We start from the raw sequence: 62,663 nt of genomic DNA, 5'->3' as shown, positions 1-62,663 counted from the left end.
TCTGCTCAAATCCTGACTTGAACATTGAGTAGAGTTCTGGAATACGACTTTAAGAAAAATAATTTATCAAAAGAAATTCGTCCTGCCCAAATTCAATAACTATTATGGAAAAAGAAATTGGAAATATTTGTTACCTGCATTAATGAACAAAATGAGCGAGGAATTTATATGTAATTATCAAAACAACAAACACTATAAATCATACATTAAGAAACATTTTTGAAAACTGAAAATATATAAACTTTATTTTGTAAATTGCTTGATTGTTATTTTATGCATAGGCATGTTTTTGTCGTGATGTAATTTATTTTAGTTTTTAAGATTTTTGCTCTATTATATTATATTTTTACTTAACTAAGACTGAAATCCGTCGCCGCGGATAAAGCTGGAAGGGGGAAGAGCTTTTGTGAGCAAAGCTTGTATTTAGTAAATAAGTTTTTTTTTCTGTATTTTGGTCAATAAACTTTAAAAAATTCACTTGCTTTCTGAGTTTTATAAATTCGTTGATCCAAAAAAGTTCATTAGTTGATTTTTCGGCAACCGATTCTAAGTCGAGCGTGTTAAAACATGTTCGGCTAGCTAGAACAAAACAATTATCAATTTTTACGCTATACCCTATGTAAACAGGTTGGACTTTAGATACGATAGACGTTACAATTGAATTGTTACAGTAGTTACAGTTGATACTTAACATACTCACAAAGTTTCCCTACTAGAAAAGGGTACAAATAAAACAAGGTTAGTAATTGCTAAACACATTTGAAACTGAACTGAGGTACCGTTATGATCAGAGCCGTCTACTGGAGGCCCCGGACAACTTAGGATAACGGGGCCCCTGTGACTATGACATACCAGGACTATTTTATTAACAACAAGCAAAAAGAGAGGGTAAGCAAAATTCTAGATATTCAACCGTTATTTTTAAATTTTACTATCGCATTAGACCGTTATAATTTGTCCTCGAAAAGGTCTAACCATTAACTCTTCTACCATATATATGTATATAGGTTGGTGCTTAAAAATCTATGTTGAAACAAAAAAGCTGATAAGTAAGTATTACATATTTATAGTCAGGAATCGTAATCGAATTTGTAACTGTAATATCGGTTATCTGCTGGTATCTTTCCAGGAACGGGGGGTCTCATGGATCGCGGGGCCCTGCGCAGTTGCCCAGAGGGGCCAATGGAAAAGAGGAGCCTAATTATAATGATCATTACACAGAAATTCTCTCGCAACTTTTACAATACACTCATACTGAGGTACTTTTATAATTCAGAACTTTTAAATTTAGTATTGATTTGATAACTAATAAATATTACGTTTGTAGCATGCAACGCAACAAAACCTTGTAAATAAATGAGCTAGGTACTGGGGAGCGTAGCCGTGGTTGTAGCGTAGAGAGAGGTACTATTTAATAATAAACGATGAATATATTCATAATTAAAGATTTACTATGAACGTTCGGTTTGCAGATTTGTCCAGAACTCTCCCGATGTACATTTGACAACAACCTTCTATTATTTTTATACGATTCTAAATATAAACCCACCTTATTTTTTAGACAGCTCTAAATACAATATAATCAAACCAGCCTGCTACAGTACCTACCTACAAAAATAACAACTTTCTTTAATTAGCGTCTAAAGCAAAATATGTTTTCTTCCATACTGGTTCTATATGAAATTGACAAAGAAAACATAGTGAGTACGTAGCAGGGAGTCACATAAGAGTATATATTTATACGACCCGGGTTGGGGGAGCATTGCAAGCTGAAATACACGTGGAAGCAATTGCAGCCCTAACGGTGATGAATACGAGCTAGCTTGAGGGAGCTCGCTGTGATACGAAATTTAATCACCCTGTCTGCCTCCCATGTCCCCCTTCGCCACCCCTCAACCTACCTATCTGCAGTACATAGGGACCACAGTCTACCCGATAATTTATTCATTTCACCTCGAATCTCTCCGGTGGTTCTACCGTCATTGTAATATTATAGCATGGAGGTTTGTTTTTCACCACGTAACTATTATAATACACAGGTGGTCGAAGTGACCTCAGTACCTAGTACTTACCCAGGTAGCACGACCTATGCAATGGTAGATCGACCTACCGCACACATAGCCGTTGTACAGAGGGACTCACGACGGCACAGCATACCGTTATAACTCTGATAAATAGCTGCACAAACAATTATGCACAATACACGACAAAAACGAAATGGAAAGAAATCAACAAAAACTAGTTCCATTGTTGTTTATTCGCCGTAGATTAGGTTTGGAAATGATAATATTTTGCCCTTAATTCTTTGCGTTAATGCATTTGGGATTAAGGCCCCTATATTTATCAAAATACTACCTGCTTGAAGTACTTTCGAAAAAGGTTCTCGCTTCCTCGACTGGAAGAGTCAAGAGCACATGAAGCTTGACACTTTAGGCATGCGATCGGTTTTATTGCAGCAGCATTGAGTTTAATTTAAATCTAAATTGTAAAGTTTACGTGCTCTTCGCCTTTTACCTGCTTAATATCAAAGTGTGTAAATAAAGCCATTCCATAGCCTATAATTACGTAGTAGTTAGCTTTTGTAGGAAACAATTTAAAATGTAGATAATGGAAATTATTACGTACACTGGCAAGTTATGTTTCTATATGTTTAGTACCTGCGTGTTCTCAGTACCTACCATATCTAGTGAGAGCAGGGATATACATGATTGTAGGTGGTTGAATACAAACATTTCAGAGACGTGTTTGTTATCTTAAACAGAGCAGTATTTTACAGGAAAAAATTAAAACATACGAAAAAAATACTTACTACTATAAAAATAGTAATCAACTAATGAACGATAAAGTTTTTTATGGAAACAACATAATTTTACAAATTACAATTTTATCTTCCTTTCTATTTTGTTTTCGATACCAATAAGCCTTCTAAATGTTTTGTAGTCAGCTACGTAACTTCCTATATGAGTAGAGTACTTTGCGCTTTTTTCCTTATTCTATGTAAATTACAGGATAGAGAGAGACAGCACAGCTCGGCGGGCGCGGTCTCGCTTGCGCCCTCCACGAAAGCCTCCTGAAAATATCTATTGATTATGGTATACGTGCAAGTTGGTACGTATAGCTTGCCACCTCGCCCTGTATTATGTCGAACGAACTCAAACCGCGTGCCAATTTATTTGAAGACTATCGCATGCTAAAGCTACTAAACAAACGTCATAGCGTACGTTCGTTCCGTAGGCTGATGTAAAAATAATAGCAATGATGATTCTTAAAAATAGTTCACCGCGGCCGATTACCTTACGCATCGAACGACGAGCGTAGTTAGTAGATAAATGAGAACGATGCGTCACGCCGTTTTACATGTTTAGTACATCAAAAGTGAGCTTATAATGGTCTATAGCCGCAGTACGTTATAAGCAATTTAAAAATAGATATGCATGTATATCTACATACAGGTCTATGATATAAAGTTGAATATATACAAAGTTTATGTCGGTCGGACCTGTCGAGTTGGCCCAAGTGCTAAAGGTTGTGAACCTGGGTTGCAATGATTCAATCTCCCAAGTTTTGGGTAATAAGGTCCACCGCGCAAAAAGTTATCTTTCTTAACGCAATGGGTACTCATTTATAGTAACCATTGGAATAATTAAATTAATTTGAAAGGATGACTTATAGTTTAAAACAATTATTTAATAATTATCTATGAGTGTACGTAGCAACACACATGTAGTGTTTAATTGAGGTAGTAACTTAACTAGGTTCTTATGCATGTAAGTACCTAGGTACTAAAGAACTAATATTAGCTTATAATAGACACATCCTCGCAAAAGATCTGACTAAGACAAATTAACATCATGATTTCATTTTGGATAAAGTACTTAATTGCACAAAAACCATACTAACCAAGTTAAAATTCATTGAATACAAAAGAAGTTATAAGAAAAATCTTTCTGGGTGTTTCCAAGTCTGACGTTGGTATTATTAAATCCACAAGAAACGGAGCGCGCTTGCGCGGTCCCGCGCGGAGAGTGTGCGGGGAGGGTCGCAAGGCCGGAGCGCAGCAAGCGGGGAGGGGCAACGTCATGTCGAACAACGCATGCGATACCCGACCAAATATAAAAGTCATTCCAAAGCGCTTTTTTGGATATATCGGGCCGATTTTCAATTTAGTCGTTTAGAAACTTGCCTGCGCCGCCCCGAGTCGTCCAACGCGATTACGCGAGGTGGGAACAACGAGAACGGTGTGTAGTAAAAGTGGCCTCTCTCTCTGTACGATTGTGCCGTGGTGATTTTACGTTAAAATATTTCAAATATGTTCTCTTTCGCCGAGAGAATAACAAAGTGACAATATTTCTGGCTTGCTGGAAACATGACAGCAGCCATTTAAAGTAAAGAGCAGCGTTGTCAAAATAAGGCAGAAAATAAATAGTTAAAACACAACGGAGCGTCGGAGTTGTGATAAAGAACCTTATGTGCAGCGTCAGTGAAGTGATGTTTGATAAGCGTGTGTGTAAATTGGACTGCCGAATTGTTGGACGAGATTGTGATTAATCTAGTTTCAAATATGAACTGGTGATGAGAATGTTCTAAGGACCCGGTGAACTGGTACCAGTGAGTGTGGTCCGTCATAGACTGGGTTCTGCAGACACAAGCACACGTATACTGGTGAAGATCGTCGAAACATAGCCTTTTTAAAGAGGTACCGGTTTTGAATTATCATTTTGTTTGATTTATTCTCTCCTGTCGGCGGGTGCAGGTGGCTTGCACTCAAATTTGTTGCTACCTGGTATTAGGTACCTGGAGTCTCATGCATCTGAACTAACAAGATTTCTTTAAAATTTAAGAACAATGACTTTCCAACCAATGATTTACCTAGTAAAAAATATGGAAAATTGGGGTTCAAAGTATTTAGTAAAACATACCTTATTAGAATGTTATTCTTTCCAGGTAACCATGGAGGCGTCCACATCCGAGGATCACCCCCAACATCAGCAGAATATAGCAATGGCTCAAGAAAACATTGATAATCTGAACGTAAATACTTGTAATGGAAAAATTATAGAGCAAATCGAAGAAAATAAAGAACAAGAATCTTTTTCTGTGATAAAAGATGAGAAAAACAGTGATAGTGACGCTAACAGTGAAGATTTTAGTTCTAATGATGATCAAAATAATCTAAATAGTGGAAGCAGCTCTCAGTTATATGAAAGCAGTGACAGTAAAGTAGATTACGCGGTAAAAATAGACGATAATGATACTCTAAGTGATATAGATGACATTAAAACAGACACTGCTTCTGCTGATAGTGAAGATTCAGCACTAGGAAGTCTACCACCAGATACTGCACTTAACGACAGAGAAGAAGAAGTGCAAGATCGATCTGATGGGAGCGATTCGGGCATTGGCTCTGAAACACCTGAAGAGCTGAAATTGCCCAGCTTCAACATTGCTCTCCCATGTTCGAGCGGTTTAGCGAGTGTTCAACAATGTGACTTAACTAAACAAAGTGATATTGAATGTATAAAAAATAACAATGATGCCAAGCAAAAATTCGGCTTAAGTGCTCCAGCTCAAAAAAAGGAACCCTCCAAAAGCAATCTTAAAAGAAAAATAGAAGGTGAGAATAGTGAAGGACCGCAGGGAAAGCGGAAAAAAGAGAATATAAAATTCGATAGTGTTACAGTTTACTACTTTCCAAGAGCTCAAGGATTCTCATGTGTTCCTTCTCAAGGAGGATCTACATTGGGAATGGAATGGGAGCACAGTCATACACAGAAGTTTTCTTTAGTTGAGCATGCAATGGAACAAAGAAGGTTGCACAAACAAATTTTGCAGCAGCTAAAAAGTGAACGGCATACACTGCAAGGGGCAGCATTATCATCGAGTGAAGACAGCGACACCGAAGAAGAAACAAGTGATATTTCAGAATCTGAACTAGACTTGGACAGTTACTACTTTCTACAACCTGTTACTACTCGACAAAGACGAGCTCTACTACGTGCGGCTGGTATTAGAAAAATTGAAGGTTACGAAAAAGACGAATGTAGAGATATAAGAACTTCTCGTGAGTTTTGTGGATGTGCTTGTAAAGGAACTTGCAACCCTGAAAACTGTTCATGTAGTTTGGCAGGCATTAAGTGTCAAGTGGATAGACTAAACTTTCCATGCGGCTGTACAAGAGAAGGATGTAGCAACACCACAGGCCGCATTGAATTTAACCCTGTAAGGGTGAGAACGCATTTTATTCAAACTCTTATGAGAATAGGCCTAGAAAAGAAAAATGAAGAAAATCAGGAAGCTGTAAAAAGACATTGGGCGGCACATAATACAAACACCCAACCGTGTGTTCCGAATTCAACATATGACAGAAATCGATGCTTAGGTCAAAACGAGAGATTGTTACGTGACGTAAATCTTACGCCAAAAGTAGAAGTCGAGTCATGTGTAAATAATGGCAATTTTAATAATATTCACTGTGACATAGCAAACGCAAATATACAAAACATGCAGGATAACATTAGTTACGCTTATAGAAATGAGGCACCAAATCAGAAAAACGCAAATGATAACACCATTATGCGATTTGACGACAACAGTCATCACAACCATACAGAAGCTTATACTTCCAATATATTTCAAGGAAAAGGGCCTCCTTTCAATCCTAATAACTCTATGGCGTTCCAGACTATCTCTGACAATATGCAAAGGTTTAACTACACATATGAGCAGCATTCACAGCACACTGATCACATTCAATACAAGGGACAACAAAGCTACTCAGCGACGAGCTTCGAAGAATTCGCTCATAACTCACAAATGTCCATGTTCAGTCATTATGGACATATATACGTTCCTGACTATCTACACAAACCAAGCCCAAGCATACACGAACATAGCACATTCCACGCTATGCCTCAGAATCATTATGATATGTATAAGAATACTGTAGAAAGTGTAGATACAGAAAATAAGAATGATCCACATTATACTACATTAATGACATTGCCATATCAAAGTAGCAATAAGTTGCAAAGTGTAGAGAACGATGAGAATTGGTTTAGTCAGAACACTCTTATGAGCCTCGATCATGCAGAGCCCTCAATTCACGCCACTCCAGCAGTGCAGGCCGAGTCTGCCGAAACAACAGAAAGCAATGTCTCTGAGGCTACTGAAAACTTTGGTGAACTAATTAAGAAAACTATGGTAGAGTCTGTTATTGTGTAGATAAAATTACTTGTTGTCTTTTAATCGTCTTAATGAACTATCATGTTATTAAGTTTTTGATTATATTAATTGAGAAATTCAAAGTGTTATCTTTCTTCTGAACACAGTTTATTAATAGAGCGATTATAATATTATAAGCAGTTTTCCTGATCTGTAAACTTATAAAATATAGCTAGATTTATCCTTGTTTACATTTGTCGAAAAAAAATATTTATTATAACTTACAAACACATTCTAATTATCTATTCGTGTGCAGCGTAAATACGGTGAGGCCTGTTTATTGTAATGTTTTTATCTCAATAATTCATAGTTCGCCTATATTTAATCAATGCCCTACGACAGCAACATAATTTCATGCCGCTAGGTAAATACTTACCTATGGATTAAAATTTTCCCACTGAAAATGAGTTAAATAAAATAAAAAATAAATGGTAAATATTTCATAACTTTTATTGTCTTTTTGTAGAAATTTCCAACTTAATTAAAATAAACTCTATCAATAAAACGTAATACGGATTGTATATCACAAAAATACCTTAAAAATAAAGTAGGCACGGTAATTCCCTTTTACAAATTGATAGGATTAGTAAAAATAATACTGTACATAAGGAATACTTTTGTCAGGATTTGTGTACCAGTTTCCAGATCTTCATGGATTTGTCCTTGCTCGCCGTCACTAACGTATTCGATGCCTCATCGAAGTAAATACTATGGATTAGATCTGCAACAAATAAAAATACCATAATTAAAACCCAAACAAACCTATCTGATCCAAATGTGTACGCAAATACACCACCCAACTTGCAAAAATGCTTTTTTATTTATTTAAGATATATATAAAACTAAAAGTGTGCTATAAAAGCCCTTAGAAAGGCCAAGTAGGAGTGCAGAAAACTTTTGCTCAAAGCCATTTAAGTACAATTTTTTGTTCTTAAACTGTTGTGAAAATAATAATAATAGACGGAGAAAAATGGTGAAATAAGTGGATTACAAGTAAAAACAAATACTTTTCGCTGTGCAAAAGTAATATAGGTATAATATATTATATTATGTAGATATGGATTGAATGGCAATGTCACAACGCCATTGTTTAGCTAATTAACTATCAATCGGCTCTTTACTTGGATTAAGTTGTTTTTTTTTTTTTGTTGCCATTTTCTAATGACATAGTTGCTATTTCTTTTCGTTGAGAGTCAACTACTAATGAGAGATTAAAAGAAAATAGATCTTGTGTAACAATAAACAAATGTCTTTTTGAAGACAGGGTAAAATGACATTTGTAGTTAGGGTTGCCAGGTTTTATAAAATTTTAAATAGTTACGTAGTTGTTGTCGACAGTTTTATCGATACATTGTGAAAGATAAACTTTTGCCAAAAATGACTGAATTGTGAATGTTCGACGTTCTAAAAATTACTATTTGCGTTATTGCCTTAATTATTCTTATTATTGCAACAAAAATTAAAATTAATTTTAAAATCTATTATTCCAGTCACTACAATAATATCGTATATTTTCTTAAGAAGTTATGGTACGATTATAGTGGTTTACAAAAATGCTATTAAATGATTTAATGGAAGAATTTAAGAAAGATATCGTAAAGTAACTGTAAGATCCACTATAATGCTGCTCTTATGAATTATACATTATACAGGTTGTAAATTTGAGACGGGGCAGTAAGGCCAGCTGCCTTAATCGTTGTAGTTACAGGAAAACGGTTCTAGAAGACTATCCATGAATTTCGAAGATATTTTGATTGACATTCACAGATCTTGAAAAAATGGTGCAGTCAGCAAGATAAAGGCAATTTTTACAAAACTTTTTTTTATGCCATTCGATCCGGTCTCTGTTAAGGATCAATAGTCTCTATGCGAACAACAGTAAGAGTACTCGAAATGTCAGAAATCGCAAAAAACTTTTTATCATACATTTTGTAGGGACATATTTAGTAATCAGTTATTCTAGGTAGTTAAGGAAACTAACAAACTGACAACATATTACATATTATATATTAGTTAAATGAAATTTATAAAAAATACAACAGTGTTCAACAATTGGAAGACGCACTTGCAGCAATTTTCAATGGAATCCGTCCGAGTAAAATTTCAGCCGCTACTTGTTCTTTGCGGAAGAAAGCGAATCGATGCATCCGCCAAGGCGGCAACCAATTCGAGCACTTACTATCATACATTTTTTATATTATTTTGCTTTTTGTTATTGTTTTTATTTTGAAATACATAATACGTTGTCTATTTGTTAGTTTCCTTATTGTTAGTTTCCTTAACCTAGAATTACTAAATATGTCCCTACAAAATGTATGGTAAAAAGTTTTTGTGATATCTGACATTTCGAGTACTCTTACCTCAGTTGGTCCCATAGAGACTATTGATCTTTAACAGAGACCGAATCGAATGGCATAAAAAAAAGTTTTGTAAATATTGCCTTTTATCTTGCTAAGTGTACCATTTTTTCAAAATCTGTGAATGCCAATCAAAATAACTTCAAAATTCATGGATAGTCTTCTAGAACCGTTTTCCTGTAACTACAACGTTTAAGGTGGCTGGCCTTGCTGCCCCGTCTCAAATTTACACCCTGTATATACAGCCCTAACTGGACACGTTTTGTTTTGTATTATTTTTTGACGCCACGATACAAACATGTATAAAAACATCTTGGGGCTTCTCTTTCCATCTCAGAAAACTTTTTTACCAATAAGAAAAGTTTTTCATGACAGATAAGCCAGTCAGTCACCTCTTTGTCTTTAATAAACTTTTTTCCATTCTTGTACTCCATGTTATAAATGTTTTCGCTACCTATCTACACGATATAAAATGTTATGTCCTCGTGCTATAAGATATTAAAAAAGTTTTATTACTACTTATGTAATTGGAATTCCGTAAGGGCTTTTAAAACTATTTTGCGCTGTAAAAGGATCAAAACAACTTTCAATTAAAATTTTATAAAACCTAGTACCTACACAGTTCATCAGTAGCATTTATACGGCTAATATGCGATTCGAATTAAAATGTTGAAAAACAGCTGCTTCTTTTACAGACAGTAAGCATTACCGAATTTCCTTTAGAGCTGTTAGGAAGTACTATAAATAAAAGCGATATACAAAGTGGAATAAACGCTATTTGGCCATGATAATGCGACAAAATAAAAAATGTTACAAATTGAGATAAAGAATAATACTTATAATTTGTTATACAAGGTTGCAAAGTTGTTGTTTGACGCGAGTGCTTTTATTGAAACCTGAGTAAGCAAAGGATCCTAAAATTGAGCCGCTAGGGAGTGGTTCAAAAATAGAATCCTGAACGTAGCGAGGGTTTCAAGTCACGAGACGTAATTTTTATTTAAGTTGTATTCGATTAGCAGCTGAGGGCATTTTCTACTCGACTAATTGGCTAATTAAATACATTAACTGCCTCCGTGGCCGAACGGTTACCATGCCAGACTGCCCGCAGAGGTCCCAGACTCGATTCCCGGCCCGGGAGAAATATTTGTATGTATTTCTCTCGTGAGTTGTCGAAGAGTCGTGGGTGCAATTGTGGTTATCTTTGTGAGTCCATGGCACCGCGACTCAGGGTTTCCCTAGTGCAGGATTATGTTGAGTGTGTGCGTAATTATTATTTGAGTTGACTACGCTGCCCTGCTAATCCGAAAGGCGCTATCTTTGAGATACGCCCTGGTATAATAGAAATAGTGGTATCTAACTTAAAACATTTAAAAAACCACCAAGAAGAATTTTTATATCTCAATTTTTGAAACCTTTATAATCAAAATAGAGGTATTTCACAAAATAGGTATAAAGGTACAATTTATGGATAATTTAGATAAATAAATAAACCTATTAGTCAAAATTACGTATAAATAAGTTTTAACATCTTCAAAAATATGTATTTTAATATGTATTTTTGAAGGTGCGAAAATTCAATTTACAAAAAGATGATTTTCTCAAAACTTACTCCGATTAAGATAGCGCTTTTCGGCTTATCAGGGCAGTACGCAGTAATCAACTAACTGCAACTTTAAGTTTTTGCTACATAATACCAACAAGGCGTTTTGCGCGTTGCGGTCTGACGTACGTTAGGAAACAACTTAGTGTCTACTGAACTTTATAGTGTTATACTAAGGTAGTAGAATCGATGACGGACAGTGCACCAATCACGAACATTTTTGAACTATAACGCCAAAAATAAGGAAACGCGAATTATTTCTTTTCACTTTCAAATTTTTTTATCATTTTTGATCAAAATGGAAGCCATCAGTTAAATTTTGACAGCTGGCGGCCATCTTTATTCCCACATTACCGCGGTGCGAAATAAGACGGTGATAACAAATTTAAAATAAAACAGATTTCTTTTATGGACCGCGCCTCAGGTACCTACGTTTTTCATAATCATATTTAAATGTGATATTTAAGACTGTAGTGATTTCTGTGGTTATTTTGTGTTTTGGTATTGTTTTAAGCATCTAAACAAAACATAACCGTAAAAGAATTACATAACGTCTATTGGAAAATTTGAAGTGTTTATTACTGGATCTCATTTAGCTATTTACCCAATCATGGGACATTTTGTCCATAATCGGATTTTATCAATAAAGAGCTTGACTTGTGTTTACCGTCTTTATAAAGCCAGACTTTTAATTTAGTTTATGGCTTGTTACATTATTTTAAGTCTACACAGTAATGGAAACAGTGTCCGTCACTGATCGTTCATTACTGGATTTGATTTTTTTAGACATGGCTCTGAAGCGAATGACCACCCATTGTTACCAGTCACAAATGGGTCATATGAAACGTCACACCATTCGTTTAAAAATTTTGTTAATTTGGCTAAATAGTTGATCGTTCATGTTCAGGTGTCCATGTTTGGAAACCGTCCATGACGGGGTGTCCATAATTGAAAACTGTCCATATTTGGAAATTGGGCTGGCCATATAAGGATACTCTAACAGGGTCTACTTTTTTCTCGAATAACAATGTTTTCGTTATTAATTGATATGAGTAAAGCACTTTCAATCGTTATTTGAAGACCTTTTAATCAATTAAACCATTTCTCGAGTTCCACAGGATAACTCATCCGAAATTAAAAGACTAAAACAAAAAAATAATCCTTAAACCGTCCATGATTGGTTCCACTACCTCACCTACGTACATCGTATTTGGAAAAAAAACACCACTCTACCCCTACTGATAGTATGTAGGTACGCGACAACTCATTGTCAACTGTAGAGCTTTATAACGATCTCAGCGGTCGAACTAACCAAAAATATTGAATGTTTTCGTAATACGATAGATACACAAAACAACACGCGGCAAATGGTGGTGGTGGACATTAAAAAAAGTCAATAAATTCAAAGGCGTAATTAGCACATTTCAAAGATATAATTGGTATCCTAAGCACCACTGAACCTAGCCTGGTATTACCCAAAGCATTATTAAATATGCGAATATATTTGCAACCGACTTCAAAAAAGAAGGAGGTTTTCAATTGAACTGTAATTTTTCTTTTGTCTATATTACGTGATGATTACTCCAATATTTGTGAACCGCTTTCGACGATTGTTTTTTTGATGGCAGTAAGTGGGGCCCCATTCAAATTTGAAGAAAATATTCCACCTCCAACGGTGGCAAATTAGAGGATGAATTCGGTTTATTAGATTTCACCCACGTTCCGTTAACTGATATCAATAAAACTTGGCAAATAGATGTAATTCCACAAACTTTTGCGGTCTTTTTTTATAAAAAATTTATAATTACATACTAAATTAATTCTAAAGACAAACAGCTGGCTTGCATATCTAAATGAGCAAAAATAAAGAGCGTTAACAAATGAGCCAATTAAATATTCATCTCAGATAAAAGCAAAACTTATTTATACTTCAGACTCGTAACGGGATGTTTTCTATAATTGGCATAGAAAAGAGCAACGCCTAGAGTTTCTTGTTCCACGCCTGGGGAAACTATTTTCCAAAATATGTTAAAAACACAACGATTTCAAATGTAAGTTGCTTGCCTGAACACGACAATTTCAAAGATAAGTAGCTTATCTGAACACGACGATTTCAAGGATAAGTAGCTTACATATGAGTGTAAGTAGGAATATGATATAACTGACCTTTATGTGCGTCTTCCTGCCCGACCTGCGTGACTGTGACCATGTTCCATTGCAGTAGAGTGCCCTTACTGCCGCCGAGCCACAACAAGCTGTGCCCGTCCCAACACAGCGAGGCCGCTGGTTCTAATAACTGCTTTTGATACACCTATGCAAATGATGTCCGTGTTATGGCATAAAATTAAAACAAAGACCGCTAAACATGTAATTTATGATATTTTTTAAACAAAACACAAACTGTTCTATAACAAGTAAAGTAAAATTATTTTAATTTGTAATGTTGGCACATGCTTCGGTACAGTTTATGACTTCTAATTAACCCATACGCAAAGAGGGGAGTTATAAATTTGAAGCCTATGTCTGTCTGTGGCATCGTAGCTCTCAAGCGAAAGGACTGACTTTAAGGCTTTTTTGTAGCCAACTTCAAAAAAAGAGGAGGTTCTCAATCCGACTATATTTTGTTGCATGTGTTGTTGCGATTATTTATTTATTTATTTATTTATTTTCATGCAAGTCACATTTGTACATACAATATTGACTGTAAGGGTATGGCACTTAGTCGCAACACCCTATTACTATACATTACATTTACAATTTTAGTATCGTCAAGTACACAACCATTACTCCGGCATTTGTGGACTGATTTTGATGATTCTTTTCTTAGTGGTAAGAGAGTACCTCAGTTTTGGTCCCACTTGAAGGGTGGCAAAATAGGGGATGAATCCGGTTTCGCGCACTTTTGCAGTAACAGATTTCAATAAAACTTGGTAAATGGATGTAATTTCGAAGTCGATTTCTTTTATAAAAAAGTCATAATTAATTTGTATGCTAATTTAATCGCTGTGAAGATTCAGCTGTTTTCCCAGTTAATTTTGGGATATGTCAGAAAATGAATATTTATTCTACTTCCACGTGTCCGATCGACGTGAAAGTTATAGGTACTATGGAAATACGATGACATTGATTGGTATTGGTAACTTTGATCTGATGCTGCAACCAAGACAGTCTGCTGACTACCAAACTCAACTACTTACAGTAGAACTATCGTATTTGGGCTCGTTAAATTGGTATCGGCTAGTACTTAGTTACCCTTACCCTTATATACCCTTTTGTGTCCGGGGTTTTTAAATTTTAATTTAAGTATAACATTATATATCGATGCCTAACTTTGTCAAACTCGTATCTTATAAAGAGTGATTATTGAGGAGATGGTAAAACTTTATATTTATTTTAAATTTCTTGTCAAGGGTGTTTTGGATGCATTACTTTAAGTAGAGTATACACTCGCTTTTGCCTATCTTAAAAAACACTGGGTCACAAAACACACGGGTTGTCGCTACCCTTCTTTTAGGAATCGTGTTTTCACATCGTACACTAATCAGTGTATATCCTCAATATTACTATGGGTATATTTTTTCCAATGATTGATTAAAGACTCACTGTTATGCGGAATCAACCAAAGCCATTTTCACACGAATATGAAATAAATGTGATGTGAAATCAGCCTGCAAAATTTACAGATACAATCCATTTTTTTGCATTTCAGTAACTTTGTGCTTTAAGATACGAGTTTGTGAAAGTAAGGCGACGATATAACATTCGCATTTCTTAGTAGTACATAATAGTACATTGTGTATTAAGGGCGGTAAATAAGGAATTACAAACAAGACTCCATTAGAAGCCCGAAGTCGAAGACTGATGGCTTTTGGAGTCGAGTTCGCAATTCCCGTACCGCCCGTGAAACATACAATATTTTTCATCAGTCATCACGCTTGCACGTAAATAGTATGATTGCATGCAAGCTAACTTGACTATAATGCCCCAAATAAAAGCCTCGGGACTTTTTCTTCTGATTACAGCCGTGGTCATGTAATGAGAATAAAAAGGCACGACGTTTTATTTGGGGCAGTATGGTCAAATTAGCATGCATGCAATAATACTATTTACGGGCATGTGTGATGAAAAATTACAAAATATATAAGAACTTACATGTAACTAATAACGGGTCATGCTAACGCTAGTAACCTATATGTCATAGCTCATATCGTAATACATTAAAAGCAATCAATAAATGTAAATAGGTAACACTGTTAACTGTACCTTATAATATTTAAGTAAATGTGCCTTGCAAAAGGTCGCTCTATACTATACAAATAGGTACGTTCGATAAGATTGGTGGTATCACCGACACTATCGAATAGGTACCATAAGATATGCTCTCTTTGAAACTATGAACAATGTCGTTTTGTAAATTTTTGAAACGTCTCTATATACAGAACAAATAAGATTTAAATTTTCATTATCAACGTGTACAATAGTTCTACAATTATTATTGATTTAGTTTGTACAGCGAAACTCCTTTGTTTGAGAATTCAAGCTTAGCAATCATTGACTTATTTGTAAGTCAATGTTAGCAATGCTCAAATAAACAAATCCCGCGCGAGCATGTTTTCTTGTCTACAGACTATGCGATGTGTTAGTCGCAGTATAGAGCTTCTTGTGAAAGAGTTCTTCCAAGGAAGTACTGCCACCTTACCAATTTTGTCCGCCAAGCAGTAATGTGATCCTTACTGTGGTTCGGTTTTGAAAGGTGTTGACGAAATTATTGGCGCTTTGAACTTTTTTTTTTCGAGGTTTGCGATTTAAAGCTCTGAGCGACACTGCAATTGTTATGGACAGGCGTGTCGCTTACCACCAGGCGCATCACTCGTTCGTCCAGTCACATGGTATCATAATAATAATAAAAAAGTTGCATTTATATGAAATAACAAAAATATCGCACTATTAATACAATAGTGTATTAACTCAAAAAGTGTATTTTTTCAGAATCGATGAAAAACGAAATACTCGCTTCCGAAATATTATTAAAATTTATGTATAGGTTAAAGTTCATTTATTACAGACATTTAAACTATTCCTTGATATGTTTAAAATTCCTTAATGTAAAAATAACTTAATATGTTTTAGAAACTTATTTATTAAGACTGTTTAATCCACAACTAGTTCGCAAAAAGTTTGTCTCTTTCTGAGTTAAGTAGATTTTGTTTTAATTGTTACTTTTACAATATTTCAATGTCGGTTTTACTGACGTGTACAGAATCAAATTTTCGCACATTTTGAGTTACAACACTATTGTAATAGCAGTGCGATATGTACGCGACTTTAGACACAGAAAAAATCCAGTAGATTAACGGTTAGGAGAATACTTTGTGTTCATTGTTAGAGACGTAGCATTGTTTTTATTTCCCTATCAGGGTAATCGGGTAAAATAAGCAGGTACATAAAATTCTCCAAAATCGGCCAGTGTAAAGTGAACTCTGACAGACGCCTGCTTAAAAGTAAACTATCTGCTACAATCAAAATTATCTCAATTGTGTGTTGTTCTTAATTGTTCCTAATTATTTTAACATTTGATTTAAGAAGTGTCAACCATAAGAAGTTAATCCTAGCGACATACCTGCCCACAATTTCAATTTCGGCATAGATAAATAGTATATCTCCGAGTGAAAGCAATTACAATACCAAAATTACGCGACTGGATTTCGACAGATGTGGTGCTTCCTTAACTTGCACTTTTGATTGAAACTTAAATCCATATGAAAACCATGGAAAGTGCACCGTTAACTCATTGGCATAATGTTATTTTCACTTTGAACACATTCATTTGTACACTAACTGTACCGCACAGCCACACATTAAAGATCACAATTTAACACTTTTCTATAATGGGAATTCAAATAACGTAAGAGAGACATCAATTTTTCAATAGACCATTTTGAAATTGCTATAAGAAAAAAATATAATAATTGAAGCTTCAATCGCATTGCATTGTTTGCATTTTTTATAAATGGTCCTTATATAAGCTCGAGATCACGCACGATCAGCAGATGTATCTAGGTATATATAGAAGTAGTATTTGCTCGGAGGTCCAAGCCCGCCCACCAGCCGCGCAATGGTCATTCCAGCCAAACAAATTTACCTGAATACCTATTACAAAAGGTCTTTGGTCTCTTCTGACCTAATTAGAAAAAGCATTGATGAAAACTAAGTTATGTATTTGTAAAATACTAACAACCTCGCGAAATTATATTACTAATATCGTAAACAAATTTTGCTCTATAATTTTAAATAATTGGCCGTTTATTCATCATATTTTACCTTTGGTACAAAAGTTATAAATATATTGGTACAAATATTTAAAAACTCAGTTCTAAGATTTTCGCGATTGTTAATCACAGTAAATGAAACAATTTTTTTCGTTATTAAGTTATTTTAGTGTAATAAAAAATCGTATTGTTAAACTGAAATAATTTTTAAACATAGTTGTTTGGAAAATTAAAAATAAGGTATTTATATATAAGTTTAGAATGAAAAATAGAGTGGTTTGCATTAATATTAGATATAACTGGTTAAAAACTTTACCATCTCAGTCAGCAGCAATGACCATAAGCTTTGTAAAGTGCCCGAAACGTTGGTTTGTTTGAAAAAACAAATATAAACGATTATGATCTGAAAAACAGTTTAATTATCTAAATAGATTGTTCCAAACGGTGATAACTCTGTGCGGTAACAAAAGAAGCGCTAGCGGTAAATTCCAGTCCGATGCAAAACACGCGAGCGGGGTGGGGATCGTCAGACGAAAAGTGTCAGACAGTATAAAAAATTTAAGTTTAGTCTTATTTTTGGTAAAATTAGTATGTTTTGTAAAAAGACATGGAACAAAAAGAAGTTTTTTTTTAGCCCCGCACTAGGGAAACCCTGTATCACGAGTACCATGGACACACACATAAACAACCACAAATTACACCCAAACCGCCGAAAGAAATAAATGTAGGCCATACAAATATTTCTCCCGACCCGGGAATCTAACCCAGGGCCTCTGCGTGGCAGTCCAGCGTGATAACCGTTGCACGGAGGCAGTTGTTTATGATATTAGAAAAGTGTGAGATTGTTGGTATTTTACAACCCTGTTATACTAATAGATTATACGTATGTGTTGGCTACTTAAACTTCAATTTCAATCAAAAAGACGGTTTCTGTAGTCGATTGCACATATATTAGGTATATTTATTTATATCTGTTAGGCTGCTAACAGATGGACTGCATGCCTGCAATCGTTACGTCTGTATGCAGTTGTTTATATCGCGCAAGCAAGTCATCTGGTAGCAGCTGTAGTTACATCAGGAGGCGTTTGTAAATGTATAATAATAATTATTTTTTATTTTTTACGTTATATATATAAGACCGTGTACGAATACGTGCTAATTAGTAAGACAAAACGGTTTATCACTCAGTGGTCGCGGAGAACCCACGGCTTCTGTTATTTTACCATAATCCTGTAATTGCAATTAAAATATTTAATTACAATAAAGTATTGTATTTAAATATTTTGTTTTACGAAATCGAGACAGCATAATTAATTAACCATATCAGTATTGGATTGATATTTTCCAAGCGCAAGAGCTTGCTGTTGTGTAAGTAGTAAGTAGCCATTCGCGACAATATTTACGAAAAGTTGAAAGTAACCTAGTTAGGTTACTTTCAACTTTTCGTTGATAAGGTTATGTTATCCGTAAAATTCAATTAAATCAGATTCAATTAAATAAAAAAATAGGTTAGTTAACCTATCCGTAAGATTTAATTGAATTTTACGGATAACATAACCTTATCACCACAGCTCAAATGCGACAATACCACATTACACAACACCTACCAAGGGCGTCTCTTCCTTCAGATAGGGTCTAATATTACAGAGTTTTTAAAGATGCAAAACATTATACTACTTTATTACGAATATGTTGTTCCAACCTTCCTCGTCCTTACCAAGCCCCATGTTACGTATACATCCCTCACTTGAGACATAATGGTTTTTCAGATCGACTCAAGCCGATCCCGCGTTAATATATGCGGTGACATCCTAAGTTTAAAAAATAATAAATTACATCTTCAAATAACGCACTCACCGAATGCAATACGCTAAGATCAGTAACAATCATGTTGCCATCCTCACTGATGGTGGCCACGCGGTCTCCCGACAGCACAAATCCCACGCCGCATAACGGTGACGAGTGAACACATACTTTGTTCATCAAATCTCTGGTGGTAAAGTCCCAGAAGAACACTTCGCCGTCTGATGTGCCCGTTATTACATCTATCTCGTGGCGACGACGTCTAATTGAAACAATAGATATAACAAACAAATTTGTCCCAAATCTATAAGTCTTTACGAATTATACAGCGTTAATTGTAAAATACTAAAAACAACTATTGTTGCACGACTTTTATGAACGAATAATTCATCCAATGTTTACTTACATACAAAAATAAAAATAGGTCGCTCTAAGTCTAAACCATGATAACTTTGTGCTTTGTGCGGAAGAAAGTGGGAGACGTCGAGGAGGACGCTCGCACACACATAATTTGAACTTACCACCAAATACAGATCTCAAAAGTGTAAGATAGTAAACAAAAACTTGAAAGTTTATTTTTGGTTTTTCAATTTATTACGTTTTGTAAAAAGTCATGGAACAAAAGTTGTTATTTATAAAGTTAGTAATATAAGATTAATAAGACAAGTATGGTAACTCCATAACATATAAACGTAGCAGCGCGGTTTGCCCCCAAACATGCCGTGTTCGGATACGCACATTCGCATAATTTAGCGATATACTCGCGTTGCATGGCACTGGACGTCCCAACGCGCCATTCAATATTTTGCGAATGTGTGCGTATGTACACGGTGCTCGGCAGTCGCACAGACATACAAGCTGGTACTTTGTACGGAGTTACCATAATGCCCTCATTTTACTATGGTAATACAGTCCTGCGAGGTTAGTATTTTACAAATAACCCTGTATAATGAAATCGTAACCTTGGTGGGATAAAGCCACACGTGATGATACGACAAAACTGCTTTTATCTCGCGTGAGTCTTAAAAATAATACGAACTACATGAAAAATTTTTTTTATATGTGACCTGACGTTAAAAAGAAAGTGGAATCGAAACGTGAAGGAACCTAGTGCAGTGTTGATATGAACACTGCCCTAGCCTCCTCCACTTCTACCTACAAGACGCCTACAAGACGCCTCTTCACGCCTCGTTTGAAAGCCCATATCATAGAAAGAAGGGATTGCATTCGCTGGAAGGTAGTTCCATTTATCGATTGTGTTATGACAGTTTGACAACTGGACATTGGCAATGATTTTTATTGATTTTTTTAAATATTATTTTTACAATATATTCATAATTACTAAGCGGAAAACTCTTTTTTTAATTTTTCAGCCGCTAATGCGGGCAGAAGGCCTCCCTTCCTCCTGTCCACTCATCGCGACTTAACGCCGCTAGAGGCCAAGATCTGATATAAGAATGGGTCTTGGCAAATCCTAAAAGGGCGACGTCTATAAGCTAAAAGAAGAAGACTATGTTACAGATCACAGAGACAGGTTACCAAACAATTTAGTTTGCAGTGGACTACGGCAAGTTGTAAAAGTGTGACTATGGAGGCCAGCACCCGGGCTTCGGGGCAAGAAAGGGGAAGAAGGTGGGATGAAGTTAAATAATTCGTTAGAGCACTAGCCATTCGATAAGAGGCGCAATGCGAAATAGTACGTATACGTGTAATTTTATCTATCCTATTTAAGCATAAAAAAGTTATCCATTAATTTCGTTCACAGAATCTTCAAACCACTCTCCTAAAAAATTGTCGTTTTGCAGACATGGCCTTATTACACCAAGAGTCGGAAATTTCGTAACGTAAACGAACTTTTTTAACTGAAAAACGTTAAGATCAAAATCTTTCACAAATTATGAAGCATAATGAAATTCTATTCAAAATCATATCGCCCACAGACAACGCGGTAGAGTCTAGGTAAGTTCGCCTTTGCCATTTAGTTCTGTATCGCGTGCAAGCTTAACCTTGTGTGCTTGATGTCCTTGGAAATAGGAATGCTGCTTACTTGTGTAGTAGGCACATTATTTGAAAATTGATCTGGTATTTTTGTAAAAACCTTCGAATCGGACTAAGAATATACCTGTAGTTAACGGCGGTGATATTTCCATCATGATCGAATTCCGCCTTAAGGCCTCGAAGAGCCTGGCCAGTGCGGCCCACGTTACCCCACACACGTACCACGCCGTCCCAACCGCCAGATATCAACAACCGTTCTAGAAACACACCTTATGTAGAAGCCATTCAAGATAGAAAATTAATAAGAAATTATCTCATTTTCTAAAGAGAATACCTTTTTGAAGCCATAACAAACAACTGACAGAATCATCGTGAGCTCGGAAGCTTTCCACTATTTTCCCGTACTCTACATCATAGAGGTGTCTGAAAAATGAAAAATTAATAAATGTGACTGCTAGAAATATTATTAATTACCCAGAAAGCACGCCTTACATTTCGTTGCCCCAAGAACCAGCGGCAACAATATTTTCATCGACCATTACGCAAGAACTGAGAGGCGTATCGCACAATATGATGCTCCGTATTTGCTTTCTCTGCTCTGCATCGTATACTTTCAACATCCCATCCTTGCCTACGGAAATAATTTTATCTCCTTGTCGCAAAACGCAGGTCACGGCATCTTTATGTAAACATATTGTATCTATGCATTCTAATTTGTACAGCAACGGGTCTTCTAAATTGGACGTAGGCCGGGGAATGTGATGTGCGATTTTTCTAACGTGCGGCTTGGTGAAAAGCTGCTTTGGCACTTGGCCAAATTCCATTATTTGCACTTCTAATGCGTGCCTGTCGTTCATGTCGGATATAAGCTCTAGATCGACCGAGCCCTCGTAGCACACGTGGTGAAATACTGAAAGTAATTGTTTATAAACTAATAACATCGTATAATAAGACAAGTACAGTAACTCCATACAAACGTAGCAGCGCAGCTTGTATGTGTGCACGTCCGCCGCGTGCCATGTACGGACGCACACATTCGCATAATAATTACAAGCGCGTGGCAACCAACCAACGCCATGCAACGCGAGTGCATCGAGAGATAATGCGAATGTGTATGTCCGCACTACAATATAATAACGCATTCAGGGTGCTGATGGGGCTGCCGTGGAGATGTAGTGCATCAGAGATGTTTGTCAAGGCTCAGGCAGATGGTTTCATGGCCCTCGTGAGAAAAAGGTGTGGATCTGCGCCGGGGCGCCTCCGCGGGGGCTCCAACAGCAACCTGTATGTGTTCACAGATCGGTGGGACTCGCCACTCCTGCGGAGATGGATTCACCTCCATACTACCGTCCGCTAAGTGCGCGGCTAAGTGGCAAATTATTTTTTTGAGATACCATAAAAAACCATAACCCAGTTTTAGAAAACTGAAATTTTTTAATGATATTTAAGCTATGCATCGTTAGGGTAAATGTCTATAAGTAGAACACGTTAACTAATTTAAACTGTTTTTTAAAGAGAATTTTGAGCACTATCTTTTGCTGTATAAAAAGGATATTTGACCATTTTTCACGTAGCCGCGTTTTAGTTAGTGGACGGCAACATACCGTCATATAATTGTATAGTTGTATTGTCACTTTAAATTTAATAATATAAATCTAATACTAGATCATAAGTTATTTTGTTTACTAACATTATATCGACTTTTATTTGTGTAATAAATGTTTATGAATTTGAATTATACTACGCTATAGTTTAGGACTCAAAATATTGAAATGTCTACAAACTTAACAGAACACTAAGAAGTCAATATACACAGTAATTTATTAACTGCTTATTTGAATGCATGTATAGAATTAATTACACCATTTAACACAATTCAAATTCTAATTGGTTCTAGCATAAAAACATTAAAAAACTTAATTTCCCAGCAAAACTTTGCTTTCGTCGTCAGGACAACGAAAAATTTAAATTTGCGTACCATACAGAAAACGTAAAGATTTTTGGCTTTCTTTTTATACTTTTTATAGACAAAAAGGGAACATTTTATTTAAAATTTATAATCAATGTATATTTCAACCAAAATTCAACAAATTGATGAACAGAGAACCTGGAAATGTATATAACACAGAAAAGGATGAAAGCACCATTTCGAATATTTTTCAGGGGAGTATGTTTTAGTTTTTCACGACTGTTCGAAAATATAATCACGTATAAATAAATAAAATAAATAAATAAATAAATAAGTATTGTTTTAAATAAAATTTTAAAATATAAACTTAATTAAAGCCAAAATCGAATTTTAAAACAATATGTAAATATTTTAAAACAGTCGTTAAAACCTAAAACATGGTCTCCTGAAAAAAGTTTCAAAATAGCGCTTTCGCCCTTTGTAGGTACAAAACACCGACAATGTAAACACTACGTAGCTATGTAAATAGGTAGTTACGTAAATACCATTGTAACTGCAAAGCAAAGTTTCAGAGGTATAGCTACTCTTTTCTACATATTTATGGCTCAATTAAACAGAAGACAATATTGTCAAACCAGAAAGAGAACCTTTTTGAAAATTTGTGACATAGTATTATGATCAACACTTTGTCCACAAAAATTTCGACATTTATATATATATTTTTTTTTTTCATAATATCAAGTGAAGGGACGAGCACAACGTGCGCCTGATCGTAAGCTACACGCCTGTCCATAACAGTTGCAGTGCCATTCAGAGCTTTAAATTACAAAGGTCTGACGGGCACTGCCACTGCGTCCGTCACCTTGAGATACAAGTTGACAAGTCCCATGTGCGTGTAATTTCACCAGCACCCTTACCCTTTGAAACCGGAACACTGTAATGCTAACATTACTGTTTGGCGTCAGAAATAGGTAAGGTGGCTGTACTATCCTGGACGAACTCTTTCACAAGGAGCTCTACTGCTACTAAATATATCTTTTAATTAAGCCCTTACTACCAACCATTGTTAGCTTTAACTGCTTCTTCGCCTCTTTGTTTGTATCCAAAAATAAGGTCTATCCACAAATGCAAATGTCGAGAAACATATTCCGACTCTAAAGCCTCCCTAAGCTTGAGTACGAAGTCTTCAGGTGAATTAGCCCACGGTGGCAGTGCCACATTGTTCACTTTCGTACCGTCATGACGTTCACCAAAATTTATTTCGTATTTGTTTACTAAGAAATCACCTTTTGTCTCTGTATCGTAAAATTCTGGAACCAGTTCCTGAAAAATATATAGCCATTAATTTTTTCAGTCACCATTAACCCTTTTACATATCACACAGCTGGGCACGGGTCTTTTTTATGATAGTAAGTGATGGTGGAAGGTGACGAACAAGTCATGCGCCTGATGGTAAACGACACGCCTGTCCATAACAGTTGCAGTGCCACTCCGAGCTTTAAATCACAAAGATCCGAGATGCACTGCCTCTACGCCCATTACCCTGTGACATAAGTTGATAAGTCCCATGTGCCTGTAATTTCACCAGGGTGTTCTCACAGCTGAGGGTTCAGGCCATAGTCCGGCACGCTGGCCCAATTCGGGTTAGGGTCTTCACACTTTTTTCGAGAGTTGTGAACCTTCTTCAACGTACATGTTTCATCACGAAGTTTTTCCTTCAGAGAAAAGCTCATAGTAAATTTCAAATAAAATTTCGCACATAAACTCAGAAGTGCGAGCCTGCTTCAGAGGCGGTTTTAATTACGTTATAACTATTAATTACGTTGAAGATATAAATAAATGTTAGACAACCTCACATAACGTTGCTCTGATCCCAAAGTAAGTAACTAAAGCACTCATGTTATGACAATCCAAAACAAGGACGGTACCACAAACATCCAGAAACCCGAGACAATACCGAAAAGCTTTTCTACGTTAATCGAACCCGGGAGGTCGTCAAAGATGTGATAAATAAACCAATGAATATAACTGAAAGAGTACATACCTTAAAATCTGACATATTTTTTAAGCAATTATTGTAAACATCTTTGATCGAATTAAACATTCTATCTGGATGATCAAACCTTCCGTTTAGTAAACACAACAGATATTGAGGATATTTCCGAACCTGCAAGATAATATAAATTAAGCAAGTATGCAAACTTTTTTAAAGTACATCACGGGTCATTGCAATAACAGGGGTACGCAATAAAATTGCAGTTCAATGTAGGAGAATTCGTACAAAGAATAGGTTCGAAAATATTAATTACTTAATCAAAATATGCACCCATGCTATGGATTAGTGTTGTCCAAAATCAGTCTTGGTGTTGGTCTTGCATTTTTGTAACACAAAAGACCATTTCTTTTCCTAGGGAAATCCTCCTGAGATACCTCTACGCGGCGGGGCAACGGCGAGGTTATGCCAGACTTTTCCCGGCTACAAACCCATAGTGGCCTTCTCGGGTGCTCTAGTGGGAGGGATCTGGGATCGACTTGTGCAACGGAGTAGCCAGGTTCTCTCCCTCCTACTCACGACAAAGCGGGCTACAACGCCCCGTAGTCCTCCTCGCGGCTGTCAAACTTACTGGTGAACGTAGCCCCCGCTTTGATCGCCCGCCGCCACGCAGGTACATCGCCGCTGAGCGCGATCGACCCTCTTCCGATCACGCTCGGCGACTTATAAACTCGAAAATTGTATCGATGATTAAATTTGGAAGTAAGTTTTTTTTACTGACGTAAAATAATGATAAAAGTGTAGCAAATAACAAAAAACACTAGCGAAGTTAGCGTATTATCAACAACAACATACACCGAAATTCATGAAACTAACGACTCTCGGCGCTCCTTCGAGCGGGGTCATTCCATGTATTTATAACATACTCTTTTTAAATAAACAATAGTAAACAATTTTATGCCTAAAAACATTGACTTACAAATAAATGGACGACGGGTCTAATACAAAAACTACGAAAAAAATGTCCCAAGTCAGCCTATTTAAACGTAGTGACATGTAAAGGAATATGAAAAAGCAAAAACGTTGAATTTAAATTGTAATGTCATCGCAGTACTGTCTAATTTTGCTTGCTTCGCTGTCAGTCGAACAAACGAAGACTAAAGCGTGAATGACGCTCTGTATACGATTTTAACGCTCTATAAGTTCGGACACTTTTTAGCGCGGACCCGACGTCCATATAATTCTAAGTCAATGCCTAAAAATAGTAACCAACCAACATTATCGTAAAAATATTGTAACAATGTGTACTCAAAATGTACCTACTCTGTTACGTTGTTCTAAAATCTAAACCAGTCCACATTGCCACTTTTTGTAAGAAAAACAGAATAGGATAGCTTAATAATTAGCAATAGATAATTACAAGACTTCCGAGACTCTTAAAACAAGACCGGAACCAAAACCGAAACCACAGTGTGCAATACCAAGACCAAGAGCAGGTATACTGACGCGATGGGTTGGTCTCGTCTTCGTCTTCCATTGGACAACACTACTATCAATACACTTCTTCCATCTTACTGGAAGATCATTTATTTATTTGTAGTAAAAAATCGTGGAGAAAGGGAACCCACTAAACTTTGTAAGCACCTTTCGACTGCTTCATGGAAACGAATTTGTTGTAGATCTCAACTGCGAAAAATTAGGAGTCCATTCAGATGAGCATGGAGAATGTCAAGGAGCCTTAATCGGCAATTTTTAGCTTTAGGCGGCATGGTTTGTTCGGTAGTATGCACTCTGGCATTATTGTATAGAACTAGCTACGAATGTCAGATGACTATCAGCAATAGTGTCTCTGAGTCGCGCTATCATTACTTTAGAAGAATTACTAACGAAATACTTACCAGATAAAACAGTACCAAACCAGGTGCAGAATAATGCGATCCGTACAAAAATTTGATGTCATTCATTTCGTGATACCTCTCCTTCAGTTTCTCTAGCCTATCAGGATTTAAAGCTCCCATTGGCTTGGATAAATCTCTAAAGGTATCGGTGTTACTCAAATCCAATTTGTCAGATGTGTAGTCAGCCACTACCCACGGGAACACGGGATATTGCGTGAGATCATTTTTGCTTCTGTCTGCCAGGCTGTCGAGTAAAAAATTAAATTCACCTATTTACATTTTCGAAATAAATTATTAAAGCAACAGTAATTACTATTTGCTTCGTCTATTAATAGTAACAACAATTTTTCATACTTGGGGCGCACTATAAGTTTCCGGAATGAATAAGAAAAATATACTATAAATGGTCAGAAATGAATTTATTGTTTCTCAAAATATTCTCCGTTAGCGTTAATGCACTTTTTCATACGAATGAACCAATTTTGAAAACATTTATGCTACTCCTCTGTGACAATCTCTGAAACATATTTTTCATACTCTTCGACGGCCTCTTCAGGTGATGAAAATGGTTGACCGCGTAACTGGTTCTTAATTTTCATAAACAAGGTGCCAGGTCGGGACTGTAGGCGGGATGGCTCATAAGGTCAACGTTGTTCACCATCAAAAATTCATTTGTCTGTCTGGCCGTGTGAGAACTGGCATTATCGTGGTGCAAGATGATACGGCGTTTACGGTTATTTTTACGGAGTTTGTCAATAACTTTCGGCAAACAAATGATCGTGTACTAATCACTATTCACGGTACAATGATTCTCCAAAGCAACAGTAGCCACGTGTTCAGTTTTATTAAAAAAGAAGCTATCATCTGTTTAGAGGTACTTTGCACACTTTGATTGATCTCAGCTCATCTCGAAAGACCCATACGCTCGATTGCTGCTTTGTTTTGGGATCGTAACTATAAATTTGACCAACACCAAAGTTGACGCCCCTTCGTTGAATCTGGTAAGCATGGCATTGCACCAAGTTACGCGATCCGTTTTTTGAGCCTGAGTCAAATTGTGTGGGATCCACCGAGAGCATAGCTTTTACATACCCAAATGTTGGTGTAGTATTGATTGTATTTGACTCATGCCTAAACCTAAAGATGCCCGAATCTCATGGTATGTCACATGCCTGCCTGGTTTGATCATACGGCGCACAGCATCGATGTTTATGTCGTTCACAGCAGTGGACTTGCGACCATCACGAAATTCGTCACTGAAATTCACACGACCGCGTTTCAATTCTACACACCAGCTATAAATAGTCGTCCTGCATGGTCCTTCATCGCCAAAAGCAGTTTAAAGCAGTTTGAAGCCGAGCGAAGCTCCGCTGAGCTATTACATTACACTTAGGGTCGTATTCCAGAAATCTACTCAATGTTCAGTCAGAACTTGAGTATGATATAAAACACTAGAAATCATACTCAAGTCCTTGCCATTAGGGTCGTATTTCCAGTGCTTGAAATCATACTTAAATCCTGACTTGAGCATTGAGTAAAGTTCTGGAATACAAGCCTTTAAGTCGTAGAAAATCATACCATGAACATTTTCACGAGTTAAATCCATGGTTATGGTGGGAAATTGGTTGTCTACATAGACAACCAATTTCTAAAATGACGCCACAATGTAAAATCAAGAGACAGTCAGGTGAAACAAACTGTATTCTAAAGTTCCATTTTCAAATGTTGTAATTTCTTTTTAAATATTGTTTATTTAAGTGGCCAGTTCTGGAAACTCATAGTGCGGCCTATGTAGTATTCATATCTGTTTATGTATAATAATAACGCACACACTCAACATAGCCCCGCACTAGGGAAACCCTGTGTCGTGTGTGGCATGAACACATACATAGATAACCACAAATTACAACCAAAACCACGAGAGAAATAAATGTAGGCCATAGAAATATTTCTCCCGCCTTCGATTTCAGAGGTCCTCCTCTGTGTGGCAGTCTGGCATGGTACTGGTTAACTGAGACACTATAAGGAAATGTCTTAACATCCATTACTGTTTTTTTGTGCAAATAATTTTGACATAGTCAATTGTTGGTCATGTGTGTGTCAATCTTAAAAATTAATAATATTGACCTTTTTAATGAAGATTAACTCGGTTTCTTGTAAGGATAATTTCACTGATCGGAAGAATCACATGTTGTAGTTGCTAACATAATGTATTTAGTGATTAATGTGTTTTCTTAAATTCCTCAGAAAACTAATAGAAACTTATTATGATTATGTAACTTTAAAGTAATAATTATGAGATAAGTACTCGGCCCCAAAAGTACCCTTCATTTTTTGTCAATTTATATTGATTGTTAGCACCCTACATAAACTGATAATGGTATTGATAAAGACTTGTTTGTAAATTTTATAAAGGATAAACCCTCATCAATACCATAATCACTTTGTCTGAGGTATGGAACTGAAAATACCACCTACCAGTTGAGATATATCAAATAATCATAATTAGATACAACTCCATTTTGCCATTGCAGTGTCATCTCTTCAGCATGTACTTTTTGAAGCTGAACATTTGGTGATTCCTCCAATATTCTATAGGTTTTATCCCTATCCTCCTCACATTGGAATGTCAAGTATATATGAGGTACTGTACTCTCTTCTGTGCTGTAGATCTCAAGGCCCTGAAAAAAGGTACAAATTCTTAAAAATGCAAAACAGTGTTTACAAATGTACACAGTACTTTTCTTTTACATTTATATTAATTTTCTTATGGTTTAACATTAATCTTAAGATGTTACTGTAAACAGTTAATTGATTTGATGTTTTGGAACAAAACTTTGTGGTGAAGTGACATTAAATTACAAAATAACATATTTCGTCGTTCAAAAGATAAAAAAGTGTACAACACAATGATACATACAACTTGCCTTAGCAAAAATCTTCTTTTGTATATCCTTCTTAGTTGGCTAAGTTTCAGCTTCAATATTGAACTCTGAAATTGTAAAGCAATAAGTGCATTAATCAATTTGACCATATTTATTGCTACTTTATATTCTTCTTTTCCATTTAAGAATTGCACTAATTAGTATAGCAACTTCCAGGCCCTGATTTCATAGCTTCATTTCAGTTATCATATTACTTCATCATCAGTTACTTGCAATAAAAGTTCACGCAATTAAATGAGAGTACTTGTTGTACTGGTTTAGCCAAACTGTTTTATGCATAAGCTAGTAGAATAAAATTGTTTAGAAATTGAAAAAATACCTACACCTTCAACATTACTGAATGGTTGGAAATATAGTGTGGTATGGGTAAGTGCCAGTTTTCCCTGATGCCTTACAAGCGGAGATATTTTCTCAGCCTGCAGCTCACACACTATCTCCTCAGTGAAGTCGTCCATCATCACACGATCAAATACCATCCTCTTATATCTAGAGTATAATATGGTGGCCACCATACTATTATGTTCAGGAGCATGCAATGTAGAAGCTCTTTGCAACTGTTGCATTGGGCCCAAACACTCCTCAGCTGATGCAAAATCAAAGCAAACATAAAACTCCCTCTCTTGATATATAAACTTGTAAGGCGCCAAAATATTCTCCTCCAACATCTCTGCGTATTGCTTTGTTTTCACCTTAATAACCTGACTGCTGGATTGACAAAAACTTCGCGGTTTCACAACGGATATAGTGGTACAGTCCTTGAAGTGCAATTTGATCAGTGGGCATGCCCAGTCTCGTGGCTCGAAAACCAGCGATTTGGAGCAAAGTTTGAGGCGGCCTTGTCGAGCTTTCCCCTCGACTAACGATTCCTTGTCACTCATGGTGCAAGAGTAATCTTCAAAATATATCTCCCCAGGCTCCAAGAGCAACATTGAAAACCTACAGAAAATATAAAAATATACAAATTTTGTAGGTACGTGTAAATGATTAGTGCTGCCATGCTTTTACAATTTAGAACAATTATCATCAACTAGGTATATTGAGAAAGAAATAATGACTCACACTTGCATTAATGTTTATAGTATTACGATAATTATTCACTTACCTTGATTTATCCATTTCGATAAATTATCCAATCATCAGTAAAACGAATCAAGTTTTTTCAGTCCGAACATTTACTTCAATTTATTTTTAAGAAAGGTCTCGCAAACAAAACATTGAAACGGTCGGTCGGTCACAGGCATTATTTTTTCCATCCTATAGCATTAAGCAGGCAAATCACAGGGTCAACGTCATTTTGACATTTTGATAGGAAACATTGTCTATGGTTTAGTAAGTGCGATGTAAAACGATAAAATTCAACATGGTTCCGTAACTAAATTAATGGATACGAAACACTCTATACAACATACTATTACGACCTGGTACAAAAAATTAATAAACAGTAATTATTACATTTAAAATGTGAGATCAAATAAAATAAATTACAAACATTTTGAAACAAAACAGACAAAGTGAATTACGAACCCAATGACATTGCATACGTTAGTGCGAACCTTATAGGATGGTGCGAACCTTAGAGGATGGTGCGAACCGAACCCCAAAATATGAGTTGTGATATGCGTTAGCATCTAATAGTCTGTGGTTGTGATTTTGAGATTGTGACTGACATCGCACCACGCGCGCTTCTTTGAAATTTGGTTGTCTTACTCAAATTTTGTATTTCTGTATTAAAAAGAAAATGCAAGACGACAAAAATGCAATTTATCAGATGCGATTCCCGCAGAAGTTGTGGTATTTACTTAACTTGCAAACTAACGCGGTTTTGTGGGGCGGTACAGGTCGGACGATTTTGTTAAATTACAGGATTCTTCAAAATTACTTGAAAAGTGATCACTCGATATTCAAAACGACGAACATATCAAGTTTTGTTCGACAGCTGAATCTATATGGATTTCGAAAAGTAACATCGCACCTTCAAGATCCTTTGTGCAACTCAAGTAACCCATACATGCATGAGTATGTGCACGATTATTTTCAGTACGGCAGGCCGGAATTGCTCAATAAAATAGCTAGAAAAACTTTAGCTATGAGAAAACAGTTTAAACCTAAGGTAACCTGCTTAGCCGTCGCATTTATCGTCAATAAAAGCTTCGTTACTAAGCTTTATATAAATGTGTCAATTCACAGACAAAAGTAGTTTATTTAAATAAAAAAGGAAGTTTAAAAAAATAATGGCTAGATGCATTTTTATGTTTATCTTGATACATATTCGTTTAATGGAAGAAGCCTTAAAATATCGCCATAAGGTATCTATCTACCTTTACCTGTGGATTGAGACAAATTGCTTATTAACATTTTGCTTATTTTGTTTCCAAAGAGCATTTATGGAAATGGTGACCAGTTTTTGTACGTAACACCACTGCAGAAGGCGCGTAGAGCATTTCATGTTGCTTTGAAAAAGGCTGCACAAGATTTGTTCACCCAAAACTCACCAAAACAATTCTGCAGTTTGAAGTTTGAATGTGATGGTATGATATTAATTTTAGCTACAAACCCACATATTACTAACCCCATAGGCATCTGTGATTAGGACATAATTAGTAGGTACCTACTTAATTAGAACATAAATAGGGTTGATCCCTCTGAATAATTAATCAATGCTGAGCTTTCTTGCTCAGACACAGACATAATATGTACATTTTGATTTTCAGTTCATGTGTAACACACCAAAATACTAACATAACGTTCTTATAACATGAACATTTCAATTTATATCCCCTTTTATAGTGTTTAAATTGTAACTAATGTTGTACTTCTAGAAACACCTGATGATTTTGGTGAAGATGAAGAAAGCTTTGAATTTGATTGGATTGTCTCCAACACACCTGACCAAGACTCAGAAAAACAAATGCCTCAGCCAGGTGCTTTCTGCTTAATCCCATACCTAGTCCATTTTATTTTTAAATTTCAATTACCTACTCCTATCCTAAAAAGCACAAATTGATATGTGCTGCTACTGCCTAATATTACACTCACTTCCACTTACAGTTCTAAAATGAAACCTGTCCTTGATGATGTCTGGCTCTCTCTCCATAATCCCAGTTCCAGTACATTTTATTTTGAAATTCCAATCTTACTTATATTGTAAAAGGCGCAAATTAACGCGCTATTGTTACCTTACGTTACGTTACCACTTACACTTGCAAAATGATACATATCCTTGTAGAGAGTCTGAGAATACAATCCCTTGTCCCTAAAATCCTTTTTATCCCATCCACAGTTGAGCCTGTTGCTAATAAAACTACAATTAACGAAAACACAGCAAATTATAGGTAAGTATTATTTTCAATAATTTATTAACAAGAAACTGGAAATAGTAGGTGTGATCAATTTTATATATCAGTATCTCCATTAAATTTCAATAAATGTTTATGTATTAATAAAATCAAAATGGACTATATCAACATGGTAAATGTTCAAAATGATTCCTGTCACTTTTGGTATTAGGCAAACCAATGCCTATGAAATTTATTGCAAGTTGAATAAAAACATTCCAATGCATTTTTTTTATTTAGAGAGTCAGCACAGGACAGCTTGATGAACTTTAGTGTTGAGCCATGTGAACAGAGCAATGACAATTTCCCAGCTCAATTTCTGAGCATGCCAGATCTGGACCCAGAGCCCACAGAAGAGAAATCCGGTGTAGAATTACTGGCTGAATTTGACATTGACCATGACACTGACCAGGGCATTGCCAGAAAGATTGGAGACAAGAATGACCACAATTCCTTAAACTGTATCCTTCCATTTGTAAGCAATGACCACAATGATGATGTGTCGATGGCAGAGGTGAATATAAATTCTATTTATCTAATATTGTGTTGTTTGTGTACTAATGTATTATGTTTTCAGAAAAATAATGAAAATTCTGATCATTACAATGATGGTGAGTGGGATCAGATGTTCAATGATATTATTGTAAATAAAGGCTCCAATCAAGAATGTGGTACTGATTTGAAGGAGCTCTACTCACAGATCTCCCGGACTATTGATTTACTTAATTCTTAATATTTTGTTTAACATGTTAATTGTGGTATTTTAACAAAGTTCCTTAAATGAAATAAGTTATATAATGTTTCCTTAGACCGTGTATTATTAAGACAAAAAAAGATATAGATACATAAAAATGATTACTACTTTTGTTTTTTCTTTTCTGCTTCTTCTTCTTTTTCCTTCTCAATCACTGAAACATAAGAACTGATGGTGTCAGCGTCTAGCATTTGCATGGGTTGTCCTCGACGCATGACTGCTATTTCTAAATTCTTCTGTCCAGATTGAACTACCTCAAGGAGCGCGCGGATCGCAAGCTGAAAATCATAAAATTTCCTAGTTGATTCTTATTTTATTTCATTATTTATTGTACAGAAAAACACAAATCACATGTAGTAAAACGGAAAACACACGGGTCTCCTCTAAGGAGAAGATGAAACCCATACTCCACAACGCTTGTGCAATGTATGTGGCAAAACTTTCCATGTGTTCCACGGCATTGAGTTATTATTTAATAAATATGTCTTATTGTGTGTGTACTCTGTTAGACATTACCTTGACAGATCCTTTTTCTGTGGCAACTTCCTCGTGTGTGTAGTTCTTTTCTAAGAATTCTCTAACAGTTTTAGCAGACCTGCCTGTAGCATTAGCTTTCCATTCATAGTAGATTCCTGAAGGCTCTGTTTGGAACAAATGGGGCTGGCCATCATAGTCGAATCCGCCGATCAGACATGAAATACCGAAGGGACGACGACCGTTACTCTGAGTATACTTCTGTTTAAGACCAGCGATATATCTAGTTATGTACTCCAGAGTCACAGGGTCCTCCACTGTCAGCTTGTGCGACTGGCACTCGATCTGGGCTCTGTTAATGAGGATTCGAGCATCTGCGGTTAAACCGGCGAACGCCATTACTACATGATCATCCAAAAGGCAGATTTTCCTGACAGTCCTTTCCTCTTGTAACTTAGCCACCGACTTTTTCTCCACCCCCAAAACGACAACATCATCTCCTCTTACCCCTACCTACAGGAAACAATATTATTATAATTCATACAGGTTCAAATAAATATTCATTCAAAAGACATAACCAAAATTTTGATTACTCACTGCCGTGGACCCTTTGCGAACTGCTTCTTGGGCATATTCCACCTGAAGCAAATGGCCATCTGGTGAAAATACAGTAATAGCTCTATCGTAACGTGCAGACATTATTCCCCTATATTTAAATTCCACAAAATAACTACAAATTCCACAACAATCGGCTTCCCAAAGTTGCACAGTTACGGTAGTGATGTGAAATGTCGATGAATAAACATCGATATGCAATTCTGACTGCGATAAGGCGATTCTATAACTAACTAATATTTTTTACTATTCTCTATTTCTGCAATATAATAACTTTTGTTCTGGTTAAAAGTAGAATTAAATGTAAGTTAATTTTAAAACTTGAGAAAACTACTAAAGTAAAAAAATTATATTTCTAATCGATAAATCATAACACGCAAATCCTATCACTAACGACAATGACAACGAGAAATCGTAAAGATTTCGTCTAGAAATCTAAAAAACGAATAAACAAAAAATTTTATGTTCGGATACACATTGTTATTTTTTCCATCCTCTAAACATAGTTCTATACAGTAATAAAGAGTCATTCTCTTGTGCTGCTGGGTCCATTTTGAAAAAATGATGTTTTTCCAATATTTAATTTCCCACATTTGACCTTGAAACCAGTTGGAAGTTGAAGTTGCCTACTGAACGCAAGCGAGAGAGCCCAAGGTTTTTTTTCGCTGTTGTGAAATAATTTTAAATTTCGTTTTTCTCGTGTATTAAACTATAAACATAGAAGTTTGTTTTATAATTCGCGCTATATGAACATAACGGTGGCCCGCCATGCAGGTAGTGAATGAGCCGTTTAAGGCGTCTAACCCATACCGCCAGATCTCAGATATTCTTGTATTATTCTAGTATTCCTTGAAAAAATAACGTTGTTGCAAAAGAGCGCGAAACTTGTGATTTGACAAACGTGTTTACAGCTTTTTTCTATTTTTTTAATAATATTAAGTAACAGGACGCTTGATGGTAAGCTGCACGCCTATCCATAACAGTTGCAGTGACACTCAGCTAGGAGTGCTCGATATACAGGGTGTCCGGTAAAGAATGGATAAGCCTGAAATGCCTTATAGTAGATCGATCGATATGTCGATCGCGTTCAATCGAATCAAAATGATTGAAACAGCACCTATGGCCCGATAACCCGGTTACTAGCTTCTAAATAACCCAATCATTTTAGAGTTTGTGGGTCATGCGCGCAATATTCGACTTTATCATTATAATTTTAGAGATAGTTCAACAATATTATTGTTGTCTCGTTCACTCTCACGTGAAGTACCCACTCACGACATGGTCCGCCTTCTTACTGTTCGTTTGGTCGCTTATTCGATAGAACATTCGTTCGATAGTATGTACCTTCATTCGATCGAACAAAAAGTCAAGCAATCGAACAACGAGTCAACGGATTAATGGATCAATGAGTCTATTAATTGTTCATCCTAATTGCTCCGCGGCGTAGTGTCCTTTATATGGTAATTTTGATCTGTGTTTCGGTATGTTGTGTTTATTTACAAGTGCACTGGCTAATTTTATTGTTCATTAATAATTATTTATTATAAGTAATTTGAATGCTCATACGTTTTTTGTTTTGTAGCACCGTTAGTTTTCCTAGAAGGAAATTTTAGTGTCTTATGTGTGGTTTATCAATGATGCATTTAACTATAGACACATTATCCATGAACAGGAAAGAATAAAAGCAAATTGTATAATTTTTTATTTGATACTTTTAAACGCCATGTGAGAGCATCATGAGAGACGGGTGACACGGTAAAATATCGTACATATGATCGAATCATTTGACCCCATTACACTATGCATGAGTCATGATCGACTCGGGTTATCAAAAATGATTGACCGATACAGGTCTATTTGTTGGTACTGTAAGTTAAGAACGGCGCCCAAACTAGGGGCAACGCCCACCCTTGATCGATTGGGTCGAAACAGAAAACTGCGAATCGGCGCAATGCGAATTCGCAACGCAGAAAACTGCGACGCGAATTGCTGCGATGCGATTTCATGCGGCAAATCGTCTCACAGCCACGGTTCGGGTGATCATTCCTTCGACGATCGTCAATGGCACTAAACGTATTTTTTAAACTAGGCAGCGACGGGGATCCTTAAAAGAGTGTTGCACTGCTGTTATTGATAAGCAAATATAGGAGAAAACACAAAGAAGATTAACATCGCAGGAATACGCGATGCGGAGCAATTCTCAAATTCTTGCGATGCGTCGTGCGAGCTCGCAGATTTCTGTATAGTGTTATCAGTTCTTCATCTGACTCATTGATTTTACAGAATTATTTCCAACTCTGTTCATTCTCAAAAGTATTATCCTATTTTCTAGGAAGTTCAATTCTCCAAAAGCTAACATTGAATATAAAATAAATATAATATAAAATCTGCTTTATTTCATATGCAAAATACCTAATCAAGATGCAAACAATTATAGAAAATTACATAATTTTTTCATAGTACAAAAAACAATAATAGAAAACAAAAACCAACAATATTTCATTTTTCTTTATTCTTCAATGCCATCAAACTACAATTTCAAGTGTTTTTAACTGACTTCAAAAGGAGGAGGTTCTTATTTCGACTGTTTTTTTGTGTGTGTTACACGTTTACTACTTATTTGTGAATCGATTTAACTGCTTCTTTCTTTTGTTGGAAAGACGGTATCTTAGTATTGGTCCCATTTAAATTTGAAGAAAATATTCTACCTCGTAGGGTCGTATTCTAGAACTCTACTCAATGCTAAAGTCAGGATCTGAGTATGATTTCAAGCAAACTATTGAGGTCGGTTTTTTATTTAATTTAACATTTAATTATTAAATTTCAAGATCACCGGGATTCTACATTCCAGTAATTAAACTTCAAATAATTGTATTGAATTGTATTGGCTCGTCTCGTCTCGTCTCGTCTCGTCTCGTCTTGTAATATGATCTTTTCAAAATGTAAATTTTTCCATGTCCCAACACTAACCTAACCTATCACATCATTGGCTATGGCTTCAATGCAGACTGCGAAAAGCCAGGAATAGAATAATTAAACCAAAATATCAATTCAAATTTGTAGAATAGCCGGACGCGTACAGCAAATCGTCGATAAATTGCAAGAGTCAGATTTATTCCAGCAAGCTTATTATGTATAACCTGTACTTACCGTAAAAATAAGTACCTTGACGACACGGCCACTAAATCGTCTTACGGATCTCGATGGATTTCCAGTGTCTTCAGCAGCAACCCACAGAGATGGAAGCAGAGGCGTTTCCTCATTAATAACGCTTGCTCGATTGAGCTCATATGCCCCTTTCCTTAACAAATTGTTAGGGTCGTATTCCACAACTCTACTCAATCAAGTCAGGACTTGTGTATGATTTCAAGCACTAGAAATCGTATATACGAGGGCTGCTACTTATGTATCCGGAAAATAAAAAATAAGCAAACATGTATGACTAAATATAGTTTTATTGTTTTTCAAAGTATTCTCCACGATGATCGATGCACTTTTACATCCGTGTAAACCAATTTTTAAAGCACTTTTGCCACTCTGACTGAGGTATCTCCAAAACGTGTTGTTTGAAGGCGTCGACTGCATCTTCACGGGTCGAAAATCGTTGACCACGTAATTTATTCTTTACATTTGGGAATAAATAAAAATCATTCGGTGCCAAATCAGGGCTGTACGGTGGATGACCAGTTAATTCCACATTTTGACCTTCCGAAAACGGAGTTGTTACGCGTGACGTATGACAGCTGGCATTGTCATGGTGAAGAATGATTCTGCGTCGCCGGTTGTTTTTTCGTATTTCTTCAAATACCTCAGGCAAACAAATGGTCGTGTACCACTCCGAATTAACCGTTCTACGATTTTCTAGTGGCACTGTAGCCACATGGCCATTAATACCAAAAAAGCAGGCCACCATTTGCTTCATAGTGCTTTTTGCACGAGTTACTTTCGTAGGGTTCGGCTCATTTTGAAACACCCACACAGTTGATTGTTGTTTAGTTTCGGGATCATACGCATAAATCCAGGATTCGTCACCTGTGTAGATATTATAGACAGCCTTTGAGTCACCACGGTTATATTTTTCGAACATTTTCTTGCACCATTCGACGCGAGCATCTTTTTGATCCGTAGTTAACATGTGCGGTATCCAACGCGAACAAATTTTTTTTACAGCTAAATATTCATGCAGAATCTTATTAATGCTCGTCATACAAATGCCCAGAGTCGCCTCTATCTCGCGATATGTAACATGTCATGCATTATAAGTTTTCGCACAGCTTCAATGTTTTGTGGTACAACGACCGATTTCGGGCGACCCTCCTTAACCTCGTCCTTGAGCATACTACGTCCACAATTAAATTCACTAAACCAGTGATACACAGTGCTTTTTGATGGAGCTTCATCACCAAAAGTTAAATTGAGTTGATCTATGCACTGTTGTTGCGTTAAACCACGCCGAAAATCGTAATAAATCATGGCACGAATATTTTCACGAGTAAGTTCCATTTTCGCAGCGAGATGACATTTTAAACCCGCCAAAAACAAAAGACTAGCGACATAAGAAAAACAAATAAAGCGGCCAGTATTTTTAAAAAACTTCAAATTTTGCTATGGAGGTTAGATATAGCGTTAAAAAAATTCGGTATTCTGGATTCCGGATACATAAGTAGCAGCCCTCGTATAGGGTCGTATTTCCAGTGCTTTTAATCATACTCAAGTCCTGACTTGAGCATTGAGTAGAGTTCTGGAATACGACCCTTTGTTTCGAAATAGGTACTTTTATTTTTTGTTCTAAAAGTATGCACTTGAATCGATCTTCATAAAAATCGAATCGTAATGTGCATAGAAAGTAAAAAATGTGCGAAATTCAAATAATAACACACACACACTCACTATAGTGTGTGTGCGAAATTCAAATAAACAAGATGGCCGCCATACTTTCGAAACCTTCTATCACGGAAACTATTAGAGATAGGTAGGAGGTGCTGGAAGGAATATCATAGAGGGTAATAGTAGTCAACTACAAAAATTCTAGATGACCAATCCAAAATGGCGGCCGAAGCAAAACTTGTATCGATGCGGCTGGTAATTGGCATGCGGGGGTTTTTATGAGTCCTTGATCATAATTTGGGGTCAAAAGTTTTTTCGCCATTTTTTTATAGCGGCATATAAGTGTTTTTTCGTTAAAAATAGCTGCTGAAAGAGACCCGCTCTGTTCAGCTAAAAATTGGCATGTGGAGGCCTCTAGAAGTGCCAGATAATCATTTGTGCTCGAAATCCGTTTTTCGCCATTTTAAAAAATGGACGCCATACAAACCTTTGTTGGCAGTAGAAAAAAAATTGTTCTGATCCCTTTGAAAGTTGACACGTGGTGGGGTCTCTAGGAGTGCTTGATAATAATTTGTGATCAACATTAGTTTATCGTATTTATTTTTCAATATGGCTGCCATAGAAGTGTTTTTGGCCGCAGATGAAAATTTGCTCTAATTCGATTAAAAATCGGCATGTGGTCCAAAATTTGCAGTCAAAATTTATTTTTCGTCATTTTTCAATATGGCTACCATACAAACTTCTTGGCGGCAGATAGAAATTTGCTCTAATTCAGCTGAAAATCGGTATGTAGGGGAGATCCCCACACAAAGATATGGATGTTTAATAATAATTTGCTGTTAAAATTTACTTTTAGTAATTTTTCAATATGGCTGACTTACAAACTTTTTAGCGTATGATAAAAAATTTGCTCTAATTGTACTGAAAATCGGCATGTCGGGTTCTATAAGGGTATTTAACAATAATTTGCAGTCAAAATTTACTTTTTGCATTTGTCCATATGGCCGCCATTTGTTAATTCTTTTAAAGTCTTAAGTGCCGAGGCCATAGGCCGAGGTATATCGGAAGGCGAAGCCCGAAGCGTCCGCACGCTAGATACCGTACGTAGTTAGTATACGGAGACTAAATTATGAGTACAAGATTTCACAATTGTTCAAAATCTAAGGCATATCTCCCGATGTAGTGGAAATAAGATACATATGGCGTTGTTGTATCTCGACCGTCTCTTTGTTAGTTTCTTTTTTCTTGGAAGCTATGCCAAAAAGAGAAGCATTTAAGGAAAAAATGCCAGACAATTACTCCAAATTTCTGGTCTCAAACTAGGGAATTTCCTGTACTGTGAGTACCAGAGTAACGATAATTCTGAGGGCAATGCCCAGAATACCCTGACCAGAACCAACTTGTCTTTTTTTTCATAAATTGGCTCAAATCAGGGAATGAATCTGGAACCTCCTCATCAAGCGCCCATAGTACTAATCACTGTGCCACTGAAGAGCATAAGCACACCCCGTAATCCGCAAACGACCACACACCACGGTATAGGGCTCGTTGCATATGACATTGGCTCCATCGTCTTCGTTCAGTAACTTCAACTTTTGACAGGTGTCAACTGTCAACGTCAAATGTGTAAAAATAAGGAAAAACATTGAAAAAATATCCGCAAAAATATCCATTTTTCTGAAAAATATTATCCTTTCAAAATGGAAATTTTTCCATGACCCAACACTAACCTAGCCTATCATGTCTTTGGTAGGCTTCAATGCAGACCGCGAAAAGCCAAGAATAGAAAAAAAAGTCATTGTCAAATAGACAATATGGCGGCCTCGTTAAGTGACTTCGTTCCGTGGCTAAATGATAAATTACGATCACTTAAAACCGACGAAGGTGTTTTTGGATCATACATATCAAGTATTTTAGAAAGCGAAGAATCTATAGACGACAAGAAAGATGCATTGGAAGGTATATTGTCCGAGATTGTGGTAAGTATAAAGTTCGGACAGTAGCGTGGTTAACTTTATTTCTTGTTTATATTTATGACGAAATTTCAGGAAACAGATATGTCGATTCATGTGGCTGAGATATTAGACAAGTGGGAATCGTGTAGACCTAAAGATGAGTCCCCTAAGACAGTGTCAGATGCAGAAATGGATAAACGGCTATCAAAATTACTGGAGTCTCAAGCGCTCGCGACCACCACTCGGCGGGAGTACACAGACGAAGAAAAGAAAATTCGTGAAGCTATTCTTTCTCAATACAGTCAGCTATCCGACAATGAGGTAAATTTTAATATTTCATAACATTTTATTTCGTAGTTATTTATGTGTAGTAAAATTATTGCAGATATTTAAAATTGTATATGTCCATTGTAACGTGTGTTTCATGTTTCTTTTCTTTGTATAATAAAGAATATATATAGGTATATGTATAAAAAAAAATTCGAAATTCATTTTGGTCTGGGTATTTTGGGTAATACCCTCAGAGTTACTTCTGATTCTTGTGCTCATAGCATAGATATTTTTTGTCAGACTTGGAAAGTGCCCTTTTGAAAACGATTTTCTCAAAATTTTGTTGTATATTTATCATTTTAAATACCTATTTCAGATATATTAGACCAAATATACATCTTTTGTCCTTTTTTCAGTTTTCTCCCCTAGTAAATGAAAATTTTTGTCATTGTATATGCTCAATAACTTAAGGTCGTATTCTAGAACTCTACTCAATGCTCAAGTCAGGATTTGAGTATGGTTTAAAGCACTCGAAATCATACTCAAGTCCCTGCCATTACGGTAGTATTTCCAGTGCTTGAAATCATACTCAGATCCTGACTTGAGCATTGAGTAGAGTTCTGGAATACAACCCTAAGAATCATAGAGAAAATTTGTAATGACAAAAAGTGTACAGTGAAATCTAATTTATCTGAAGCAAATGTTAAAACCATTTAAAATAAAATTTATAAAACTCAGTGAATTTAACTAGTATGTAACTAGTGAGTTTGTGATAGATATTTATTTCATGTACAGCATATCAGATTTTCTATCTAGCTTGTGACAGTTTTAAATTTAAACAGATGTTCTAAATTTCCAGGATGATGTAGAAAATGAAACTCCTCCTCATCAAGGTGATGGCCCAGAGCTTGTAAAGAACACTAATGCGGCTGATGTAGCTGCTGCTGCTCGTGAGCGCAGGGAGCAAGCTCGCCAGGAAGCACAAAAAAAGAAGGAAAAGGACAAAGAAGACAGGTTAATTATTATTTGCACTGGAGTTCCCAATCGATCTTTCTGATAATACCAATTTTGGTAACATGCGCATAGACAAAATATTTGTAATTCCCTGAAGGCACCACAATTTTTAATATTGAGCAATAATTTAGGAGGATATTTATACAAATTATGTAACCAGATTGTCACTTCAAAAGAATTTTGTTGGATAGGTTATTTTTAATTGTTTATAATCAATCTATGAGTACCTACAAATGTTCGATATATTGCCTGTTCTAAATAATAATTTGTTTTTACAGGGAAAAACAAAAGCAACTAAAAGAAGAGAAGAAAGAAAAGCGCAAGACACAAAAAGGTGAAAGAAAGAGGTAGCAATCTAAATGTGGTAAATGAACAGCCTGGCTGTTCAATATTACTGTATTAATCCCAAAATGGTATTTACAATATCCTGACATAGCCAAATTATTAACATATTCATTGAAAACATGCAATGATACGCAATTCAATATAATTTGAGAATTATTATAAAATTATATGTGGACTGTTCTGTTATAATTGTGACCAATGTTAAATTTCCAATTAATATGTTCATAAAATAATGGGAGTAATTTCTTCTTCACATACTATGTAAAAACTTTCGGAATGGGGCCTGTGCTGGTAATGTGCAGTGCATATATCTAGATAGATGCCGCAAGTACAGCAACTTGTATGAAAACCAAGCATGCCACATTTTTTGTCACCACTATGACGTCACAAGAACTATTTAGTGATGGAAACGTTGTTCCGCTCACTCTAAATCGATTGATTGAACGGAATACGCGTAAACACGCTTATTCAATTCAATTAATCGATTCTAAATGGAATAATTTTAGTTCAAGTATTTGTTAATATTAATATAGTAGAAAAATACTAGAATAAGATAGTTTAGTCCGTTTATTTTACTTGTTTTAAAAAAATTTTGATTACTTAAAAAAAATTAAGACTAATTTTTCATCAACTTTAAATATTAAAATTATTGTCCTTCCAATAAAATGAGCTTATTATACTCGTATGACGTCTTTTTGTAATAAATAGAAGATCTTATTGATTAACTTAAATAATGAAAAAGCACATCAATATATAAACTTGCGACTTCCTTAATTAATTTTACTAGATGGTTTTCTGTTGGTAATTGATCAAATTGATGAATGGCAAGACAAATGAAAATGAAAATGTTTCTGCTGACAAAATAAGGTAAAATCTTATTAATCAGAAGAGGTTTACTTAATGACGGCCTCGTGAAATTTTTGTGACATGTTTATTATTTCCCGGATTTCTAACTTTGCTACTCTGCATATTTGGATAGCATCTTAGGTGGGATAAACTAGACCACCTTCGTCCTCGAAAGCAACGAACTCATATGTGTGACCAACTCCAGGTTTTTGTAAAGACGGTGCACTGTTAATTTCTGCATTGTATTTTTTTTTGTATTACTTATACTATATATCCTGTATGTAATTGATGTAATTATTTGCTCACTATATTCGGACATTCCAGGCAACACGCTGCAAAAATTATCGAAATTACATGAATAAATTACAGAATGTTTTATAATATTGCTAAGGTCATAATAATTTTCGTTCCTTTGTTTTCAAAATCGATCAGAATTGAGAACTGTCGCCTAACGTATACTTCACTAAATGTTAAATTTGGCCAAAAAAATGTACAAGCGGCCGTACCACGAAACTGAATGCAATATACAAAAGTGCGTTCGTTCGATATTCATGGTATATTAATAAAGGATCAGAAATATATCACACCAAGTAAAAGCTGCAATATATTACAAATCATGAGGCATCACTCGGTTGCATATTTGTTTTCTCGAAATTCATACAAAACCAAAATAATTGTTTTTAAAAGAAATTAGGCATCTTCAGATTACAAAATCACTTGCCCGTGGAAGGAAACGTCCCTGTTTACCCACAGTTATGGTGCTTTTGCAGTTTATAATGGCACTATTATGCATTTTTCGCGTTTTCTACTGGTGTTTGTCTACGAAAACGGTTGGTCGCGTTCTGAAGTGTAGCAGTGAAATTAGTGGCAACTAAGTGAATTTCACTTACTTTAGTCACGCGAAGTACGTACACTTGCGGCGTCTATCTAGATATATGTCTGTGGTGTAGTGGTGCAGTGTCTTTACAGAATTGTATACAAGCATGAATTTGAATGAGCATAGCAGTGAAATGACGCCACATTATTGGCCCACAAGCTCAACTCAAAAATCAGCATAAAATGATAATCCTAAACTCTTTTCAAATTCTAGAAAGTTTAAACTAGTTTTTAAAGTTATATTAACATTTCTGTGGCAGAATTAACTCCATTAATGCAATGATTGAATAAAGTAATATTTTTGTAGATAAAAACTGCCAGGATATTTTAAAAATTATTTTGTTGTTTGTATAAAGTATATTAAGGATTTGATTTTTTATTGAGGTGAATTGAATTTACATTGATGGACTACCAAACTTTTGATTCAGTTTAAAGTACTTTTAAAAAGCAATTCATGCAAGTATGCTGGCAAAGCAAAATGAACAAAAATATTCACTGAAATTTCCAACAATGTTATGTTGCAAGTCTTAATAGATATCTGATATGTATCTAATAGAATTGAATCCTGTATATTTAATCTAGTATCAATTTACCTCAATGTTTTTAGAATAAGTGCTTTGTTACATCATGAAACTGCCTAAAATCTAAAATTATATGTATTATGCAAAGATTGAATAGAATATAGATTTTTTTAATGAAAATTTGATATATGCTTGTGCTGTTTTATGTACTGTATATTATCACAATCACTCTAATAAAAGAAGTACAGGCATTTATCAAACATTGATTGTGATTATTTGTCATGTAGATTGTTTCTTTAGGTCTGTACTTTTTCTTTTCATATAAAAGAAATATTTCATTTAAAAATCACAATCATTACTATTAAAATATAACAACTTAGCCATTTGTGTCATTGTATTGTTAAACGAGTTGTTAATTACCTAAAGGAACAGACTACAATATTGCTAATAATTTGGATGTAGAAATATCCCTATGTATATAGTATTTGCGTCATCAATGAACTTGATTTATTTATTACCACTATTGACACAGGTTGCACTTGTGTATACTGGCAGATTATGATAACGACGCCAAAACTAAGTGGCTTATTTTGTGCCTCAAAATAAATGTTTTGTTTTTAGCATTTCAAAAATTTATATGAAAAAATAATTATCATATGAACCAGTTTTTTACCAAAGCTTGTAATTATTTAAATATCTTTTGAAAGACTGCATTCCTTTTTTTTTCAAAAGTTGTGCAATAAAACTTGGAAGGTTCAATATGTCGAATAAGCCCCTGATGTTGTTCATAGCACTGTATGAGATAGACAAACGCATTTTTTAGCTTCTTTTTAGTATTATATATTTAAATTGTCCACCTTTGATAGTAACTTACAGTATTTTGCCTCCACTATTATACAAATGGGGTATATTGCTTTTACTTTAGTCGCTACCAATAGATATTATTAATTACATGTGTAAAGTAACATGTAGGTATATGTACTGTTTATAATAAAAAATCACATGTGCAATTACATTGCTTTTTATTCATGAACATACATATTATATACTTAAAAAAATTGTATATATAGGTATTCTCTTATAAATATCAATGAAAACAAAGACATGTCATTTGTAAAAACATCCCACATAGTACAAAATAAAAATTACAAATATTTTGATCGCAAATGTATGAGAAAGCCTTAAACCAAAGCAAAAATATAGACACAACAATAAAACAAGACTAGATTATGTTAACAAAAAAATTGTTTTTGATATCTTACTATAGCATTATATGCTAATTTAATTTTACTCTAAAGTCCTTTTGATTATGGTTCACATTGACTATCAAAAGACACATCTTTGCCATCAGTGTATATGAAGTTATGAGCTCCTCCAGCATACACTTGTGTTATTACAGCATCACCTAAACCCCCAATATAAACTCTAGTAGGTTGGAAGATGTGCTCCTCTCCACCTGTGCCAGTATTGGCATGTTCATTCCAACCCCAAGCCCATAAGGTGTTATCAGTAGCCAAACAAATAGTATGCTCCGATCCCAATGCAACATCTTTAATATCTCTGCTTTCTGAAATGAAAATTAGTTTTTTTAACAGGCAATTCATACATATCTGTAGGTGAGAGATAAAGCACCTTAAGTGTCAAATAATAATCACAATTATATGTTATAATTAGCTAAGGAAAAAGCTAACAATTCTTTTAACCTCATGTAATCTCAAGAATGCTTGTTTCAATAATTCAATAATAAAATATAATAGAAATGAGACCAACCTGGAAGTTTAACATGAATAATTTTTCCTTCAAATGGTGCTTCAGTACCAAGTTGTCCGTAGCTATTCCTTCCCCAGGTCAACAGTGCTCCATTCTCCAACCATAGCAAAACATTTGTCCAACCACATAAAAGTTTCTTCACTGCTTGTTTTACATCTATATCTATCTTTTGAGGTACATATATTTTCTTATACTTATCACTGCTAAGCAATAATTGACCATGTTTATTGTCACCCCACACATATAAGGCATGTTCTTCAGAACTCCAGCAAATAGTGTGATTTTGTCCACATGATATGTGAGAAATGCAACCAATCTTAGGCACTTGAAGGAATCTATCTGAAGACAGCTTATCTGGTCCTAGTCCCAGTTGTCCATGCTTACCGCAACCTGTTACCCATACTTCACCTTTTGAATTAAGTATAGCTGTATGCCTAAGTCCCATAGACACTGCACAAGCATTCACTTGTAGTCGAACTGGTTTAACTGGATCTGAGAAGTGGTTCTTAGGTAAGCCTAGTTGCCCTTTACTATTAGAGCCCCACACAAATAGTAGTTGGCTATCTGTAACACCACAGCTGAAGTCCCAACCACATGCAATGTTGGTAAATGTGACCCCACTCAAATTCCATACTCTTTCAAAGTTACTTGTCTCATTCTCTTTACCTAATTGCTGCTTTGTGTTCCATCCACAAGAGTAAAGGCCACCATCACTGTCCAATAAAAGTGTGTGGCCACCACCACAGGATATTTGCTTTACACCTTGATTTTTATTGAAAAAATTCATCTCCACTTTTGTTGGTTTCTCTACTTGTTCAGACACTATTGCTAAACCCAGCTGGCCGTGAGAATTGGCCCCCTGGAAAGTAAAACGTGTTCGTATAACATCAAGAAACATTTATGTAAATCATTAGAAACATTTATGTTATTTACCCATGAGTACAAAGTCATTGTGTTAAATAAAAACAGAATTAATAATTAATTTTACTATTATTGTATATAAAAATTTGTGCTCCTCAATATCAACAAAAGATTCACAAAAGGATTGTCATTGTCATATTAATGTCATGTCAGTTGTAATTTTTTTATATTAGTGTCACGGCATCGGGATAAATCCATTAAGCCAAATTTAAATTTTTTTTTCCTGTCTTTTAAATAAAACTTTTTTCTTTCAATGTATTCTTTTAAGTATTTGAATGATTTGAAGGTATCTATATCTCTTCAATGGTGGAAAGAATGTATATGAATAATTGGATGTACGATGAATTCAAATAACTTTGCAGGAATCGACGGCACAGAGATTGGTCGGTAGTTACACACTTTTGTTTCGTCGTCAGATTTAAAAATTGGCACTACTTGGGCTAACTTCCAAGAGCATGGGAATGTACCCGTACCCAAAGATCTGTTGTAAATAAGTTGCAACGGATAAGCCAAACCTTCCGCACATTTAGAGAAGAAAACCGCAGAAATAGAGTCCGGGCCTGAGCCCGTATGGATTTCCATTTTTCTCAATTTATCCAGCACTGCATCCTGAGAAACAAAAATAGATGTGAGACATGCACTGCTGAGGTTAAGATGCTGCAAAGATCCAGAACAAGGACTCTGCAGATTACCTCCCATGTCCCTGTAAACCGACGAAAAATGTGCAGCGAATAAATTGGATATTTCATTACCATCTGCAGAAAAAACTGTGCCATTAGTCATTGCTCCCGGATATGTGGTCTGACCACCTCGTTTAGCCTTCAAAAAAGACCAAAAATATTTAGGATTATCCTTAATTCTCTCTTCAGAGGATTTAATGTAAGCATTGTAGCATTCTTTAGCAAGTTTCTCACAATCTGTACGTAAAAATTTAAAGGACAGATTATCCAGTGGGTTATTATATTTTTTGTATAGGATTCTATATATATTCTTTTCATGTAAAAGTTTTATCAGTTTATTGAACCATTTAACTTGACCCATTGAATTTATAACTCCAGATTTCATGGTTTGTAAGAGAGATTTCATCCTCATAATTGACCCTATCGATTGATTTAATAAAAGTACAGGGTGCATTTTTTAAAAGATTTTATCGGGTTCGATTCCCGCGTGTGGCTAGCAATTTTCGAAAATCTTTGAATTATGTAGTATTATTTCTTTTTAAAAATAAAGGAATGTTTAAGTAAAAATTTCTATCTCCAGTATTTAGAGTACTTTCCCTCCAGGTGGCATTACAAATTTCCACCCGGTATATGTTCATAAGTCTTCGTATTCTGTAGTAAAGATGGCAAGAGGCGGGAATGCCTTCTTCTTTTGTCATTCTGATGCCACAATGACAGTGACAACTTGTTGTGATAATTCTATTGTTCGGATACATATCTACTATTGTGTAATTTTCTGAAAAAATTCAAATAGTGGAAATTTTTCCGGAAAAAAATTCTGAAAAATTTAAAATTATTGTAAAAATATAATTCGAAGGATTATTTTAAGTTTTTCGTTTAGTAATATCTATTGAAGTTTTATTTAGCGTAAATTATAAAATAAGATTGTAGTTTTAAAAATCAAGTTAGAGAAAAATGAGATTTAAAATGATTGGACAACAGCGAAAAAACCTACGGAAAAAGCCTTTCCTTTGGCTCCATATCGTATTCGTTCAGTAACTTCAACTTTTGACAGCTCTTAACAACAATTGTGAAAAAATATAGAAGGGAAAATATTGGAAAAATATCCAGACAAATGTTTATTTTTCTGAAAAATATGATTTTTCAAAAACGGAAATTTTCCATGATCCAACACTACATCGCACATGATACCAAACTACTCGTATTATAGTAACTTTAAGTTGTGGAATTGAGCAATAATAATTTTAAAATTTAAAAAAAATTTGAATGGGTCATAATGCTAATAATGTGATTATTTTTATAGTATATATACGTTATACTTAATTGTCCATAAATAGACGAGAGTTTATAAATTGGTTTCAATCAGTATTTTTTAAATTTTCAAATCGTGTTTTCTCAATTCGACAATTTTAAGATACGACAGTATTTGGTTTCGTGTGCGACGTATTTATGATGACTAAATTTAAAATTAAAAACCAAAAACCTTATCTTTTATCTAAGTTTTTACACCGGTACTGTCATTTTTTTCCATCCTCTAAGGTCACAAGGCACCCGGTTGTACTTACACGTTAATGGGTGATTATTATGTTCGTTTTTCGATCCTCTAAGGTAATATGGTAAGAATGTTGTATAGTCATTGGGATTCATTTATTAAACAGTAGTAAAAACATAAGGTCTACGTCCGTCTGCCTTTATTTTTATTTTTATTTAGCTATCTATGTATATTATATCCAAGGATCGTTTGAGTTTACGTTTATATTCTAAAATTTTAATCAGGTATTCATGATGGCAAGAAATGCCTAGAACACATAAACTATTATAAATTTTAAGATTTGAAAGGGAGCGTATGTTCTTTCAGTAGGTAACAATTGTGTGCTGTCTCTATTTGAACGCTCAAAATTTGTTCTAAATAACAACATTATAGTAAATGTCTATTTATTAATCTACAAATGTAAGTGTAGTAATAGAAAACACTTTGAATTTAAAACTACTTAAGTTTAGTATTGATTGTTGCTCCCATGATTAATCACGTCTCGTCCGCATCTGTGGAGTTAGTAACTTGCTTTGTTTGTGGATTACGCGAGACCCAAACTTTGTGAACTTATTTCGGTATCCTCATGTGTAGCTACATATACCTAACTTAGAAAATCGGAATTCTTGTATCAGTAAGGAATTACTAACAGGTGTCGACTTAACGCATATATTATATATATCTTCTCAAGTCTCTTTGAGTGTAAATTGGCTTAATTCCGTTATAAAATAAAAACGCTGAGAATATAATATGCAACAATCTGTTGGAGGCTATTCACAAAATACCCAACCCACATTACTGACACACTGGTCACAAATTGTAAAATATATGTATCTATTTATGTTATCAAAGTACTCCAGCCAATTTTCCTTTATTATATTAATTATATATTAACTGCCTCCGTGGCCGAACGGTTACCATGCCGGACTGCCACGCAGAGGTCCCAGGTTCGATTCCCGGGCCGGGAGAAATATTTGTATGGCCTACATTTATTTCTCTCGTGAGTTTGGGTGTTAATTTGTGGTTGTGTATGTATGTGTCCATGGCACCCGCGACACAGGGTTTCCCTAGTGCGGGGCTATGTTGTGTGAATGCGTCATTATTATTATTATTATTTATACAGGTTGTATTATGGCTTTAAGTGATTGCATAAGTTGTATGCGGACTTTCTGAAACTAGTATATTCCAGTTTAATTTGAATTCCAAATCCTAAGTGTCACGATGTAGTCTTCGGAAGTTATATTAGTCAGACGGACTCAAAGGTACTTCGAGGAACAAAGTTAGTCTGTTCGGATGGATAATGTGCCCTTATAGATAAAGTTATCAATTATAAAGTTTGATTTTAAATTTTCCAACGAGAAATTTCAAGTATTATTCACCAACGTCTGACCAATAAAATATGACGATCTCCGTGGTTAAGTGCACACCGGTTTTCATGGTGTCATCTGGATCAATGTAGAAAAACTAACTTTTATGTATTGTCTCGGGTCTGTCGTGGGTGTTTGTGGTACCGTCGTTGTTTCCGATTTCCATAACATAAGGGCTTTAGTTACTTACTTTGGGATCAGAGTAACGTATACGATGCGGTCTAATATTTATTTATGTGTATTAAGTCCACAACTTACGCAGCATTTTAACATCTGTCCTGTATTGATGAGTTTATTTATCAAGAAGACTGATATTGGACTGTGTAGAACCAATTTAGCTGGATTCTGAGGAATGGTTCCAATAATGTCAAATGCAACACTCCACAAGAAATTTAATTTATAGGTGTTACAAAATTGTCCATGTGATAATCATTGTCTCACAAGTCAGTTTACATTAACGTTTTACGTTACGTTATAGTTAACGTTTGACCCTGGGATTTCTTTCGTGTGGAGAACCTGTGCCTGCAGCCTGGTGCCGTTGTACAACGTAGACGGATTGTAATTAAACACAATCAAATTTTAAAAAACATAAAAAACTTTTCTTTATTGTTATGTACTTATTAGGTTACCTATCAGTAGTCTCGAAATTTTTCATTTTCCTGAAATAACATTTGGTCGAAATTTCATAACCTCGATAGTAATTTGATTGATTGAGAGGAAAATGTTTTATGTTTTAAACTTAACTTAACCTAACCGAACCTAATCGTGTGTATGCGATAAACATTCAACATATCCTGAAAGAACAACTGTTTCGTTGTAATTAGGTTTTTGGTGTCATGCAAATTCGAACAAACGTTATTTTGGACAAAAAAAATTCGGCTTTGTGATAGGTTACCACTTATTAATATTTTTTAGTAATATTAATAAGTACATTTATCTCTACGTATACATTATTATTTTTACTTAATAATTACTGTACTTATAATTACATTCTTTGGTCGCATCCCTTTTGCATATCCCAATTGTCTATCCTAAGGTTGCCTGTAAGAAATTGTTACGTAGCAAATCTATTATATTAGGGGTTAAAGTATGAAATTGCCGTTTTATTGCTATAGGTTCTTTGAATTTTCATAGAATCTTCATGGTTTGAGGTTTTCGAATGAAACTTTTTTCAAATGGTTTCTGTGATTTTTTTTTTTTAAATTTGAAACATTTGAATATCGACTTTCAATTGTTTTTGTTATTCAATTTAGACAAGAAAGATGGATACTGCGAAAATTCGAGTGATTTTTGAATACGAGTTCCGACGCGGAACTAACGCGGCAGAAACAGCCCGCAATATCAATGCTGCGTTTGGAGAGGGGTCTACTAATGAACGCACCGTGCGATTTTGGTTTAAACGCTTTCGTGATGGAAATTTCGACTTAAAGAACGAGTCACGAGGAAGACCGCCCACACAGGTGAATAACGATGAATTAAGAGAGATAGTGGAAGCCGATCCTAGTCAAACTACCCAGGAATTAGCGGCATGGTTTAACGTTACCTTACCCACAATATTGACTCACTTGCGTCAAATCAATAAAATAAAAAAATACGAAAAATGGGTGCCTCATGATTTGACTGATCTGCAGAAAGAAACGCGTGTTGAAACTTGTGTTGCCTTGTTGAACCGGTACAGAAATGAAGGAATATTGGATCGAATTGTAACATGTGATGAAAAGTGGATTCTTTATGATAACCGGAAAAGAAAAATGCAATGGCTGACCCCAGGTCAAATGCCACAACAGTGTCCTAATGAAATGAAATGAAATGAAATGAAATGAAATAAGTTTTATTTGCATTGAATAGGTTTTTTACAGGATGGTAGTTGTTACATTTGAGTAGGTACTGCTATTCAGCCATTATACAAAAGCATGCAAAATTTAGTCTTTTAGGTAGTCATTTACACTATAATAACCTTTTTTAATTAAATATTTATACAATTCAGATGTCATTCTTTTATATGTCAAGTTTTTTATTTCTATTGGCAACTTATTATAAATTCTCATGCACATATAATATGAACTTTTTAAGTACAGTGTAGTCTTAGGTATATTTTCAAATAAAAGCTAAAGCAAAACTTACCAATAAAAAGTAATGGTAACTGTTTGGTGGTCTCAGCATGGTGTTATTCACTATAGTTTTCTCCGATCTGGTCAAGCAATAACGGCAGATGTCTATTGTGCCGAACTCCGAACCATGTTGACAAAACTAGCAGTAAAACAGCCCCGACTCATGAATCGATCTTCACCATTATTGCTCCACGACAACGCGAGACCTCACACAGCACGAGAAACCATTTTGACCCTTCAGGAACTGCAGTTAGAAACCATTCGTCATCCTCCGTATTCACCAGACCTTGCTCCAACGGACTACCATTTTTTTCGTGATTTGGACAATTATCTACGTGACAAGAAGTTTTCTTCCCAGGAGGCAGTACAAAATGCTTTCACACAGTTTGTGCAGTCTAGATCGTCGGAGTTCTATCGCAAAGGCATTAATAACCTTCCCATTAGATGGCAGCAATGTATAGATAATAATGGCAACTATTTTGATTAAATAAATTTGTTAAAAATTAAAAAAATAAACAATTTAGATTTTCAGTACAAATCGGCAATTTCATACTTTAACCCCTATTATTTAAGCTATTATATTGTATTTAACTGTAATTTTACGTGCAATAACAAATATTTATTTAATTAATTCATTCAACAAACGTCTACTATTTCTTACATATTATGAAATATGTATTTATATAAATATTTATAAATACTTTATTATTACATAATTTTCGTTTTGTTGTGCACATACCTGAGCGCATTATTTTATTTATTGTGTCATTAGGTGTGCAGGAAGTAATTTCTTTTAGAAATAAACAGAACCTTTGAACCTTGTTTGTGTTTTCCTTTTGTTAAATGTGTATTGTGTGTTTTTCCTTGACAATAAAAGATTATTATAAATATAAACAATATTTGAAGGTCCTATTTTATTTTTAACCGACTTCAAAAAAAGGAGGAGGTTCTCAATTCTCTCTGTGTTTTTTATACGTATATTACGCAATAACTCCGCCATTTGTGAACCAATTTTGATGATTCTTTTTTGTTGGAAAGAAGATACCTCAGATGTAATGTAATGTGAATATTTTCTTGAAATTTAAATGGGACCCCATTTAAATTTCAAGAAAATATTCCACCTCTAAGGGTGGCAAACTAGGGGATGAATGACTTTTGAGGTCGGTTTTTTAACCGGAGGTTAGGTTATATAGACTAGGTAAGTAACGAAACGAATTCTTTGTAATTTTTGCTTTGAACATGATATTATGATATTATATCAAAACTTTAAATAGTAGTAAAATTTGTAGTCCTTCGGCATTGACAATATAAACCACTAATATTTGAAACAGGCTAAGGCTATGGAGTCCAATTTTTTTTTTATAACACCAAGTGTCGTGACGAATAAGTCCTGCGTCTGGTGGAAAGCGTCATGGCTATCCATAACAGTTGCAGTGCCACTCAGTGCTTTAGACCCAAAGGTCTGAGGATCACTGCCACGGCGCCCGTCACCCTGAGACAGTCTTCAACCAGTTATGTCTAATATTGATGCAAACTATTTTATCACTATAGTTACAATAGTTATTAATTAAATACCTTATTTTTAATTTTACAAAGAAAACATTCCAATTTACGCTACATTAAGTTTTACAAAATTATTCTATTGAATAATTTTTTTTATTAAGTTCAATTTATTATTAATTAATAATAGAAATTAGAATAAACTAAAACATATTAATTAGTACTGCAGTCTTATGTCTGTTTGGGATTTTTCGTTAGAGGAAATACTGGATCCCAAACTGGTGGTACTGAGAAACCATCTTCCCTGTTGAAATTAGGATGTTTTTTAATTTCAATGGCCTCTCGCAGCATCCTGGGTAGATAACGGACTTGCCACATAGCGATGCGCGATGCGTGTGTCTCTGGTTCTTAGAGGATAGATAAAAATATAGTCTAAGCTCTGGTTGCATAGCGCACCTAGATTTGCTGGCGATGATTTCTTAGAAAGACGAAAGTCAAAAACCTTGTCGTGGCTGAAACTCTAACTGCGAAAAGTCAAGAAAAAAGTATAAGATATTGAAAATAAAACAGATTGTTTTAACTAAAGTATCCTAAAATAAATAAGATAATTGAAAGTACCTAAATCACAAGAATTTGTGTATAGATAGGCTCTACCAGTCTGTATTATTGCAGATGTGTCAGCTTATAAACTTCGAAGCTATGGGATAGGCACTTTTGTTGTACATGTTTGTACGGTGACGGGCGCAGTGAAAGTGCCCGTCAGATCTATGTGATTTAAAGCTCTCGTCTCTCTCTCGTGGCACTGCAACTGCTATGGACAGGCGTATCGTTTACCACCAGGCGCACGACTTGTTCGTCTCGTCATTTAAAATAAAAAAAAAATGCAAAAAAAAAGTAGTTGGCGTCTTACCATAGACTAATTTACATTGTGTTCATTGTGAATATTTGTGATTAGTCTTAGTATATTTACAATAAATAAATAGATTACAATAGTAAATTACGCAAGGAATGGATAAGTAAATATATAATCTTAACCACGAACTTAAATTCCTGATTTAGAACCACAGTCTTCTTAAGCTGTTTCATCTGAGCTCCAAGTCTGTCTATTCCACGTAGTCTAATCTTTAACATCTTTAATGCCACATCTCACAGAGCGGAAATCTAGTATATAGACGGCGTTAAAAAAAGGAGAGCCACTCACTTATCAAATTGTTAAATTAATTGCCTCAAATTATTAAATTATATTATCAAATTAACTGCCTCCGTGGCCGAACGGTTACCATGCCGGAGTGCCACGTAGAGGCCCCAGGTTCGATTCCCGGACCGGAAGAAATGTGTGTGTCCATGGTACCCGCGACACAGGATTTCCTTAGTGCGGGGTTATGTTGAGTGTGTGCGTTAAAAAATGAGGATTAGTCATAATCGGTATTCTTAAATCCAATCTAATATTATAAATGAGAAAGTAACTCTGTTTGTTGCGTTTTCACAAATTTCATAAATTTATAGAGAAAGATGGTGTGCCGTTAACACACGTTGCACTGCAGGGTGCAAATGCAAGTAGGACGGTGCAAGGAGTTAGATAGATGCAAATTGCAATGCAAATGATTGGAGTACTATTAAATAATGTAAATAAAACGACCGTGTCCGAACGAGACAACAATAACACTCCTTTATTGCAAAATATACATCGATAACCGTGGTGCTGCAGTAAGCATAAATAGAATACATATGATATCGTGCGGGTTTACTTGTGCATATTAAAATAACAAAATGTAAATCATGAAAAAAATGTACAGGGTCACTCCTACAGATGGGACATAGGAGAAAGTTCTTGTTTCAGTCATTTCTCAAGTAAGTAGTACAGTAGGCTACTCGAAGAATAGTTATTCTACGCAGACGAAGTCGCGGGCACCACCAAGTATGATCTATTTAGTCGAAGTTCGTTTTTACGTTTATGGCTAAAAATTAAGTTGAAAGGGATTGTTAGTTAGTTAGTTAGTCTCAAAACCGGAACACAGATAATGCTGACATTACTGCTTGGCGGCAGAAATAGGTAAGGTGGCCGTACTTCCCTGGACGAACTCTTTTACCAGGAGTTTTACTGTTACTACTAATAAAGTGCGCATTTGACCTTCATTTCACGTGATGGAAAGTGGTGATGAGGTCAACAACATTGCACACCTATGTAATGCCTGTAGTCTAGCCTTAGCGAAATGAAAATGCGGAAGGCACGGTTCACATCATTTATTGCAAAAACAAAGGAAAACAAGAGGCTATAACAATATAAACGATACAAAGAAATACAATTATATAAAACACTCCCTATGCAAGACTAAACACCTCAAAAGGAGCCACAGAATATCTATTTCAAGTATTTTATAGTTAACGACGTGTATTTTTATAGTTAACGACGTATAGTTTAGAAATACATGAAGGTGATGATTTATACGTACGTCTTCATTCCGTCGTTTCCAGAATTTTGATGGGAGTGACGACGAATCGAACCAATGTAAGAATAGTGAAGGAAAAGGGAATAATTCGAGAACGATTCAAAATTTTAAAAGTAAGTTGCCAGGAACAGTAAGGGGGTTGATAAAAGGACGATGAAGGAGGTCACATAACTATTAACTCTCCCCTTAAAAGGCCAAAGTTATAGCGTTCAGGGAACATCCCGACGGCTGAGAATTCTTCAACGCCTTATGCGAAATGAATGTGAAATCATAATATTGTCACATGAGCAATGATTTAAAATAATCAGTCATATAAGGCCACCATTTCAGGGACTCTAAGGCAACTTGTGGACCTTTGCCCGAACTTTATCAGCAATCGCTTACAATCGTTCTTTTGAATGAATTTCCCACTAAATTTAAAGCTAGAAAGTTTGTAAAGTCAATGTGGAACTTGGAGCTTTGAAAAGTTCCACAAAAGTTGGTCTACTGTACGATTAGGTTTATTTTTGGAAGTCTGCACACCGTTTTATGACTCACATTTAGGTATTGGAACTGCATCCAATGAAGACTAAACTGGCGAGGCTTTGGCCTAGTTTAACTTGTACATTGATAACTTTACACAACGCGTGCAGCAAAATTCGTAAACAGTGAGTTCTGGAACAATTTCGCTAGTGATCAGTTCGACGTAGTGCTATTCATACATGATAACATATTGGTTATTTTCAATAACAAATTGATATATGAATGAATGAAGCCACGTGTGAAAATATCTCATAATGAAAGTCTACTTCTTAACCTGTTGTCTAAACTAACCTGAAATTTTGCATGTCAGAAATGGCGCAACACCACTTGTTGTACTTATGAGATCAAGTATTATGCAGTTTTACCATCGCCAATACCGTGTTTGCTTGCAAATAAATTATTTTCATTTCATTTCATAACAACAACATCAAATATACAGTTTTTACTTCACGTGTAGCATTATTATAATTAACTAATATATAACATATGATTGTCGTTACAGCACATCTGTTTTTATCCTAATCACATGAAATTGACAGGGTATTTTGGATTTTTTATTTTTAAACTACTCTACAAAATGGGATCTTGAAAATAGCTTAGTGTTCGGTGCAAGAGATTATAGCTCGTGGCCTGCATTAACTGTATCCCTGCCTGGCTGCAACGCAATATCCTTAGTGCTAGGCGCAGCTCATCATACCGTGAGGCTCGTATTATTTAATCAGACTGCTCTTGAGGTAGCCTACAGCCTTGGTTGAAGAAATAAAAATCACACAATTTAAATTAAAGTTTAATAGATGTAGAAATAGCTAATACGTAAAGATTTAAACCTATATTTTTAGAAAATCTGGTGCATTTAATAATTTATCATATTTGTCTTCTTTTCCATGAATTTTATATACATTATAATATAAAATATGTATTTATCTAAGATTTGTAGTAATTCAATATTTTTATTATTTTATTACATAATTTAATTATGTTTTGTTGTTCACGTAACCCCGTTATTGTAGTTATTGTGTCCTGTATTTTGGTTTGCAGGAAGAAATTTCTTATAGAAATAACCGGTACCTTTTGTTCGTGGTTTCCGTTTTCATCATCATCAACCCTTTTATACGTTCCACTGGTACGGGTCTTCTTTCAGACGAGGGTTTAGGCCATGGTCTGCCATGCTGGCCCAAAGCGTGTTGGGGATTTCACACGTTTTCCGAGGGTTGTGAATCTTCTTCGACGTGCAGGTTTCATCACGACGTTTTCTTACACCGAAAAGCTCATGGTAAATATCAAATTAAATTTCGCACATAAATTCTGAGAAACTCAGATGTCCGGATTCGAACTAACGACCCCCTCCTTGAAAGGCAGTAGGTCAGATCATTAATGCTACCTCGGCTTCAGTTTCCGTTTTAGTAAATGTGATTTGTGTTTTTCTGTGCTGTGTGTAATACACATATTTATTATAATAAAAAAAAGTTAAAACTTGTTGTTAAGCAACATTGAATATGCTGTCGTATAGGCATGTAATATACTTACAGGTTATAAAGAAGACCATGAACAAAAGTTGTGTTCAGGATATACCCATATACCCTCAGTTGGTTTCACAGTTAGGTCAAAATGTTCAGCGTAGGTACTGACCATATTCTTAGAGAAGAGATATAATGTTTATTAATATTGATTGATATCCTAGTTTTCGAGATAGCTACATACCTAAACCCAGCAGGTCCCGCTTGACGTTCCGCGTTACAGACCGGCGCCCAATAACTCGCATGATTGAGTTTAACTCCACCTGACCTATCTCTCGGCCTCCCCTCGGGTATTTTTAAATTGACGCTCTTAGTACCGAGATAATTGTTACCAACGTTCGAAATATCGTCGGTTATTTTTTATTTTATTGGTGCACTAACAGTTATTACAATAGTACGTACAATAAATGGAGATCTTACTTAATGGCAAAACTAATCATAAGTGAATATAGTTCGCAAAAATAACGTACACTTAAACACATTAACTAAATCAACAAAATAAAAAAATACAAACAGAAAATAAATTCAAGAGAACAGGCATCTCGCCCAGTATCAAATTAAAAAGAAAAATAATTTAGAGGAGGTTTAATTAAATTGTTTTATGAAATTTGTAAGGCGAGTCCAAAAATATGCCACTTACCCCACTGCGACTGTTACAAAACATGCAAACCCTAGAGACAAAAATCAAAAACAAGAACAGGCTTGCGGAACAGTTGTTCTAAAGCGTGAAACACACTGAGAACGGGTGCGACTCGGCCGCGTATCGGGTCGGGAGCACGGCGGGTGGTGTGTTATCATCCTATAAATACACGGAATTACACCCGCCGTGCTCCCGACCGGACACACGCCCGACCCACACCTGGTCAGCATGTTTTACGCTTAAAGTTGGAATAACATACTTTGAGTAAAAGTAAGAGGGAATTTTAAACCTTAATTTAGAAAGCAGACTATGTGCCAACGCAAGATTATTATACGAAAATATAAAGGCAATAACAAAAAAAATACGTCCCTTCTCTTTGCAAGCGATACCATATTGAAATGCAAAAACCTGTTATATTGAAATGCAAAAAATATAACCTTAATTGTCTGGCTAACCCCAATGAACACGCTAAGTTGCTCGCTCAAGCCTCAACATGTGGTTCGCGTAATGAGAGCGCTAAACCGGGCTAGGGTATTCCAGTAAACTGCGATCCCAGCCATTGTGAAATAGCATTTTTGCAGCAGGAGAGCGTAATTGCCTTTCCGTTCCTTATAACAAAACCTAGAGCTTTAGGAGACTTCTAAATCGTCTGCGTACATATAGGATATTGAATACGAAAAATACGTGGAAACATCACTTTTAAAAATATCAAAGAGAAGTGGCCCCAAACGTGAATAGTGAGGTATACTGGTACCATAGATATATCTATGACCTTAGAATAATAACGCATAGAATGATAGTTTCATATCAAACGAACTGTCACAAGTGAGGCAAAAACCAAATTCATGTAGGCGTAAGCAACTTGTAACTACGCTCGTCGGCACGCACACAAATATACAAATAATGATGCCATGGAATAACATTTCCCTCAAAAGTGGGGAAATTGTATCTTGCTTAACTCATCATTAAGTTAAAGGTGCCTACAGATTTGCCCGACATTGTCGTTTAGGTGCCTACAGATATTTTTTTAACTGCCTCCGTGGCCGAACGGTTACCATGCCAGGCTGCCACGCAGAGGTCTCAGGTTCGATTCCGGGGCCGGGAGAAACATTTGTATGGCCTACATTTATTTCTCTCGTGAGTTTGGGTGTAATTTGTGGTTGTCTATGTGTGTGTCCATGGCACCCGCGACACAGGGTTTCCCTAGTGCGGGGCTATGTTGAGTGTGTGCGTTATTAAAAAAAAAAAAAAAATTCCACGAAGATATGCTCGGTTTTGTCGATAAAAAACGAATATAGCACTTATTTGTAAATCCAAGATGGCGGACACGATTTTTCAAAATATGCTATATGGGTATCCTTTTCGAGGTATTTGGGGATGCTCATTACGAATATGGCACTCATTTCTAAATCCAAGATGGCGGACACGAGTTTTCAAATAAATGCAATATGGGTATCATTTTCGAGGTACTTGGGGGTGCTCATTACGAATATGGCACTCATTTCTAAATCCAAGATGGCGGGTACGATTTTTCAAATAATGGCAAGTTGGGTTTCGTTTTCGAGGTATTTGGGGGTGCTCATTACGAATATTGCTTTTGTTTGAACTGTCGTGTTTGCCATCTTGGATTTAGAAATGAGTGCCATATTTGTATTGAACATTCCCAAACATCTCGAAAACGATACCCAACTTGCCATTATTCGAAAAATCGCGCCCGCCATCTTGGATTTAGAAATAAGTGCCATATTCGAAACCTAAAACCGAAAATGCCATGAGCAAATATTAAAGAAAAACTGTTAAAATAGATTAAAAAATCGCTTAAGAATGCT

General features: G+C 35.5%; 6 protein-coding genes across 10 annotated transcripts; 3 read left to right on the top strand and 3 right to left on the bottom strand.

Moving 5' to 3' along the window:
• Positions 1-4,190: 4,190 nt before the first annotated feature.
• On the top strand, positions 4,191-7,454 carry LOC113234816. Its single transcript, XM_026470316.1, has 2 exons — positions 4,191-4,696; positions 4,945-7,454. The coding sequence occupies exon 2, from the start codon at positions 4,951-4,953 to the stop codon at positions 7,219-7,221; it is 2,271 nt and encodes a 756-aa protein (XP_026326101.1). The 5' UTR covers positions 4,191-4,696; positions 4,945-4,950; the 3' UTR covers positions 7,222-7,454.
• Positions 7,455-7,731: 277 nt separating this feature from the next.
• Positions 7,732-31,272, bottom strand: LOC113232263 (protein FAN-like). Of its 2 annotated transcripts, none has more exons than XM_026466935.1 (13): positions 31,096-31,272; positions 30,317-30,929; positions 29,969-30,040; positions 29,527-29,729; positions 27,049-27,292; positions 25,202-25,324; positions 24,219-24,480; positions 21,741-22,158; positions 21,583-21,671; positions 21,373-21,505; positions 19,305-19,512; positions 13,345-13,489; positions 7,732-7,942 (listed from the first exon to the last, which is right to left on the bottom strand). In XM_026466935.1, exons 1-13 carry the CDS (start codon positions 31,107-31,109, stop codon positions 7,842-7,844), a joined length of 2,625 nt encoding a protein of 874 aa, XP_026322720.1. In that variant the 5' UTR covers positions 31,110-31,272; the 3' UTR covers positions 7,732-7,841. The 2 variants fall into 2 exon arrangements, with proteins under 2 accessions (XP_026322720.1, XP_026322727.1); XM_026466942.1 differs by having other exon boundaries at positions 24,444-24,480.
• Positions 31,273-31,643: 371 nt separating this feature from the next.
• LOC113234661 (heat stress transcription factor A-4c-like) lies at positions 31,644-34,177 on the top strand. 4 transcript variants are annotated; one of them, XM_026470103.1, is made up of 6 exons: positions 31,644-31,784; positions 31,857-32,103; positions 32,371-32,521; positions 32,813-32,914; positions 33,274-33,325; positions 33,569-34,177. In XM_026470103.1, exons 1-6 carry the CDS (start codon positions 31,732-31,734, stop codon positions 34,059-34,061), a joined length of 1,098 nt encoding a protein of 365 aa, XP_026325888.1. In that variant the 5' UTR covers positions 31,644-31,731; the 3' UTR covers positions 34,062-34,177. The 4 variants fall into 4 exon arrangements, with proteins under 4 accessions (XP_026325888.1, XP_026325878.1, XP_026325868.1 ...); XM_026470093.1 differs by having other exon boundaries at positions 31,644-32,103; positions 33,569-33,842; positions 33,906-34,177; XM_026470083.1 differs by having other exon boundaries at positions 31,644-32,103; positions 32,419-32,521.
• Positions 34,120-35,326, bottom strand: LOC113234678 (proteasome subunit alpha type-7-1). The gene is made up of 3 exons (XM_026470113.1): positions 35,154-35,326; positions 34,599-35,069; positions 34,120-34,360 (listed from the first exon to the last, which is right to left on the bottom strand). The coding sequence occupies exons 1-3, from the start codon at positions 35,253-35,255 to the stop codon at positions 34,187-34,189; spliced, it is 747 nt and encodes a 248-aa protein (XP_026325898.1). The 5' UTR covers positions 35,256-35,326; the 3' UTR covers positions 34,120-34,186.
• Positions 35,327-41,722: 6,396 nt separating this feature from the next.
• On the top strand, positions 41,723-44,007 carry LOC113236750 (coiled-coil domain-containing protein 43). The gene is made up of 4 exons (XM_026472921.1): positions 41,723-41,977; positions 42,047-42,274; positions 43,083-43,237; positions 43,516-44,007. The coding sequence occupies exons 1-4, from the start codon at positions 41,813-41,815 to the stop codon at positions 43,586-43,588; spliced, it is 621 nt and encodes a 206-aa protein (XP_026328706.1). The 5' UTR covers positions 41,723-41,812; the 3' UTR covers positions 43,589-44,007.
• Positions 44,008-46,906: 2,899 nt separating this feature from the next.
• On the bottom strand, positions 46,907-48,546 carry LOC113233947 (secretion-regulating guanine nucleotide exchange factor-like). The gene is made up of 3 exons (XM_026469186.1): positions 48,529-48,546; positions 47,596-48,454; positions 46,907-47,392 (listed from the first exon to the last, which is right to left on the bottom strand). The coding sequence occupies exons 1-3, from the start codon at positions 48,544-48,546 to the stop codon at positions 47,133-47,135; spliced, it is 1,137 nt and encodes a 378-aa protein (XP_026324971.1). The 3' UTR covers positions 46,907-47,132.
• Positions 48,547-62,663: the final 14,117 nt, after the last annotated feature.

This window comes from Hyposmocoma kahamanoa, unplaced genomic scaffold (genome assembly GCF_003589595.1).
Source record: "Hyposmocoma kahamanoa isolate Upper Pololo Valley unplaced genomic scaffold, ASM358959v1 102, whole genome shotgun sequence".
Lineage (NCBI taxonomy): Eukaryota > Metazoa > Arthropoda > Insecta > Lepidoptera > Cosmopterigidae > Hyposmocoma > Hyposmocoma kahamanoa.
This window is presented reverse-complemented; position numbering and strand designations above follow the sequence as displayed.

Excerpts from the sequence above, each read along its gene's own strand:
- LOC113234816 (XM_026470316.1), top strand. The coding sequence starts at position 4,951 with ATGGAGGCGTCCACATCCGAGGATCACCCCCAACATCAGCAGAATATA.
- LOC113232263 (XM_026466935.1), bottom strand. Across the intron at positions 30,041-30,316 it reads CATTCAGTAATGTTGAAGGT|AGTTCAATATTGAAGCTGAA; the intron begins GTAGGTATTTTT and ends TTACAATTTCAG. Across the intron at positions 24,481-25,201 it reads AAAATATGTCAGATTTTAAG|GAACTGGTTCCAGAATTTTA; the intron begins GTATGTACTCTT and ends TATATTTTTCAG.
- LOC113234661 (XM_026470073.1), top strand. The coding sequence starts at position 31,732 with ATGCAAGACGACAAAAATGCAATTTATCAGATGCGATTCCCGCAGAAG. Across the intron at positions 32,522-32,812 it reads TTTGAAGTTTGAATGTGATG|AAACACCTGATGATTTTGGT; the intron begins GTATGATATTAA and ends TTGTACTTCTAG. Across the intron at positions 32,915-33,273 it reads AAAACAAATGCCTCAGCCAG|TTGAGCCTGTTGCTAATAAA; the intron begins GTGCTTTCTGCT and ends TCCCATCCACAG.
- LOC113234678 (XM_026470113.1), bottom strand. The coding sequence starts at position 35,255 with ATGTCTGCACGTTACGATAGAGCTATTACTGTATTTTCACCAGATGGC. Across the intron at positions 35,070-35,153 it reads TTCGCAAAGGGTCCACGGCA|GTAGGGGTAAGAGGAGATGA; the intron begins GTGAGTAATCAA and ends TGTTTCCTGTAG. Across the intron at positions 34,361-34,598 it reads CAGAAAAAGGATCTGTCAAG|CTTGCGATCCGCGCGCTCCT; the intron begins GTAATGTCTAAC and ends TATGATTTTCAG.
- LOC113236750 (XM_026472921.1), top strand. The coding sequence starts at position 41,813 with ATGGCGGCCTCGTTAAGTGACTTCGTTCCGTGGCTAAATGATAAATTA. Across the intron at positions 41,978-42,046 it reads GTATATTGTCCGAGATTGTG|GAAACAGATATGTCGATTCA; the intron begins GTAAGTATAAAG and ends ACGAAATTTCAG. Across the intron at positions 43,238-43,515 it reads GAAAAGGACAAAGAAGACAG|GGAAAAACAAAAGCAACTAA; the intron begins GTTAATTATTAT and ends TTGTTTTTACAG.
- LOC113233947 (XM_026469186.1), bottom strand. Across the intron at positions 47,393-47,595 it reads TATTCATGTTAAACTTCCAG|AAAGCAGAGATATTAAAGAT; the intron begins GTTGGTCTCATT and ends TTTTCATTTCAG.